The 72089-nt window shown below is 43.0% G+C and overlaps 3 protein-coding genes across 3 annotated transcripts; 1 reads left to right on the forward strand and 2 right to left on the reverse strand.

The window, feature by feature from the left end:
• Positions 1-47205: 47205 nt before the first annotated feature.
• Positions 47206-48294, reverse strand: LOC109159961. Its single transcript, XM_019308075.1, has one exon. The coding sequence runs from the start codon at positions 48292-48294 to the stop codon at positions 47206-47208; it is 1089 nt and encodes a 362-aa protein (XP_019163620.1).
• A 3711-nt stretch (positions 48295-52005) lies between these two features.
• Positions 52006-53475, reverse strand: LOC109159962. The gene is made up of 2 exons (XM_019308076.1): positions 52526-53475; positions 52006-52315 (listed from the first exon to the last, which is right to left on the reverse strand). The coding sequence occupies exons 1-2, from the start codon at positions 53473-53475 to the stop codon at positions 52006-52008; spliced, it is 1260 nt and encodes a 419-aa protein (XP_019163621.1).
• Positions 53476-70210: 16735 nt separating this feature from the next.
• Positions 70211-71747, forward strand: LOC109159963. The gene is made up of 2 exons (XM_019308077.1): positions 70211-71299; positions 71355-71747. Exons 1-2 carry the CDS (start codon positions 70211-70213, stop codon positions 71745-71747), a joined length of 1482 nt encoding a protein of 493 aa, XP_019163622.1.
• The last annotated feature ends 342 nt before the right edge of the window (positions 71748-72089 follow it).

Genomic DNA, 72089 nt, shown 5'->3' on the forward strand with positions numbered 1-72089 from the left:
CTGAAGACATGCCCGGGATCGATCGATCGGTCATCTGTCACAAATTGGCCGTCGATCCCTCAGCCAAGCCGGTCGTGCAGAAGACACGACACCTTTCCTCCGATCGCCGCGAATTTGTCAGAGAAGAAGTCAAAAAGATGGCGGCGATCGAGCACATCCGTCCGGTGGTTTATCCCGAGTGGGTGGCAAATATCGTTCTTGTTCCTAAGCCCCCGGCATGGAGGATGTGCATCGATTTTACGGACCTCAACAAGGCCTGTCCGCTCGACCCGTATCCTCTACCGAGCATTCACCAGATGGTCGATGAGACGGCCGGGGCCGAGCTAATGAGCTTCATGGATGCCTTCAAGGGGTACCATCAGATCATGATGCACCATGAGGATGAGAGCAAGACAGCCTTCGTGACCCCGGACGGGCTGTATTGTTACCGAGTGATGCCGTTCGGTCTCCGGAACGCAGGAGCGACCTACCAGAGGATGGTCAATATGCTCTTTGCCGATCTGCTGGGCCGAACGATGGAAGCTTACATCGATGACATGCTGGTCAAGAGTCGGGACCGGTCCGACCACACTCGGGACCTCCGGGAGTGCTTCCAGATCATGAGGAAGTACCAGTTGCGGCTGAACCCGACTAAGTGCACATTCGCGGTTCAGACCGGCAAGTTCCTCGGTTATATGATGACCAAGAGGGGAATCGAGCCTAACCCGACCAAAGTAAAAGCGATTCTGGACATGCAACCACCTTCCACCGTTCGGGAAGTCCAGCAATTGACCGGTCGGTTGGCAGCCCTCAGCCGGTTCCTCTCCAAGCTAGCCGAGCGCGCTTTACCTTTCTTCAAGGTATTGCGGAAGGTCAATGGATTCGTCTGGGACGAAGAGTGCCGAGTGGCTTTTGATGAGCTGAAGGAATATCTCATGTCACCGATCGTGCTCTCGAAGCCTGAGCTCGGAGAAGAGCTAGACGTGTACCTCGCCGTGTCCGATCGCGCAGTAAGCGCAGTGTTGTGCCGAACCGATCCGGAAGGGGTCCAGCGACCGGTGTACTATGTAAGCCACGCGCTACATGGTCCCGAGCTCCGGTACTCCCGGCTAGAGAAGGTCGTCTACGCCTTATACATTGCCGCGAAGAAGTTAGCTCCCTACTTCCAAGGTCGAGCAATTCGCGTGTTGACCGATCAGCCGATCGGGCCAGTCCTCCGAACTGCTTCATCATCGGGTCGCATAGTCAAGTGGGCGTTAATGTTGACCCAGTACGCGATCGAATACCGACCGAGACCGGCTATTAAAGGTCAAGCTCTCGCTGATTTCTTGGTCGAGTGCACCGCCCGGGATACCCGACCTCCCGAGGTTGCGGATCCCGAGGCCGAGTGGTGGTCGTTGGCTACTGATGGATCAAGTAGCAAGAAGGGAGCAGGCAGGAGGAGGAGTGGTGGTCACAAGCCCGGAAGGATTCAAGGTCTATTTTGCTCTAATGTACCAGTTCCACCCGACCAATAACGAAGCCGAGTACGAAGCATTTGTTAATGGCTTACAGTGCGCTCGGGACTTGGGGGCTGAGTACATCCGAGCTCAGACAGATTCCGCGCTCGTGGTCGGGCAAGTTCTCGGAGATTATGAAGTCAATGGCGAGCGTTTGCAGTTATACCGAGACCTTGCCATGGAGAAGCTCGCTCAGTTCCGGGGATATACCGTCCGGCACATACCCCGATTGGATAACGCCGATGCAGATATCTTATCCAAATTAGCTCAAGACGCCCCGGAACACATGACGAAAATAGCTCTGATTTTGGTGATCCCGAGACACAGCATTCATCGTCTACCGGTCAATCCAATCCAACCGGTGGAAGACAATTGGATCACCGATCTGAAGGAGTACCTCGAGCATGGTCGCCTCCCAGACAACCCACAGCGTGCTCGGAAGGCCAAGCTTAGGGCCCCAAGGTTCCAAGTTTTGGACTGTAACACCCCGTGTTACGGCCTTCAATCCCGGATTAATTATTTAATTAATCCCGTTAATAATAATTAAATATGATTTAATTATGTTAGATTTACCTTTAGTTAATTAGTGAGGTCCACCATGAATCGTGGACCCTTGCCCGAATAAGAGTCTTAAGCCTATTAGGAATAAAGGAAGTAGGCCTTTTACTATTCAGATTAGGATTAGGATTCTCTTTAATTAATATGATCCACTATGGACCATGGACCCTTATCCCTAAAACAAGTCCTAGCCCTATAAGGAATAGAATTAGTAAACCCATACCATTCAGGCCCTAACTAGGAGTCTTAAATATATAAATAGGGAACTTAGGAGGCACCTAGAATCCCCACCACATTAATCTCTCACCACCCAAAGAGTTCCAAGAATTCCCCTAGGAGAAATCAAGAAAGCTTAAAGAAAGATCCTTCATAGCCAAGGAATTAATTAAGGCTAAGAGGTAACCCATGTCTCAACAAAACCTATTTTCATAGCTATGATTCCCCCTTAGGGTTTCCCCCATATTATTGTGTATTGGCGAGATATGATGATTATTATTGATGTTTGATGTGATGATCCCATTAGAGATCTTGATAATCTTGATATTGGGAGATTCTTGATAATTATGGTGTTCTTGATGACTATATGGGGATCTTGATAATTATATGGAATTCTTGATGATTATGTGATGTTCTTGATGGTTGGATGTTATCCTTGATGCTTATGTGTTATTCTTACCGAATCTTGTAATTATAAGGCAAATCGTATTCCTGTTGATGTAAAAGTGATTAGAACCCTAGGTTGTATCGTATGATTTATCGGGAGGGGAAATCGCATGTTTGGGTGTTGGTTATGTTTAGAAAAGCATGATAGGTTATGTGCCGTTCATTTCTCGTATTTTATCCGTTAATTGTCTACGAGTTGTCGTTAATTGCGTTGAAAAGTGTCTAAGCATGGTTTCGGGTTCCACAACGGTTCCCGGGGCGAAAAGTGATGAAAAGAGTCAGTGGGGGGTAGGTGGGGGGTAGGGGACCCGCCACCTACCCATGGCCGTAAAACACCGCCCGGCAGCGGGTGGCCGGCGGGCGGGCAGCTGCCCGCCGGCGACCCGCTGCCCGGAACAGTAGAATTCGGCGGGTGGCCCCCACCCACCGGCTACCCGCTGTAAAATTGTTCCACCCGGGACCCCGGCTTCCCCGTTTGATGTTTCCCCTTTCCCCGTGGTGTCCCAACGGACTCCGTTTATCGTGCCTATGTCTAGTTTGATGTTTCGGGTACCGTTCGTAGGTTTATGAGTCTATTGTATTGCATGCTAGTTGAATTGGTATCCCGTTGACCTAGGTGGAAGGAGTATGAACCCCTTAGGACTATTCTTAGTATGTGATGGATCACCATAGGTTTTGTTATACGTTTTCTCCCCCTTCTTAATGTCTAATGTGGGTTGCATGTACTTGCTATGTGTTATGTGTGTGTGTTACCCCAATTCGGTTGCGATCGGATTGGTTATCCTGAGCTGCGGTTCAGAAGCTGGCTGCGGTCAGATTGATATTCTTGGGCTGCGGTCCACCGTTTGGTTGCGATCAAACGTTTCTATATGAGCTGCGGTTCGTCCTTTTTCCTGGCTGCGGTCAGATGACATTCTCTTGGGCTGCGGTCCACTGTTTGGTTGCGATCAAACACTATGATGAGCTGCGGTTCATCGGTCGGTTGCGATCGACCCCTCCGTGTTGCGATACGGGGCAGGGTGCTGCGGGGCCGTGTCAGAGCTATATGCGCTGACCCTCATGTATGGGCATGCGATTGGTCCTGTGGCGCCAACAAAGTGTGTTATGTGTTGTGACAGGGACGAGTTGTGATTACGAGTATCTTGGGGGATGTGACTATGGGATTTATGTTGGGGATTGTTTATGTTGGGTTGTGACTATTGTTTATGCTTTGCCTTATCTGCCTTATCTGTTGTGAACTGCATATGTTTGTTATAACTGTTGCTCGTGTCTGGCCTTATCTGTCGAGTCATTCCCGATTTTAAAAGCTAGAGTTCGTAGGATATATCTTCATGCTCAAAATGGTTTTCGTATAGCTATATATATCTCTATATGTATTGTATTTCAACGCGTTGGAGTGGGTTACCAGCATCTCTCGCTGAACAGATATATTTGGTTTTCAGGCACCGAAGATTAAGTCACTGGAGTGCGCTAGAACTTAGAAGTAGATAGTTTCCCTTTTGGCCTGCGTGCCACGTTTACGTATTTACGCTTTGAGGATATAGTTAGCCTGTGCACTTGGGTTCTCTAGCCCAGGTGTGGCATAGCACCCCGAACGCTTGTATTTATATCTTGGGATTTAATAAGATTCTACCTTTATTATAAGTTTTAAATGTCTTAAAAATCTGGGGTGTTACAGTTGGTATCAGAGCTTAAGTTTGACCCTAGGATAAGACTCTTAAGACCGGACTTTAGGACACTAGGCTTGAACTCTAGGTACTTGGGAACATAGGATCCAGGGATCTTAGGACGCGCAGTGAGATTGTGAAACCTACACATAACCTCCCCTCACTTCATCCCTCTCTAACTTAAAGGAACCTCCCCCTACGCTTACCACACCAGGTAAGGGTGCGAATAGATAAGTTTACTTCCACAACTGGGTAACGTACACTTACCCGATAAATCGCCTCGTCCTAACTCCCGTCAAAAGACTTGACAAGGACCCTGACCAAAGAAAAGGAAGATTTGGATGACTACTAAGAAGAGGCGTTACAGTCAGGACTGCTAAAAGGGACGGACTGCATTACGCACCAACCCAGGGTAACCACGATAACCCCTGATTCAGACAAATGGCATGCACCTTCCGACAAGTTGCTTTATCTCGGCAAACCCAGGTTGCGGCGACAACAAACAGGAAAGAGAACTAGAACACTGATTAAAGTAGCGGATGAACGACACCATTAGTCAAATCCTTGGGTTCAAGGTAAGTATATCGCGACACCTTGCGACCCCACCACCCCAGTTTAAAATATCATCCGCCCTGAAACCCCAGCATCTTGATACCCCTATTTGTTGAAAACTCCCACCCCGAATCCTTAATTACCGTAAGAGCAAATTCACAACCGTCATGACCTTGCTCACCCTTTGTTGCACCTAACCCAAACCCTCGGAAACCCTAAATTGATATGAGCATTGGAATCATCGCCCTTACTCTAAGTTCATATCCCCACTCCTTTTGGAAACCCTGTTAAAAACCGTAGAGCAGCATAAAGCCCTTACCCTGCCCAGGGGCGTGAAGAACCGACATTCATTGATCCAATATTAAAATAAGTTGTTAGATAGGAATCGGCGAAGTAGGTTGAAGTTACGAATACGTATCATCCCACCCTTGCACGAAAACCGTGAAGGCGTTACGAGAAACCATAGCCGGTACGTACGCCACCGAAGAACGCCATGCGTTGACAAGAGCAGGCAAACAAATACGTTCAAAGTGTCAGGGGCCCTCGCTACAGAAAACATCGTCAAATAGGTGCAACAGGCCGAACCTCAAAGAGGACATAAAGCCTTGCTAAGAATTTCATCCACCAAGGAAGGGATGAAACCCAATAGAAAAAGAAAGACCAACCCGAAACCCCCTTGACCCTTAAGAACCCTCGGCAAGGATTAGGAGTCAAGACCTAGGGATTTGACCCACTAATCGACTGGGTCCAAACTCCTGAACATCCGAGGGGAACATGCACGGAAACCATCACGAGAATTCCCTTGGAAGCCATAGAGATGAAGGGGACTTCGACACGGGAAGAGAAGATCAAACGAAAATCTTAGAATCAAACAAAGCCAAGGAAAAGGGATCACCAGTTCGACTGCATGCCACAACCAAGCCCTAAACAGGCATAATCACTCGAAGCCAAGAGTCCTTAGCCCCTTTCCCTCCCCATGCCAATCAAGTACCATTTCGTTAAAGAATCCGTCCAATCACTCCAAACCTCGCTCTTGATCCCTCATTACAGACGAACCCGTACAAGGTGGCAACCTTCCTTCCTGTATTACGACCTTGAGACATCGACCCTATCCGCCCCTCGACTTTGAAACCTAGCCCTTGCACTCCTTAAACCCCTTTAAACCCAGACCAAGAAAACATAGATATATATATGTATGTATATCTACCTCTAGAACTCGTGCTTAAGGATCAATGAACATTGTACGATGGGTCATCCTATGTATCCAAGTCCCTTTAATTGTGCACAAGGGCATGGGACTTGTCAGGACATGAATCTGTGCATTTTTGGGGTCTTTTCCGAAGGAATTGACTATTCCTAGTCACTTTCCCGTGGGTCCCCAACGGGTCCTTGATGGGACCTTGGCGGGTCCTTGGCAGGAGCTTGGCAGGCGGACGACCGCCCACCTCGCGCCCACTGGTACAATGTGCTGATTTCTTAACCCCTCATTTTATTGATTTGTGGCGCACTTGTGTGCCTCGATTGAGGAATGTGAGTCTTGGGTAAGGAACCATGGACCACCCAAACATAGTGTCCTACGTAAAAGACCTTGACGCACGAGACACCATCGGGAAATCACAATCAATTACATTGCACGAGTAATTGAAATCGGATCCTACGATACAACCGACTAGGGATGTTTGGCGTAAAGGATTGCGCAAACCAAGGAGGCGAGTTGGGAACTCGTACTAAGAACCCACTAAAACCTTAAAAGTCAAAATGCTAAGGAGGGACCGGGACTCCTCCAAACCATGGACATCTTTCGAGCAAATCAGAGGACTCCTTACAAGTTGTATGGAATCAAGAACTACGTAGCCCATGGTGCTAAGCAAAAGGGTGAAGAACACATTCGCGCCAAGACTTCAAGGGTCATTAAGGACCTACAAGGAGATGAGGTGACTCGTAAAGTCGCCGAGTCATCCCACAACGAGATTTGGTAACCGACTGCGCTTTAAAAGAAAAAGGGCACGCAAGGACACCTTCATCATTAAAAATAACACAAACAGGGCACAACAATGCCGAACCTCGGGTAAGACATGAAGTCTTACTAAGAATTTCATCCACTAAAGAGGAGATGAAATTCAATAAGAAGAGAAATTCAACCCAAAGTCCATCGACTCCCAAGAGACTTTGGGAAGAATTTGGGAAGTGCGCCCTAAGAGATTGGCTTAGTTGACCCAACTTGGTCAAGACCTTGGGCGCATTAAAGAAGTAAGTGTTGAATCACCACGGGAATTTCCCTCAAGATAGAAGAGAAGGATGAAACCTTAGCCCGGGAAGCAAGGTCTAACAAGGATCTTAAAGTCAAGCAAGTACCAACACCAAGGAAGGAGGATCATCAGCTCGTCGACGCATCGTGATCAAAGCATCTAGCCAGATTATTCACTTGGGATCGAGAAACCTTAACCCATCCTAGCCGAATTCCTTTCCCTTCCTCGGAAAATCGGCCCCCTCCTTATTTCAAAACCCTTTCTACCCTTCAGACCCCATTCGTAATCCCATGTTTTAACGATTCCATACAAGGTGGCAACCTCACAACCTAAGTTGCAACCTTGAAAACTTGATCCTAATTCCTGAATTCACCGTATCCTCAAGTTTGAAACCCACTCTCTTAGCCCTGTAAACCTAATCGTTCCCAAAAAAAACCCAACACGCATAGGCGTACAAGTATATAATTTCCCTGTGGAATACCCTCTCTATAGGACCACGGTTCTACTCTTGACTCGTTAACCCTGCAACGATTTCCAAGCTTCGGGGACGAAGCTTCTCGTAAGGGGGGGGGGAGAGTATAACACCCCGTGTTACGGCCTTCAATCCCGGATTAATTATTTAATTAATCCCGTTAATAATAATTAAATATGATTTAATTATGTTAGATTTACCTTTAATTAATTAGTGAGGTCCACCATGAATCGTGGACCCTTGCCCGAATAAGAGTCTTAAGCCTATTAGGAATAAAGGAAGTAGGCCTTTTACTATTCAGATTAGGATTAGGATTCTCTTTAATTAATATGATCCACTATGGACCATGGACCCTTATCCCTAAAACAAGTCCTAGCCCTATAAGGAATAGAATTAGTAAACCCATACCATTCAGGCCCTAACTAGGAGTCTTAAATATATAAATAGGGAACTTAGGAGGCACCTAGAATCCCCACCACATTAATCTCTCACCACCCAAAGAGTTCCAAGAATTCCCCTAGGAGAAATCAAGAAATCAAGAAAGCTTAAAGAAAGATCCTTCATAGCCAAGGAATTAATTAAGGCTAAGAGGTAACCCATGTCTCAACAAAACCTATTTTCATAGCTATGATTCCCCCTTAGGGTTTCCCCCATATTATTGTGTATTGGCGAGATATGATGATTATTATTGATGTTTGATGTGATGATCCCATGAGAGATCTTGATAATCTTGATATTGGGAGATTCTTGATAATTATGGTGTTCTTGATGACTATATGGGGATCTTAATAATTATATGGAATTCTTGATGATTATGTGATGTTCTTGATGGTTGGATGTTATCCTTGATGCTTATGTGTTATTCTTACCGAATCTTGTAATTATAAGGCAAATCGTATTCCTGTTGATGTAAAAGTGATTAGAACCCTAGGTTGTATCGTATGATTTATCGGGAGGGGAAATCACATGTTTGGGTGTTGGTTATGTTTAGAAAAGCATGATAGGTTATGTGTCGTTCATTTCTCGTATTTTATCCGTTAATTGTCTACGAGTTGTCGTTAATTGCGTTGAAAAGTGTCTAAGCATGGTTTCGGGTTCCACAACGGTTCCCGGGGCGAAAAGTGATGAAAAGAGTCAGTGAGGGGTAGGGGACCCGCCACCTACCCATGGCCGTAAAACACCGCCCGGCAGCGGGTGGCCGGCGGGCGGGCAGCTGCCCGCCGGCGACCCGCTGCCCGGAACAGTAGAATCCGGCGGGTAGCCCCCACCCACCGGCTACCCGCTGGAAAATTGTTCCACCCGGGACCCCGGCTTCCCCGTTTGATGTTTCCCCTTTCCCCGTGGTGTCCCAACGGACTCCGTTTATCGTGCCTATGTCTAGTTTGATGTTTCGGGTACCGTTCGTAGGTTTATGAGTCTATTGTATTGCATGCTAGTTGAATTGGTATCCCGTTGACCTAGGTGGAAGGAGTATGAACCCCTTAGGACTATTCTTAGTATGTGATGGATCACCATAGGTTTTGTTATACGTTTTCTCCCCCTTCTTAATGTCTAATGTGGGTTGCATGTACTTGCTATGTGTTATGTGTGTGTGTTACCCCAATTCGGTTGCGATCGGATTGGTTATCCTGAGCTGCGGTTCAGAAGCTGGCTGCGGTCAGATTGATATTCTTGGGCTGCGGTCCACCGTTTGGTTGCGATCAAACGTTTCTATATGAGCTGCGGTTCGTCCTTTTTCCTGGCTGCGGTCAGATGACATTCTCTTGGGCTGCGGTCCACTGTTTGGTTGCGATCAAACACTATGATGAGCTGCGGTTCATCGGTCGGTTGCGATCGACCCCTCCGTGTTGCGATACGGGGCAGGGTGCTGCGGGGCCGTGTCAGAGCTATATGCGCTGACCCTCATGTATGGGCATGCGATTGGTCCTGTGGCGCCAACAAAGTGTGTTATGTGTTGTGACAGGGACGAGTTGTGATTACGAGTATCTTGGGGGATGTGACTATGGGATTTATATTGGGGATTGTTTATGTTGGGTTGTGACTATTGTTTATGCTTTGCCTTATCTGCCTTATCTGTTGTGAACTGCATATGTTTGTTATAACTGTTGCTCGTGTCTGGCCTTATCTGTCGAGTCATTCCCGATTTTAAAAGCTAGAGTTCGTAGGATATATCTTCATGCTCAAAATGGTTTTCGTATAGCTATATATATCTCTATATGTATTGTATTTCAACGCGTTGGAGTGGGTTACCAGCATCTCTCGCTGAACAGATATATTTGGCTTTCAGGCACCGAAGATTAAGTCACTGGAGTGCGCTAGAACTTAGAAGTAGATAGTTTCCCTTTTGGCCTGCGTGCCACGTTTACGTATTTACGCTTTGAGGATATAGTTAGCCTGTGCACTTGGGTTCTCTAGCCCAGGTGTGGCATAGCACCCCGAACGCTTGTATTTATATCTTGGGATTTAATAAGATTCTACCTTTATTATAAGTTTTAAATGTCTTAAAAATCTGGGGTGTTACATGGACGGTCGTCTCTACAGGCGATCGTATGGAGGCCCTCTGATGCGTTGCTTGACCGCATTTGAGGCCGATTTAGTCATGAAGGAATTGCATTCAGGAATTTGCTCTTCACATCAAGGAGGCCGATCCCTGGCCCGTCGTATCATGCTGATCGGGTACTATTGGCCGTCCCTCCAGCTAGACTGTGAAAAGTTAGCTCGGGAATGTGAGACGTGCCAACTGTACGCCCGGATGCCTGGGGCCCATATCGCTCGGTATATCCTGACCGTGGGGCTATTGATAGGCCCATATCGCTCGGTATATCCTGACCGTGGGGCTTACTTCTTTTCGAAAAATTCGTCAAGACTTGGAGACCGGGTAAACTTGGTCGGGTAGGTCAATATTATGACGAATCTACTTTCAAAAAATCGTCAAGGCCGGGAGATCGGGTAAACTCGGTCGGATTGGCCAATTTTACGACGAAACATCAGATGTGCAACCAAGCCATAAGGCCCTAAGGTCGGGCGTTAGTAGGGTCGAGTATTGCAAGACCGGGCCTGAAGGCCGGGCGGTCGAGCGATGGTGATCAATGTGTGCTCGAAGACGAACGGGATAAGTTGGACAAAAAAATTAATTTTATTAATAAGCGAAAGCGCCCGGTACAAATTCGGGACCGGGCTCTCGATCAGTGTCCCTTTACAAAAAAAAAAAAACAGAAGAAGCTTATCCCTACTTCTTCGCTTCCCGAGCTCCAGCAGCTTCCTTCTCGCTCGCGGCGGCCGCAGAAGACCCGCCTTGCTCAGCTGTTTTCTCTTTGGGGCTGAAGGGAGAAGGACCGGGATCAGCCAAGTCCGGGGGCAGCGTCGAGAGAACCAGCTGAAGGTCCTCCCCCTCGAGAGCTTGCTCCATCCGGGTACGAGCCCGCTCGAGCATCTTCCGTTGCCCGGCCTTGAAGGCCCACCGCCCGAACGAGAGGATCAGATCCTCCCCGACCTTTGTCCCCCGGGCTGCTGTGAGGAAGGCTGAGCCCGAGTCGCTGTCTTTGAAGACCGCTTGCGCCAACTCGCTCGGGTTACCGAGCTGAGCCTTCAGCTGTTTGGCCTCCTCGATTGCCCAATGGGCAACCTTCTCCGCCAGGACCCGGTCCTCGTCGCTCTTTTTTAAGGCCTTTTGAGCCTTCTCGAGCTCGGCTTGGAGCTCTTTAACCTCCAGAAGGCGACGGGCGGCCGTCTTCTTATGGTGGTCGGCTTCCTCGGCCAGCATGGCCCGACCCTGTAATAATTGGGCCGCTCGGGAGATCTGCAAAGACAATGACAGTCGGGGTTAGCCCGGTCGAAGACACTTGCACAAAAAGGTGAATAACTAAAGAAGGCTTACCTCGGCCAGATCGTAGCCGATCCTCTCGGCTACCTGGGTCGGGGTCATCTTCCTCAGGTCTTCTTTGGCTGGCCCAGCGTTGCCGATGCGGGCCAGCACGGACAGGTCGTCCTTGTTGCGCCCGGTCGAAGGACTCGGGCTGCGCTGCTCTCGGCGGCGCTTCATCCCGCCGACCTCAGTTACGGTCCGGGCGGGCACCTTCTCCTTACCTCGGGCGACTTCCACCCGGGTAACTAGGACATCAGATGGCTCCACGACGAAGCCCTCGGCCGTCGTCACGGTCGAGGCGCTTAGCGGTCGGGCCAAGGGGATCTCCTTTTCCCCCGCTGGCTTCGCCTTCGTTTTCTTCTTGCCGCCAAGGGAGATCTTGGCGGGCGGGGGAAGGGGGGCCTCTTCATCACCGAACTCTGCCATGGCTGCAAAAAAAAAGGGGTTAGATCGATCGGTATAAAGTTAAATCGGGAAGAGTAGCTCGGGTTAAAACCTTTCTTCTTCCGCCTCGACGGCTTGGCGACCGTCACGCCCATAGGTACAGGCAGATATTTCTCCCGTAGCTCGTATGTAGGGGGCGGGAGTTTAGCCGCCTCGAGACTCTCGGCCGTTCGGAAGATTGTGTATTCGTGCAGCTCGCTCGAGATCCGAGCGACCGTCTCCTTGAGCGCTTGCGTCTCGTCCGGCACCACTTGTTTCCGGAAGTGGGTGCTCCAAGCGCGGTCGACCGGGAGAATCCACGGATCATATTTGATGGAAAAGATCCTATTCTTCCATCCTCTGTTGTTCCCGGGCAGGCCTTTGATGGCGCACATGTCCGCTCGAGACTGCAGCATTAGGAACCCGCCTCCATAGCTGCCCGGGAGAACTTTGACTTGGTAGATGAAGTTGAACAGCTCTATCGTGCAAGCAGCCTCGTGCCGAGCGCATATCTGGGGAAAGCAGGCGATAATCCGGTGCGAGTTGGGGCAGATCTGAGCCGGGACGACCCGGTAGTATGCCAAGAAGGCCGTCAGGAGGGGCGGGAAAGGAATGGCGATCGGGACCATCAGGGAGTCGTAATGCATTCCGATCCACTTGCCCCGGTGCCGATCGATCACATTCCCTAGCTTTCGGCTCGTGTCAAATTCCACCCGACCCCTGAGCATTTCAGCAATCCTAGCCGCTTCGCCTTTGGTCAGCCGGCTCATTTGCTGTTCGACATTCTCGCTGTTCAAGAATTCGAACTCTACTGGTGCGGCCGGCCTGGCCGTGTTTTCCTCGGCTTGCTCAGGGGTGTTTTCCCGGTCGCTTCCCCGAGCAACGGCTTCCGGGTGGTCCCCAACCACCCGGGTTGGCGTTTCCCTAACACCTTCGGTCGGTGAACCCCGTCTGCCTGACGAGGTTCCTTCTTTTTCCTCCTCTCCGGAGCTCCCCGATCCGCTTGAGCTGGAACTCGATGACCCGGAGGAGCTTGACGCGTCGTTTTGTTCGGAAACCCGCTCGGGGGCTGGCGCCGGTCGGTGAATGACCTCGGGAGAGTAGGACATGATGTCCACCTCCTCGTCGCTGAGGTGCTCGACCTCCTCGTCATAGTCCGCGATTGAGGCGTTCTGGCTGTCAGAATCCGTCATTTCGATCTACCTAAAGGTCGGTCGGGGTTAGTAAGGGACTTGAGGCGTCCGGGACAGTTAGTTGGCCTATCATTTCTGCTTATAAATGAAAGCGCAAAGTAAAGGGAGGGGTTGAGAATTTACCGAGTGAATGAACTTTGCGGTTGAAAGCTTGAAGGTTTCCTTGCTCGACTGCCTTGTTAAGGTGATCTGCTCGGGACTCTCTGAGGGTACCGACTGAAGCAAAAGAGTGAGGAAAGTTCAAATGGAGGCCTCAAGGGCCTATTTATAGGAGAGCATTTAGGCGGGAAACCAATCCACTTGCGTGACACGACCCGCACTGATTCCGAGGCCGGCAGTGGCCGACACGTGGCGAGGAGGGGAATGACAGCTGGCCGGTCGGTTTAGTGGCCGACGGTTGGGCTTCTTCATCCCGTCCCGTTTTTTCCCGGACGATCAAAAAGGCCCGGGCTGGGGGGCTCTTGGTAGGGAATATCCCGACCGACATAGCTTCACCACGACCGAGATGCCTTTGTCCTTTTCTCTTTGTCTTTGCAGGTAGCAGGTCGGGCTCCTTGTGAAGAACTCGGTCGGGGTCCGACCGGGAGTTGCCCGAACGATGATGTCGACCACCGAGCGGTAGCCCTTTGGCGAGAGAGCTGATGGAGGACACGTGGCGGCTCTCTACATCGACAGGCAGGGCACCCGGGAGGATGACACGTGGTGGCTACGTGGAGGACATGCCGAACGGCTGGAATCCTGTCCCCGGCATAGCGGCTATAAATACCCACAGTAGCTACAGTGTGAGGGACTTTTGGACGATCGATAGGTTGTTGTTAGAGAATCCCGACCGCAGTCAGTCGGTACTCAGAGCAACCAAGTAGATTGTACTTAGGGCCTTTACCGTGGTCAATAAAGACATTTATTTGCTTTAATTGGTCTCGAGTTATTTCATATTGCTTACGTATAATTAGCAGTATCAATTTTATTTTAATATTTTGAATTTAAAAAAAAAATGAAAAATAAATAATAATCTTTGACCATATTTAATGCTGGTGGTGTAAATAGCAAATTTACATTTACACCACCTATAAAGCTATTTAACCTACTAAATAGATGGTGCAAATAGCAAAATAGGTGGTGTAAATAGAATTTCCCAAAAGAAAAAGGCGGCATCAATTTCCTAAGTCAAAAGGCATTCATCCTATCTTCAAAGTCTGACTTTCATCTCCAAAGTACCAAAAAAAGTGGCGCTGATTTCAAGGAAATAAAAAGCAAATATCAAAGATTATAGAAGTTGTTAATTAAACGGTAGTTTCCGTAATTAAATAGGAAATTTCTATTTTTTCCCAGTTTTGTACCCACTATAAAATTCTACCTTCCTCAACCCTAACATTCATTCAGAGATCTTTGGAGATAAGTCAGGGAGAAATCAAGAGCCACAAGTTATCTTGGGAAGCAAGAAGAAGATTAGGGAGATTCGAGAGAATCGTCTGGTTCATTCTTGTACTCTTTTGATGATTTGTAATTCTTTAAATATATTTGTTATGTATAATTTAGCCATGCTTGGCTAAATTTTTTAGAGATTCTGTTAGATAATATGCTAGTAATCTGTAATACATTTGAAATACAACAAAATACAGAAAACAATAGGGGAAAAAAAACTGGATCATTTGATATCTTCAGGCGTGTAATCAGTTTCCTATAAGCTTTAAATCTCCCTCTATAAAAGCAACAATGTTAAAGATTTAATCTTATGGGATACAAGAAGATGAATGAAATTCTCAAGTTGCTTTGTTTGAGAATTTCCTGTTGAGATGTAGAACTGTGAAATATCAAAATATGCAACAAGATAATTTTTGCATCCTTCATTTTTCAGATGTTTCTCCAAAATATTTATAAATGCAAATATGACTGTTGGAGAAGTTACATGGAAGTTTTCTGCAGTTTTAAAAACTTATCTTCCATAAAATATATCTTAAATGATATATTTATCCTAGGAGAATATTAATTACATAAATCATGTTCAACATGAATATATATGTAATTATGAACCTTTGTAAGGTTGTGAACCGCATGCAAATAACTGTGCAAATATATTTATATATATTCTAATTTTCTAGCACACTTTTGCATGTAAGTTTGGAAAATTGGAAGCTTACGTGTTGTATAATCATTTTCCAAATGAAACACACAATTCCCCTATATTGGGGAATAATTCCCCAATGTTGGGGAATAATTCCCAATGTTGGAGAATACACAAAGCCTTCCAACAAACTCATTCTCCAATTAACTTTCTACCAAACTAAAATAATATTTATAACTCCACAACTCCAAATATTATTTAAGCTTTCATGGTAGTCCATCTGAACCATTAATCTCCATTACTATATAAATTTCCAACATTCCTCCTCCATTTATATAGTAAAAATTAATACTTTACCAAGATAAATCCAAAACTCATGCATAAATGAAAGTGTCTTAGAGATTGAACTTTCACATAGTATTATATGTGTTACATTAATTCGGATTGCAGTGATGGACGAACCTTGAATTACGCAGTTTCTTTGAAGAAACGTAGATATAACACACACAAGTTTTACAGTCATTACAACTTACTGTAACTTGACACTATTAAGGCCATGTGTCCGTATCCATTAATGAGCACGTATCAAGTAAAGCCCAAACTTGTTTGAAGTGGCCACATTTCATGCTCACAGTGGCTAATCTTTTATATCATGCACTACATCTTGCATTTTTTCAAAAGATCAGTTAAGAGTAAAAACTCATCCCTACAACAATGCAAAATCAAGCATCACTTTTTCTTGGGATACAATTTTTAATTTAAACTTTTGATGCTTGCAAATCACAAAATGAAGTACTCATCTACATTGAACTCAAGGTCTAACGTAATAACATAGACGTGAGTTGAGCTTTCCTTCACATGCAATTTAATTAATTAGGCTTTCCATATCCCTTCCGATGAACTATGTCCCTTGCAAGGAATCTTGCAAACGGATCCGTTAAAATAAACCGGGACAGTACAAAGTCCAGTGCTACAACACCATAACTTAGGAGCTCCCGCACATAGCTATATCTCATGCCTATGTGTCTTAACTTGCCATTATAACTTATTGTTATATGCTTTGGCCAGTGTAATAGCGTTGTCACAATGTACTAAAACTGGTGACATCGGTTTTGGCCAAACCGGAATCTAAATAATCAAATTCCTTAGCTAATCAACTTCTTGCATGTCAAAGCTAACGTAAGAAATTCAGATGCCGTAGTTGAAAAGACAACTTTACTTTTAGAAACCCATAACACAACACCTCCTCCAAGCAGAAATATCCATCTACTAATTGAGGAACAAGTTTCATGATTAGACATTCAACTGGCATTAGAATATCTTTCCAGGATGGAAATTTCTATTAAATATACTAAACCATAATTAATGGTTTTATTCAAGTATATCAAAATTTCTTTTAATCTCATCCACTTAGCCAACTGAACATGATGATTGATAGAATTTTAATATTCTATTAATGAACTGGTGAAATAAAATATTCAATTGATTATACCGGAACCCCCATTATAGGTTCCTAGTCAATAAATATTTATTTCTTGCAAATTCTATAACCAAGAATTTCAATCATCAAGTTGAACTTATTAGCAGTGAGGACTCCTTAAAATAAAAATTCAACCTCCTCCATTTGAGACATCATCAACTTTGGAGAATAAACCATTTTGATATTAAGCTTTTAACTTTTCATGTTTCTTCTAAACTGAAGAATCATACCAACTTAAATCATAATCCATGATTTAAATTTAAGCTTTCTTTTCACTACTAATTGCTAGCCATACTAGATAAACTAGTAAAATTGTTGGCTTTCAAAATTTTAACACATTCTCAATATGAGAAACTGTGTGTTAAATACATTCATAAATTTTTATGAATTTCATTATGCATACTTCATGCATAAAAGTTTCTGTATGCCTTTATAAGAAATATAACCGAATATTTATTTCCTGGGCTTTCTGCCTTTATCAGAAATATAACAAACATTTCAAAGGCTTCCTGCCTTAACCAGAAATATATATAACATAATATTTTACACTTTCACAAGGATAAAATTATCTGTGTGCTAAAATAATCAATAATTTCATGCATGACATTGAAATTAATCATTAAACATTGTAACCATGCATAAGAAAACAACAAATTGATAACACCAAATTAATCCAAAAATTTGGTAGATTTATAACACCTCAAGATCCAACATATTATACATGTATCTTGTATACTATGCATGCAACCGAGACAAAGTCACAATATAAAAATATTTATACACATGCATAAACATATCCTTGTATTTAACAGGCTATGCAAAATTCAAAAGAATCTCATGCACATCTTCTAGACATAATCCAGAACTTAACCAGTAATTAAAATAAGACTTACGTATCTGCCGAGGCCGAGACAAATATATAAACGGTACTGTACTGATCTCATCCTCTAACTTGTATTTGCCTTGATAATCCATCTCTTCCGGCCTTTGATGCGCTCAAACCACTCACCCCACCGTGGAGAGAACATCTTTTCTCATGCCAATTAAATCATGGCTAACAAAATGATTTATTTAAATAAAATCATTTTACACATCTCACTAATCATCATGGCATAATTTGATATGCCCATGATTTTGAGTGAAAACGGAAATGGAACTTCATAGCATGTATTCAAACCACATGTACATAAGCATGCCATGAACACCATGCAAAACCGCACGGAAATCTTCTTGTACAATAAACAATGACAAACCCAAAAGTGATTTCTGTCATCCTCTCATCACCAAATTCGGAATCTCATTTCGAAAATATTACCGTGATGAGAACTTATTCTTCCATGCCTGACATCTTGCCTTCAAAACTTTCAAGGCAAGACCAATGATCACATGTTTATAATTTAAAGCTTATAGATTGTTAGAAAGAAAATGCTTGTAATCTGTAATACATTTGAAATACAACAAAATACAGAAATAAACAGGGAACAAAAACTGGATCATTTGATATCTTCAGGCGTGTAATCACTTTCCTATAAGCTTTAAATCTCCCGCTATAAAAGCAACAAGGTTCAAGATTTAATCTTATGGGATACAAGAAGATGAATGAAATTCTCAAGTTGCTTTGTTTGAGAATTTCCTGTTGAGATGTAGAACTGTGAAATATCAAGATATGCAACAAGATAATTTTTGCATTCTTCATTTTTCAGATGTTTCTCCAAAATATTTATAAATGCAAATATGACTGTTGGAGAAGTTACATGGAAGTTTTTTGCAGTTTTAAAAACTTATCTTCCATAAAATATATCTTAAATGATATATTTATCCTATGAGAATATTAATTACATAAATCATGTTCAACATGAATATATATGTAATTATGAACCTTTGTAAGGTTGTGAACCGCATGCAAATAACTGTGCAAATATATTTATATATATTATAATTTTCTAGCACACTTTTGCATGTAAGTTTGGGAAATTGGAAGCTTACATGTTGTATAATCATTTTCCAAATGAAACACACAATTCCCCTATATTGGGAAATACACAAAGCCTTCCAACAAACTCATTCTCCAATTAACTTTCTACCAAACTAAAATAATATTTATAACTCTACAACTCCAAATATTATTTAAGCTTTCATGGTAGTCCATCTGAACCATTAATCTCCATTACTATATAAATTTCCAACAGATTCTTGGGTAAAAGTGTTTATGAACCTATGTGTCTGAGCTCTCAAATTTTTTAATATATTATTATTTGGATTTAATACTTGTGTTGCAATTGTGATTTTATTGTTTGATGCTTGTAATTAGTGGCCATAGTTACTTGCTTCGTTTGCTTTCTTTGTGTCACAACGAGAGTTGGTCAAAATTTTGGGCACATATAATTGCACCTAATTGTTGCACATTGAAAAATGACAATTTATTTAGGGAGTTTAATTCTTGATTATTGTCAATTCGAGAGATGGTAGTAGTTAGGAATTTATGATGCTTGTTCTTATTTTATTGGGTGACTATCGCACGAGAGTGGATATTCAGCAGTGTTAGTGACTGCGAGAGTAGCTCTATACCACTTTGCATCCTCACACTCATATGAACCCAGAGTTAATATTACATTAGGTTAGACACTAGGGGATTAAACACTTGAATCCCAGGAATCTCAATCTCTCTACTTTGCTTTCAAAACTCTAAATCGTTGCTTTGTTTTATTTTATTTATTTTATGCAATCATCCAAGTCTATCGTTTGGATTAGCTTTAATGAATAAATTAGTAACTAGTGCTTAATACAACCACTTCTCTGTGGATCGATTTCCCGATACTCCGGGTATTATTTGTTTACAAATATACTACAATCATACACAATGTCAACAAGGTAATCAATTCTTCTCTAATTAGCTAGACACCTTAATTGATTCATTCATTTCAGACATCTTAGCTTTATCTATACCAGCTTGGTTGAAGTTAGAGGTTGTGCACTCTCGTCCATTAAGAGAGGTCGGGAGTTTGAATCCCCTCTCGTATGGAAAAAGTAATTTGGCCAACACTTTGCCCCTTAATTGGGCAGGCCCGATGCAAACGGGGATTAACCTGAGTATGGTACAGACTTAAAGTGCCTCCTACAGTTAGGACTTGCTCAAGACATTTCGTGGTCTGACTAGAAAAATTAATTTTTCTCTAATAGCTAGGCATCTTAATTGATTCGTTCCTTTCAAACTTTCCACTAATTAAACTATCAATTATTTCTTTCATCTTATATGCATCCAAGTATTCTGCATGTGTGCAAATGCTCACACAAGTATACAACCTAAAAAGGTATATAGTATCTCATTAGATGGGGTATTGTGTCTCATGACAAAACTTGAAATTGGTACCAATTTTTTGCATTATAGACTAGAATATTATTTTGTACTTTATAGTGTATTCATTTGACCGTTGAAATTGATGCGTGGGTAGAAAAACAACTAATTTAATTCACCCAAATAAAACATGAGTGAATTAAAATTTCAAAGTAAGAACTATTCTTCATCATATCGTTACCTATACGCTCTCATATCCATTACTTTCTCCTAGATCCTACGTTCATACCCAAAAATGTAATTCTTTATCTATCTATTTAAACTCCACAATCCCATGCAAGTAAAATCCAGACGTTATGCCATGGAACCGTGTTCACTATTCATGGTGAACACGGTTCTAACGGTGTTAATACACCGTTTTCTTTTTTTTTTTTTTTTTTTTTTTTTTTAATTACGTGACTTTTCTTCTTTATTTTCACATTTTGCGGTTTCACTTTAATTTGAGGTGAACAAAGATTTCGGACATTCATAAATTATGAATTCATACCTGCACATTCACTTTGGAACCATGCCTACACATTCCCGTCCGAAATCACGGACATTCATAAATTATGAATCCATGGCTGCACATTCACTTTGGAACCATGCCTACACATTCACTTTGGAACCATGAGATTATGAATTTTCTGTTATAAGATTATGAATTTCTGTTATGAGATTATGAATTTTCAGTTATGAGATTATGAATTTTCTGTTATGCGATTATGAATTTTCTGTTATGAGATTATGAATTTTCATTACATTCATAATTTCGGACATTCATAAATTATGAATTCATGCCTGCACATTCACTTTGGAACCATGCCTACATATTTCCGTCCGAAATCACGGACATTCATAAATTATGAATCCATGGCTGCACATTCACTTTGGAACCATGCCTACACATTCACTTTGGAACCATGAGATTATGAATTTTCTGTTATAAGATTATGAATTTTCTGTTATGAGATTATGAATTTTCAGTTGTGAGATTATGAATTTTCTGTTATGCGATTATGAATTTTCTGTTATGAGATTATGAATTTTCAAAAAATTCATAATCTCATAACAGAAAATTCATAATTTGATCAAACGCGCGCCGTTAACTCCATATCCGCGCAAATTTTTTTTTTGGCCTAAAAATAACGTCGTTTTGTCTTGTGTTCACCATTCTCGGTGAACACGATTCCATGGCATAATTTGCGAGTAAAATCACCCCAGGCCAGGCCAGGCCATTATATTTCTCCACATATATATTTCCTATCTGGTCTCTGCGGGCCAATCAATATAATCTGCCTAATTAACAACATGGCCAAAACTGCCGCCCTTCCCTCTATCCTCCTCATCCTCTCCGTGGCATTCACCGTCGCCGCTCATCATCATTCACCTGACAAAACCCAACTTGTCAAGGCATGCTCTGAAGCCCTCGGCCCACGCCCAAGTGCCCGCTCCTTTGTCACATTCTGCGCTCGCGACTTCCTTGCTCACAAAGCCAGCCTACTCGCCCGCTGCGACAAGCGGGAAGCCGCGGCCATCGTTGTAAATGAAGCCCGCAAGAATGCCAAAGTCGTTGAGGATTTCAAGAGCAAAATAGATTCTGATAAATCTCTGGACAAGAAAGAGCTCAAAGATTTGAAGAGCTGTTGGGAATCAACCAACGACATGGTTAAAACACTTGGTAAAGTTTATTTCGACATTGCTTCCAAAAAGCTCTCGGTTGATGTGGTGGAGGAAAATATGCTCAACAAAATTGCGGGGGCAGAGGAACAATGCAAGTTCGCGGCCGCGGAGAGAAAAAGCGGTCTTTGGGCAGACTTCTCTGCAAAGGCGGATGCATCTTTTAAGTCCCAAGTAGTGGCAATGGCATTTATGGAGAGGTATCGTTCAAATATAAAAGTAATTATTAATAATTAATAATTAATGGGGGATTATTTGAATTGAATTTGCATTGTGGCAGATCGAAGAGTAATTACTAATTATAACGGGAAGTGATGAGGGGGAAATCATTTTCTAAATGTATGTTGATTATATTATCACCATGCATGTTTAGTACTGTAATTACTCTTTAATTATGTATTGTACGTGGAGATATATAAATGGATTACATTTTTACTCATCATCAGGTCATCGTTGTTTCTCTACTTTCTTAATTTATTTTCATCGATTAGCATATATTATAATAATAATAATAATAATAATAATAATAATATTAATATTGAAGGAGGTGTAATACCAATGAGAGCTTGAAATATCTCATTCAGTGTCATATCACCTAAAAGAGAATTGAATGAAATGTCTTCAAAAAGAAGAAAATAAGCTATAAGCTCCTAGCTTAGCGTTGCCAAACAGAGCCTATAAAATTTTTTATAAGATAACAAACTCAATTTTCGTGAATTACAATTTCAAAATGCTATTATTCATTATTCATTAAAAGGCAACAAATTATAATAAATAATTTATAATAACAATTAATAAATTAAATGAATTATGAATTAATGTTGACGGTAAATATGTTACCGGAAATATATTATAAAGTAACGAATAAGAAAATAACAATAGTTGTATTGCTTTTTGTCTCAGTATAGAAAGTACAGTGTGTCTTTTTCCAGAGTATTGAACGTGTCCCCTCTGGCTGAGGAGATGTTCTACTTATATCATGCTCCTAACGGTAACATCATAATGAGGCATAATGAAGAGCTGAGCATTCATTCCTCTCTCTCTTCAATGGTGGTGTAGTAAATGACCCAGTGGTAACGTTCCATCCATTAGTAATCTGCCCGTTGGAGTTCTGCCCGTTGGGTTTTCATGTGGTGTCGGGTCAGGTACCCGTTTGAGAACCCGGGTCGGGTGCTTGCACCATTACTCTGTCACCAGTCCCCCCTACTCCTGAGTCTACATATGTGTTTGAGTTGACTTGGGAGTAAGGCTGAATCTATCTTGATAATGTGCAGAATCCTGATTGATCCCGAGTATGCGATTTTATTTTCCAAATCACATATGAATTTTTTTTTAATGCTGGCCGAGACGGGCTGCGGCTTAGGCAGGCCGAGGTGCGTGCCTCTGGCCGATCACGGTCGAGGCGTCGCCTCGACCGATCGTGGCCGAGGCGTGCACCCTGGTCGATCGTTCGTGGCCGAGGCGTCGCCTCGACTGCTCGTGGCCGAGGCGTGCGCCTCGGTCGACCGTGGCCAAGGTGTCGCCTTGGCCGATCGTGGTTAACGCGTCGCCTCGACCGACCGTGGCCGAGGTGCTGCCTCAGTCGGTGGCCGAGGCGTGCACCTCGAGGTTTTTATTTTTATTTTTATTTTTATTTATTTTTTTGTTTTTATCGTGGCGCCGCGCCTCGGCTTGTGGCCGAGGCGTCGCCTCGACCAGAAGGCCGAGACGTGCGCCTCGGCCTGTGGCTGAGGCGCGGCCTCAGCCATCTAGCCGAGGCGTCGCCTCGACCAGAAGGCCGAGACGTGCGCCTCGGCCTGTGGCTGAGGCGCGGCCTTAGCCCTCTGACCGAGGTGTCGCCTCGACCAGGAGGCCGAGGCGTGCGCCTCGGCCTGTGGCTGAGGCGTTGCTTTGACCAGGAAGCCGAGGCGTTGCCCGGCCCTTTTTTTTTTTTTTGGATCGAGGCGCCGCGCCTCGGCTTGTGGCCGAGGCGTCGCCTCGACCAGGAGGCTGAGGCGCGACCTCAACCATCTTGCCGAGGCGTCACCTCGACCAGGAGGCTGAGGCCGCTTGCCGAGGCGTCGCCTCGACCAGAAGGCCGAGACGTGCGCCTCGGCCTCAGCCATCTGGCCGAGGCGTCGCGTCGACCAGAAGGCCGAGACGTGCGCCTTGGCCTGTGGCTGAGGCGCGGTCCAGCCCTCTGGCTGAGGCGTCGCCTCGACCAGGAGGCCGAGGCGTGCGCTTTGGCCTGTGGCTGAGGCGCTGCCCGTCCCCCTTTTTTTTTTTCTTTTTTTTTTTTTCGGCCGAGGCACGCCTCGGCCGAAGCTGTGGCCGACATGCCTCGGCCACCTGAGTTGTGTCTCGGCCAACCCGTGGCCGAGGACTCGGTTCTCTATTTTTTATTTTATTTTATTTATTTATTACAATGCGGCGTCGGCCAGCTTTTGGTTGATCGAAGGTGGTGTTGAGAACCTTTTATTTGAGAAAAGTAACCTGGGCAGACCATGATTACAAAATATTGTTTACAGGTCTGGACGGACCACGACTACAAAGTATTACTAATAATATCTAACTAAATGTTCTGAGCTCCATACCCGATCGATCATCCTTGCAGATGGTGTGGACTTGTAGATCCTTTCTGCCAATCTTTTTGCATGCTTTTACGTAACATCTGCGGGCTGCTCGCTGGTCTCCTCTGACGACTCCTATCCCATTCGGAGTATGGAACTTCACACACAAGTGTTCCACCGACACTATGGCCTTGAGGTCCTCCAGTGCCGCCCTCCCCAATATGATGTTGTGCGCACAAGCGAGTCTTACCACGATGAACTCTACGTCAAGTTTGCGAATGTTAGGGCACATGCCTATCTCCACTGGTAAGACCACTGACCCCTCTGTCTCCACTGAATCACCCGTAAATCCAGAGAGTGGGGTACGTACTTCTTTGAGCTGGTTCCTAGGTATCCCTAACTTGGTGAAGGCATCGTAATACATCACATTGACTGAGCTTCATGTGTCGATTAAGATGCGGTGGACCATGACTTCGTTGACGTCCATCTTAATCACCAGGGCGTCACGATGGGGTAACGGGCCCTCTGGGAGGTCATCATCAGAGAAGGTGATGGCCTCCTGTCTCTGTTTCTTTTCTCTAGGAAGACTCACCACTTCTCCCACGTATAGCTGCCGGCTCCACTTCTTTCTTTCCGCGGGCGTGTCGCTACCTGCGGGTCCACCATAGATAAAGTGTATGGTGTGCTTCTTTTGTCGTCTGGGCGCCACCTCGGTTTCTTTCTCGCTATCATTCTGCTAAGATATTTGGTCGTGGTCTCTTTTTTTGGCTTTCGAGGTGGACGGCTCGGTGCCATCCTCATTCCTCCAGACATTTTTTGGTGGATTGTGTTGCGGCTGTTGCTGCTGCTTGGATCGCTTGACGAAATGTCAGAAGTAGCCATGTTGGATGAGTTCTTCTATTTGTCTCTTCAAAACGTGACACTCATCCGTATCGTGGCGGCCGGCTTGCCTATGAAACCTGCAGTACTTTGTTTGGTCTGCCTTTGGGGAGACCTTCATGCACTCCTCGGGGAATTCTACCATTCCCATCTCCTCAGCTTGCTTTAGAATGACACTGACGGGATGGGTAAGAGGAGTTAGATTACGCAAGGGGACCAGGCGAGGTCGTTCGTGGTCTCGGCCTTTCCCTGCGGTCGGGTGGTTCGAGAGTGGTGCCTGGCTGGGCGGACCCGCTTTCCCAAGCTTCCCACCTTTCCTTCCATTCTCTTCGTCCTTCTTCTTCCTGTCGACGTCCTCTGCTTCGGCATAGCGGCTAGCCGTCCTTATCAGATCTTCGTAAGAACGGGGGTGGTGGGCATTCAGTTGCTTGTGAAAGTACCCCGATCTCAAGGCATGGATGAATATAGGGATCGTCGTCTTTGAGTCGAAGTCATAGACATTATTGACTTCCTTTTTCCACTTGATCAGGAAGTCTTTGAGGCTTTCGCCTCTATCTTGCTTTACTACGCACAGGTGAGAGAACGGTTTCTTACGCTGTATGCTACCAGAGAAGTATGTCAGGAAGCTTTTGGATAACTCTCCAAAGTTTTGGATCGACCCATCCGGGATGGTGTTGAACCAATCTTGGGCCGTTCCATCCAGGGTGGACAAGAACGCTCGGCACATGATGGCGTCCCCTGCCCCAATCATCACCATAGCAGCCTTGTACCTAGTCATGTGGACACGCGGGTCAGTGGCTCCCGTGTACGCCTTAATGGCGGGTAACCTGAAGTCCCTCGGCAGAGGTACGTCCATGATGCTTGGGGAGAACGGTGCTGCCATTCGTACCTCGGGTTCCGGTGACTGCTCCCGTGCCTCCACCCTTCTTGCTAACTCCTCGATCCTTTTCTGCAGCCTTTCGACTAGGGCCGACTCGTCAGGGTGCCGGCGCGGGGCCGACTGCCGCTCCTCCACATGTGGGGCTAATTCGTCGACGTGCCGTCCATCTGAGTGTCGACGCGGAGCTGGTTCCTCGACGTTTCGTCCATCCAAGTGTCGGTGTGGAACCCGCTCACCAATGCGTCGTTCGCCCGCTGAGTGCCGACGCGGAGCCGGCTCATCGACGCGTCGCTCCACCGAGTGCCGACGCGGGACCGGTTCATCGAAGCGTCGCTCATCCGAGTGTCGACGCGGGACCGACTCATCACCGTGGCGATGCGGGGCTGGCCCATGAGACTCGCCCATCCTTTCTATGGGCGATCTCTCCGCTTCTCTTTCCTCGTGTCGGCGAGGGCCTCTAGCGGAGGACCCCTCGGCACGCGACTCCGGCCCTTGCCGAGCGGGCGCCCCGTGTCCCAACCATTCTAAGGCAGAGCTGGAGGGCCTAGGTTGCCGTCCGGCCGGTCCGCTTCTCTGGGTGCCCTCTCCCGGACCCCCGGTCCTAGTGCGTCGCCCTGCGACCCTCGCGGCACGAGTTGCGTCCTGGGCATCCACCCTTTGTGGAGATTCTACTTCTATTTCCTGAGGCCGCGGCGGGGGAACTTGGCCTTGTAGTCCCATCGCCACTTGGTTTAGTGCCGCTGCCACCGCTTGCTGGATGGTCGCCTGGAGGTTCACGACTTGGTTCGCCCCTCCATTGTGGAGTTGGTCTCGAAGGTTCCCAGGCCTCCCATTGTTGAGCTGTTCTCGGAGGTCCCCTCCGCGATTATTGGTGAGTTGGTCCAGGAGGTCACCTGAGGCATTGCCATTGTTCACGTTGCGGGAACCGTGGGAGCTGCGGGATTCTTTCAAGCTTGTTGTTGAATAAAGGAATGAGTTGTGTGTGTCGTAGCCTGCTTGAGTATTGGACTCAGGCTCTCAATGAAAGCACCAATGACGGTAAATATGTTACCGGAAATATATTATAAAGTAACGAATAAGAAAATAACAATAGTTGTATTGCCTTTTGTCTCAGTATGGAAAGTACAGTGTGTCTTTTTCCAGAGTATTGAACGTGTCCCCTCTGGCTGAGGAGATGTCCTACTTATATCAAGCTCCTAACGGTAACATCATAATGAGGCATAATGAAGAGCTGAGCATTCATTCCTCTCTCTCTTCAATGGTGGTGTAGTAAATGACCCTGTGGTAACGTTCCATCCATTAGTAATCTGCCCGTTGGAGTTCTGCCCGTTGGGTTTTCATGTGGTGACGGGTCAGGTACCCGTTTGACAACCCGGGTCGGGTGCTGGCACCATTACTCTGTCAAATGTAATTGGAGGAGATAAATAATAGCAAGACAACAAAAGAGGGATGAACACTCCTTTGACAAGGAACAAAGAAAAAAATGTATTATGAATAAATGTTTATAGATGTGTAACGAATAAATGTTTATAGATTTTGGTGATGTTGAGTAGAGATGTTTCACTGGAAGTTTCAAGACTCGTCGGAAGGAAAGGAGTCGAAAGGAATGGATTCAAAAGAAATTGAAGCTATCGGGAGTGTCATTTCAAGGCTTCCATAAAGAACCTTTTACGACATTTTGTGTTTTCACCATTCTCTCTAAGATGAAAATGAAGATGATTAGTTTTGGAAGGAGTTCATAGACACTACTGGAAATCTTTGATTTTTTGACTACCTACAAAATGGTAGAAAAAAGTGACATTTTTCCAATTTTTCGTTGAAGGGGTGGGGAAATAGGTTGGAATTTTCTGACCACCTTTACTTAGTGGTCGGAATACCAACCACAAAGTAAAAGTGGTCAAAAAAAATTCGGCAAATTTAAACTGAGTTAGGAATTTCTGTCAATCTTTCTAGTAGCCGATTTTCTGACCACTTTACAAAACTAGATGCTATATTTTACCACCTTGTCCGTAGTAAAAAATAATTGCGAAAGTTTTTCTGGATATCAAAAGTGGTCGAAACAAGGGTTTCCGACTTGACTTTCCTTTTTGTTCGGTTTATTACAAAATAATAAATTCAGTTCTTGCGGCTGGACTTTATTATGGGTTTTTGAAAAAGAATTATTAGGAACATTACACAACTTGTTTGATACCTACAGATCTACACTAAAAATTGATGATGAGTAGAAGGTTTCTTTAAAACCAAAAGTGTGCTTATAATACATTGAAAGGAGGGAAATGATCGTTACCTTATGGTTCTCAACCTACTTAAGGATTTGGCAGTGGACACTACAAGAAAAATGCAGAAAGACAACAACAGTTTTTGACAAAAGTGTTTTCTATTGTGTAAAAGACAACAGTTTTTTCCAAAATCGTTGTCTTTGACCCAACATTTTTGTCAAAGACAGTAGTTTTTACTGAACCGAAAATGCAGCAAAAGACAACAGTTTGATCTCTGTGTGTTTTTTAAAAGATAATGGTTTTTTTTTTAAATTGTTGTCTTTAAGCATTTTTTTAAGACAATGGTTTTATTTATCCGTTGTCATTGATTTGTTGTCTTTAAGCGCACTTTGAATACAAACATTTCTACGACGACGATTTTAAAAGTCCATTGTCTTTGGGCTTTTTAAAAAAAAAAATAAAGACAACGATTTTATTTGTCCGTTGTCGTTAGTATGTTGTCTTTTAAGGAAAATGATTATTTTTAAAGACACTTTGATAATTATTTTTTACTATATATTAGATGGTTATATTTTTTATAATTGCTTAATTTGGAAGAAAATTGAAAACTTACTTGGAAATTTTTTTTTAATTTGCTAAATTAGATATGTTATTATTTCTTAAAGAAAGATAAAATAATTAGTTTTGATTTCCCTTTCTTTAAACACACGTTGAGTACACAACACTTCAAAAATAATGGTCTTTTAAAAACATTTTCTTTTTTTTAAAAAAAAACAAAAGACAATGATTTTATTTATCCGTTGTTAATTAGTATGTTATCTTTAATCACACTTTGAATGCACAACACTTCTACGACAACTGTTTTAAAAGTTCGTTGTCTTTCTGTGCATTTTTTAAAAGGATAAAGGTTAAATTTAAACGACACTTTGATCATTATGTTTTACTATATATTTAGACGATTATATTCTAGATACGTACTTAATTTAGAAAAACATGAAGACTTAGAAAAAAAAACTTACTTTAATTTGCTTAATTAGATATATTATTCTTTCTTTAAAAAATAAAAATAAAAGAAAAAAATAATTAACTTCCTTTTCTTAAACACTTAGAAAAAAACACTCTTCCCTCTCAAACAAAAAATTCTCCCCTCGCTCCCTTAGCCTTCTCAGCCTTCCAGCCTCCCTTTGTGTCAGCCTTCCCTCCAGTTAGTAAGCCGACGCCTAAGCTGCAAACTTCTTTCTGTCGTCGTCGCTCCGATCCTCCACCAAAGTCGCCTCTTCTCACCTCTGCCGCCGTCGAGTCAGCGAACTCTACTTCCAGTCACCGTCACTCCTCTACCAAAGTCGCCTCTTCCCGCCTCTGTCGCCATCAAGACTGCGGACTCCTCTTCCCGTTGTTGTCACCATCACCGTCTTACAAGTTAGTTCTTTGTCAATTTTTTTTTTATATTACTCAAATCTTAAACCCTAATCCCTAAATTCCTAATTCCATTTATCCCTATTGATCTCGTAATTTCAGTCTAAATCCCTATGTTTTTCCTACTCTGTAATTTAAAGTCTAGAAGGGGCGAGGGGGGGGGGGGGGGGGGCGTTGTATAGAGTTTTTTAAAAACTTAAACTAAGTGAGTTTGAATTTCAAACTGAAATCAATTCAAATATAAGGAAATGCAAGCTTGTTGCGGAAGTCTTTGAACTTGCCAAGATAAAAATTTGTAACTAAGTTTGGTGAGTTTTTCGTGCTAGGGTTAGTTAGTTAAGTTACTTAGTTTGCATAGTCAAATAATATGGAATGTAAAGTTCAAAAGAAAGAGAGAAAGAGATATTTTTAAAATGGTTCTAAAAAGTTTCCTACCCCACTCTTCTCGTTAAACTCCAATTAAAAGAGAAGATCACTTCAGCTTTTTCGATAGCAATCCTTGAGGTAGTTACGATCTCCTAGTCAAACATATCCCTTAGTACCTTATCAAGAGCTAGCCAAGAGTAGAGGTGGGCGTTGATTTAGTTCGGGTGATTCCCAAATTTTATTTTGAATATCCAAAAATTTTGGGTAATATTTTTGACACTCTATAGCCGAACCAAATTTAATTCAGATATGTTCAGTTAGAGTGAAATTATTTATATTTTATTTTGGGTTAGTTTGAATATACCCAAAATTTTATTTTTTATCAATTTTGAGTTTTTTTAATGATTTTATTATTTTTGTATTTATATTTTTTTTTTGTATACTATCAACTAAAAGTAAGACAAAATACGCCGCCCACTCTTTGCCAAAAGTCAATTACAAAGTCACCTTGCTAGAATGATCTTCCTACTGCCTTCTTGGAAGATGGTTTGTTGTTGAGTGATAGACTTGAAATGTAAGTGTATAATTCTAGTACACATTAACCTTTGTTTGACTAATTTATTTAGTGTTGTTCTTATTAGATTTAAATTATAATTAAGTTAGTTTAAATCTCTTTTGGACCACTTGTTATCATCCAAGGTTAAATTGAGTGGATATCATGCTTTGACAAATGAAAGGGAAGTCATCAATGTTACAGTGAAGGCTTCAAACATAAAGCATGTGGCTGTCGTTTATCGAGAAAAGAGGAAAGCTAATATTAAGGATCAAGGGTGTTGATTAATCTTTGCTATAAAAGGGAAGTCACTCAAATGAGAAAGTTTCCGATTTTGAACTGCTATTCTGAGTGCATACTTTATCTACAAAGCTATCAAATTAAACTGCGTATATTATATTTTACGCTTTATTAAGAGTTTTTAATCTGAGCTACATGATCTGTACCTGGTACTGCTGAAGCTTATTTTGAAGATTGTTATGACATACACGGTTCAGTCCTGAATAGGTGTTAGGAAGGGTTATAGTGGTAAAGGCTGTGAGCCATTTGTAGTTGCCTCTTGTAATACTCCTTGGTGAACATCTATAGTGGATTGGGAAGACGTGGGTTGCCCCACAGACGTAGGGGATGCGCTCCGATCTGCGTAACAATTCTCTTGTGTTATTGTTTTATTTTATGCGCTCTATTTTCGTTACTTATATTTGCTTAACGAAAGTAATTAATGAACGCAATTGTTGCATAACATAAAATCAAGTAGAAATATAAGTTACATCTTGCATTCAAGATTCACGGTGCATTTTCAATTGGTATCAGAGCCTTCAGAATTAATTTATTAGTCTGTCGATCTGGCGATTTCGTGCCTCTTGAACTCAAGCTTTCAGCGGCTTTTATTGTTTTTCTTTATTTTGCTCATTTGTTCGATGTCACGGGTTGTTGAGTGTTACAGAATGGATCGTGTTAAGGTTCTTCCCCAGCTGACCGGCGACGATTACGCCTATTGGAAGGCTCGCACACGTACACACCTAAAAGCTCAAGGTGAAGCAGTGTGGCGGTCTGTGGTGACAGGTTGGACTCATCCGACCAAAGCCAGTACTAGCACTGATGGAACGCGAGTAGCCAAACCTGAAACCGAGTGGTCCCAAACCGAGATAACTAATGCTGGAAACAATGATAAGGCCTTAGATACGATTTACTCTCTTATGCATGAAAATCGGTTTTCAATAGTTGCAGGTATTGATTCAGCTAAAGGTGTTTGGGAGGCTCTTGAGTCAACTTACGAAGGAACTACGTCGGTGAAACAATCAAAACTGCAGCTGGTCCAGTCTGACTTTGAAGAGCTTCGGATGAATGAAGATGAGACCATCATAAACTTTCACACACGTGTACAGGAACTGGTAAATCGTGCGATGGTCCTTGGTGAACCGTTCCCGCAAGCGAAACTTGTTAAAAAAAAATCCTGAGATCCTTACCCCCGAGGTTCAGAATGAAAGTCAAGGCTATCCAGGAACATGATGGCTAGGAGAAAAAAAACAGTTACTCAGTTGATGGGAAATCTTAGAACCTATGAAATGGAAATCTTAATTGATCACACGAAAAAACAAAAAAAAATGTTGCTTTTGCCGCTGAAGAAAATAATGTTGTATCTGATTCAGATGAAACAGGTGATGACACAGTTGTCTTTTTGACTAAACAGTTTTCTAAAATTTTGAAACAGGTGTCAAAAAATTCACGCAACAAAAATTCACAAAGAGGAGCAACATCGTTCAAACCTGGCCCTAGGACAAGATCGTCAAACTCCAAGCAGGCGGTGTCACGTTCAGGGCAGTCCAAAGAAAAAACTAGCAATAAAGGAATCAAGTGCTATGAGTGTGAAGACTTTGGACGTGTACAAGCTGAGTATCCCACCTATCTCAGACGCAAAAATTCTATGTCAGCTATCACCTAGAGTGGTGACGAACCTAACGCTGAAACAAATGGATCTAATGTAGAAGAAATCTCCATTAATTTTGTTGCATTTACTGCACGTGTTGCTGGTTGTTCAGAATCTGGTGAAGGAGCTGACTCAGAGGGTGATGAATATGTCTCCGCGGAAGACTTAGAATTAAATGCGTTATCTTTTGAATTTGAGTTTAATAAGTTGTACCCCAAATGGGAAGCCCTATGAAAAGCAAATCGTAAACTAGCGAGTGAGATAGGAATTGTAACAAATGCTAGCAAAGTGTATCAAACTCAAATAGCTGATAGGGATGTACTGCTTAAAGAAGCGACTGACCGAGAAGAGAAACTGAAACAAGAAGTATAGACCCTGAAGCAGGAGCTAAGCACCTACAAACGGCAAGTCCAAATGATGGACACCACTTCAACACTTGACAAAATCCTTGATTCTGGAAGAAAAACTTCTGCAAAATATGGTTTGGGTTTCACCGGAAGCAACTCAAAGGATAAAACGGTATTCGTCAAAGCGTCTGGACCTGGTCCAGAGGACATTCCTGAATCCAGCTCAACGAAACATACCCATGGTATAGTAAGATCAAATAAGCTACATTACAAACTCTATAACCCCGTATGTCATTATTGCAGGTTGCGCGACCATACCAGACCGGAATGCTACTACTTCTATAAGGATCAAAGAATCGAGAAGTTCAGGCACAAGAACATCCAACCTTTTACCAAACAGATTTGGGTCAGAAAGACTAACTATATTTCTTTTGTCTCATTTCACACTAAAAGTGCAAGAAGAGAAGAAAAATGGTACTTTGACAGCGGGTGTTAGGAAATGCCAAATTCCTAAGTAACGTAAATGCCAGCAAAGGTGAAGTTACCTTTGGCGACGGTATTAAACGTCAGGTTACTGGCATAGGCACGCTAAATGTAGTTGGCTTGCCAAAGTTAGACAAAGTATTACTTGTTAGTGGACTTCACGCAAATCTTATAAGCATAAGTCAACTATATGACCAAAACTAGAATGTGTGCTTCGCCAAAAACAGTTGCAGTGTTTTGGACTAAACAAATCAATGCGTTATGGAAGATAAAAGGTCAACCGATAATTGCTATATTCTAACTAACAATATTTTCTGTTGCAGGTCTAGCATAGATGAAGCTGAGCTATGGCACCAAAAACTGGGTCATCTGAGTTATAGACTACTTGATAAACTAGTAAAAACAAACGATGTTCGTGGCTTACCCAAGATGAAAGTCGAGTCAACCATCTGTGGTGCCTGTCAAGCTGGGAAACATACCAAATCATCCCATCCAGCTCAACGTACCATAAACACAAGTTATTGCCTAGAATTGATCCACATGGATCTCATTGGTCCAACTCAAACAGAGAGTTTTGGAGGTAAGAAATACATACTGGTATGTGTTGATGACTTTTCACGTTTTTCGTGGGTAATTTTTCTCAGGGAAAAGTCTGAAGCACTTGAAGCGTTCAAAACAGTAACACCCCCCAAACAAGACCTATATAAAAGCCTTAACACATGCAGATTAAGCGACAAAACTAGCACAGCGGAAGATAAAAATGAAACTGGATAAAAGAAATCCAACGGGGTATCACGCCACGTCTACCAAACACGGTAAACGCTACGGCAAACAATATGCAAGTGTGTACATCTATCCCAAAACATCAATCTAACTACATCGGCGCACAGGCCACAAAAACGAGGATAAAGGTGCTAAGCTACCAGGCTCTAGACATCGCGCTCGTCTAAACATCACCTGAAAGATACAAAGATAAACATGGGACGACGCCCGGACTGTAACAACCCCCCAAAACAACAAGACTTAAAACGAGTCTTAACACCTGTTGGTCAAGCACAAAACTAGCACAACTGAAGATAAAAAGATAACTGGATAAAAGGAATCCAAAACGGGGTGTTATGCCACGTATACCACACTAGGTATACGCTACGGCGACAATCTGCAAGTGTAACACTATCCCAAAAACAACAAACTAGAACAATCTAAAGACATTGGCACACAGGCCTCAACAACACTGTCTAAAGATACAGGTGCTAAGCTACCGGCTCTAGACATCGCGCTCGACTACGCATCACCTGAAAGATACAAAGATAAACATCGGGGCGACGCCCGGTCAGCGAAAGATGCTGGTAACCCACCAATACCGTTAAGTATCATAAATAGGTATATATATAATATAAAAACCATTTTCGAAACGGAATACATATATATAAGTCAAAAGCCAAGATCAAAAGACAACACAAGACTCACCACTCACAAGGATAAAAACCGGGAACACATCCCAAACCACAAAGGTTAACCACACACAAGGATAAAGACTCACCCAACGGCAACACATGCCAAAACACCACACCACAAGCCTTCGTGACTACACACGTCACGAGAGAAGAGAACTCACCACAACAACGGCTTCACAAGCACTCGTGACATCACACATCACGAGTTGATATGCCTTCCTTATGCCCTGTTCCAACCTTATGGCTACCCCCAACCTTGTACCTTCGGTGCCAACCATTACCTCCAGAAAGCCCCTGTACAGCCAAGTCCAACCTTATTCTTCCGGGACCGTCGTCCCCCACCTATAACCACCAACGAAAACCCACCAATTTACGGCAACACATGCCCGGATAACACAATGTTATCCCCCAAACACGTGGACTCAGCCACAACTCCATGAAATCACGTCACGGCCACCACGAGGACCGCTGCAATACATTGGTGACTAGCGTCCCATACCACTAATCGTGCAATCCAGGTAGAACCACACACGCACCACCACTCACACGAAACGAACAACGGATTACAAAAGAGGTATGAAACATACTCAAACAAGAGACAGGTCACCACCCATCGACAACAACGACGCTAGCATTAAGATAATAACTAGCAAGCTCAACAACGAGGAAACTCAAGATAGTTCCGAGGAACACACAAGACACCACTCGGTTCAACGAAACACAATGATGAACACTTAGCACAATACACAACACCAAAGATCCAACATGGATACCTTCCATAAAGCTCTAGACCTACGAAACATCAAGAAGACGCTCAAATAGTTCCACAAAAGAACAACGGGAAGCCAAAATATCAAAGACCAAGATAAACAAATCACGGGGAACAAATCCCGATCTAACACCACCGTGTACCCCGCGGGTGGACCCACGGGTAGTGCCCCACAAGGCACATGTTCCCCGCGGGTAGGCCGGCGGGTGGTGCCCCGCCCGCCGTTCCGCCCGCAGGTACATCCCTGCACAACAACAAATCCCTTCGGGGATTTTCTTTTCCAAACACAAATTCAAGTCCAAAACATGCCAAAACTCACCAAGCACAACAAAATGACTTGAACCAAGGAAGATGCCAAGCAATGGCACAAAGGAAACCTAAACACAAGCTCTAGATATGCAATATCACAAGATAAATGCATAAACTCTCACATTTCATATCAAAACACAAGTAGAAGCCAAGAAATCATATATAGGTAAGCAAAATAGGTTTTGTAGAGCATGGGTTACCTCTTGAAGACCAAAAGACTCTTCTTACACCACAACAAGCTCTCCACTAAGCTCACTAGCCAAACCCATTTCAAGATCAAACCAAAAGATCATAAAGATCCAACCTTTAAGAAAAAGACAACCAAGATGGAACCAAAAAGACTAGACAAGCTTAGATCTTACCCTTCTAGATGCCAAAATAGAGGAAAGATTGAATCTTGGAAGCAAAACTTGGAATTTTGACAAAGGCTTCTTTTGGCTTGAAGAACAAGCTACTCTTGTTTTCTAGAGAGAAGGTAGAGATATTTTCTAGGAAATGTAAGGGAATGAAATGAAGAAGTCTTCTAGGTTTAGGTTACAAAACTAGCTCTTGGTGAAAAGACAAGGATACCCTTACTAACTCTTAGAAAGTGTAAGGAACAAGGGAACTCCTCTCAAAGCACTAGGTACAACACCACTTAAAGATTGACTAGTCAAATACTAGTCCTTGAGTATCAAAAATCAGGATTTTAGGAATCAATTCCTCAAAAGAAATAGAATTAATTACTCAATTAATTCATGGTTTGGAGTGTGGATTTTTGGGGTGTCACATCCTCTCCCCCTTCAAAGAAGTTTCGTCCCCGAAACTTGGGTACAACGAATTAAGAACGAAAGGTAACAAGGAAACAAAATTGTGACAAGAAGTTTCAAGAATATCGCTTTTGGTCAAAAACTCCAAAAGTTCTCACAAGGTTCCAAGGCAAAGAGAAAGACATTACGAATTCAAGGATAGGCAAGAGATCAACAAACGGATAGATTGGCATCAAGAACTCTAACCACAACACAACAACCAACTTCTAGACAACAACCAAGAACTAAACAACTAACCCAAACACCATCTAACACACTAGCTAAACAACAAGGCAACAAACAAAGCAAGCAAGCACACAAAGCACACGACAACCTAAAAAGACGAGATACCTTCCACAAACAACTCAGGGTACCGCTCCCGCATCGATGCCTCCAGCTCCCAAGTAGCTTCTTCAACCCCATGATGAGACCACCAAACCTTTACCATCCTAACAGATTTCCTGCGAGTGTCCCGAGTCTTGAAGTCCAAAATTCTGAGCGGCCTTTCTTCATAAGACAAATCTTCATCTATCGGTAACACTTCCGGTGATAAAACATGAGTCGGATCATGAACATATCTCTTGAGCTGCGATACATGAAACACATTATGCACTCTATCCAACTTCAAAGGTAACGCCAAACGGTACGCCAAACTCCCAATCCTCTCCAGGATTTCATACGGGCCTATAAACCTAGGGCTCAACTTCCCTTTCTTCCCAAACTGCATTACTCCCCGGGTGGGAGATACCTTCAACCAAACCTTATCCCCAACTGAAAATTCCACCTGTCTTCTAGCCAAGTCGGCATAAGACTTTTGACGATTCTGAGCCGCTTTCATCCTTTCTTGAATCTGTTTAACTTTCTCGGATGTGTCCAACAAGTATTGTGGCCCCAACACTATCGGATTAACAAGATCCTCCCAACAAAGCGGACTGCGACACTTCTGTCCATAGAGAGCCTCATAAGGTGCCATGCGAATACTCGAATGATAACTGTTGTTGTAAGAAAACTCTATCAAATCCAAATGGTCCTCCCAAGATCCTTGAAAATCTAACATACACGCTCTCAACAAATCCTCGATAGTCTGTATAGTCCTTTCTGTTTGTCCATCGATGTCTGGGTGGAAAGCTGTACTGAGACTCAACTTAGTTCCAAGAGCTGCTTGCAAAGATTTCCAAAATTGAGATAAGAACCTTGAATCCCTATCGGAGACAATATCCCTCGAAACTCCATGATACTTTACCACTTGGTTGACATAAGCTTGAGCCAACTGTGTCATTGTCCAGGTCTCCTTCATTGCGATGAGGCGAGCAGTCTTGGTCAAACGATCAACTATCACCCAGATTTTGTCCTTACCCGAACGGGTCGTCGGTAATCCTCCCACGAAATCCATAGATATAGAATCCCATTTCCCTTGTGGAATTTCTAACGGTTGTACCAACCCCTTAACCTTACAACGTTCCGCTTTTACTTTCTGACAGTTAAGGCATTTCCCAACAAACTCTGCAACTTCCTTCTTCATGTTAGGCCACCAGAAGAAGCCCTTCACATCCTTGTATAACTTGTCTCCTCCGGGATGAACCAAATAGGGTGTATTATGACCTTCTTCCAAAATCCGTTACTTCCACTGATCACATGACGTGGGTATGCACACACGGCTTTTGTACCTCAACACCCCATCCGCGGATAACTCAAACGGTCCACCTTTTCCTCTAGCTAGGTCGTCCCTTACCTTGGTCAAGAACATATCCTTTTGCTGCTCTTCCTTGATCTCTCCCAGAAACGTAGGTACAATCCTTAAGTTATAACAACGAACTTCTGCCTCCACATCTCCTTGTTCCACCACTTCCAAACTCATCCGTTGGAGCTCCTTGCAAAGCTCATCCGCCACCACCCAAATAGAGCTAGCGTTATGCTTCGATTTCCGACTTAGGGCGTCAGCCACTACATTAGCTTTTCCTTCATGATACTGAATATCTAACTCATAGTCCTTGATGAGTTCTAACCACCTTCGCTGCCGCATATTGAGATCCTTTTGGGTGAAGATATATTTGAGACTCTTGTGGTCCGTGAATATCTTGCAATGCACCCCATAGAGATAATGCCTCCAAATTTTCAAAGCAAACACCACAGCGGCCAATTCCAAATCATGTGTAGGGTAGTTCTCTTCGTGAACCTTAAGCTGACGTGAGGCGTAAGCAATCACTCTCCCGTTCTGCATCAACACACAACCTAGACCCTTCTTGGACGCGTCACTGTATACCTCAAAACCTTCCGTCCCTGACGGTAAAATTAAGACTGGTGCAGACGTGAGCCTCTCCTTCAACTCTCGGAATGCTAACTCACAAGCTTGATCCCAAACGAAAGGCACTTCTTTTCTTAACAACTTAGTCAACGGTTGAGCCACCTTGGCAAAATCCAAAACAAACCTCCGATAATAACCTGCTAACCCAAGAAAACTTCTTACTTCCGACACTGTTGAAGGTGCAGTCCATTCCTTTACTGCCCGTATTTTGTCTAGATCTACAGAAATCCCTCTGCTATCAATCACATGGCCTAGAAACGTCACACTGTCTTTCCAAAACTCGCACTTAGAAAACTTGGCATACAACTGCTTTTCCCGCAAGATTTGAAGTACCGTCCGGAGGTGTCCAACATGTTCCTCCTTATCTTTTGAATAAACCAAGATATCGTCGATGAACACGATTACAAAATCGTCGAGGTGGGGTTTGAACACTCTATTCATCAGATCCATAAAAACTGCAAGAGCATTAGTCATCCCAAACGGCATAACTGTAAACTCGTAGTGACCGTACCGAGTCCGAAACGCAGTCTTAGGGATATCCTTGTTTGCTACTCTTATCTGATGGTACCCTGACCTCAAGTCAACTTTGGAGAACACTCCTGCGCCACGTAGTTGATCAAACAAGTCATCTATTCTTGGAAGAGGGTATTTATTCTTAATGGTAACTTGATTCAGCTCCCGGTAATCGATACACAACCTCATACTCCCGTCCTTCTTCTTCACAAACAACACCGGAGCTCCCCAAGGCGATGCACTTGGCCGGATATAACCCTTGTCAAGGAGTTCTTGCAACTGAGCCTTCAATTCTTGCATTTCTGGCGTAGCCAAACGATATGGGGCTTTAGAGATGGGTGCAGTGCCTGGCACGAGATCCACTGAAAACTCCACTTCCCTAGCAGGCGGCATACCCGGTATTTCTTCGGGAAAAACGTCAAGAAACTCACGGACTATAGGTATCGTATGAGCCACTTCCTCCTTTGCCTCCAAGTTCTCGACGGAACACAAGTACACATCATTGCCCTTGTCCATGTACCTCTTCATCTTTACTATAGACACTAGTTTAATTCCGGGTTCTTCCATCCTTCCACGGTATGACACTCTTTTCCCGCTAGGTCCTCGTAGCACTATCTTCTGATCTTTGCACAAGATTTTGGCTCTAAACCGCCCCAACCAGTCCATACCTAGGACCACATCCATCCCGTCCAAGTCGTACTGGATTAGATCACTAGGAAACTCTTCACCTTTGATACAGATCTTGATGCCCTCAAAAAGACGGTCACACACCCTAACTTCTCCTGACGCTACCTTCACATTAAACCTCACTCCAGCGCCCCCAGATAAGCCCAACTTCTTCACGAGGCTGGGTGATATAAACGAGTTAGATGCCCCTGAATCAAACAAGACTGTTGCTGGCACAGATTGCACGAGGAAGGTTCCCACTACTACGTCACTGTCACTTGTTCGGACTTCATTTAAGGTGAGCACCCTCTCTTGAGATGACCCTACCGTCGGATGATGAACCTCTATCCCTCCATACTCTCATATATCACGGAGTACCGGCACAGAAGCTGCACTAGAACTTACTCTTGGGACGTACCACTCCGGATCCACCGTTCAACTACCCCCGAAGCACTGCTAGATTCGGCCAACCGAGATCTCTTAACCACTTCACTCACATCTTCAAACACTGCGGTTCGCTGGCGAGGAGGCATCACAGACTTCTGCTACAACAACAAGGTTACCAAAAGAGCAAGCAAGCAAGCAAGACAGAAAGCAACGCACATCTCACCGCGCAACTTAGAGTCCTAAGCCTAACACTTAGCTTCTTAAGGTCGCTTAGAAGTCTCAAAACACACTTAAACACTTAGAAAGTCTAGACTCAACTCTTCCTAGGCTCTAAACCAAGGTTCACACATAGGCTCTGATACCAACTGTAACACCCCCCCAAAACAACAAGACTTAAAACGAGTCTTAACACCTGCAGATCAAGCACAAAACTAGCACAACGGAAGATAAAAAGATAATTGGATAAAAGGAATCCAAAACGGGGTGTTATGCCACGTATACCACACTAGGTATACGTTACGGCGACAATCTGCAAGTGTAAAACTATCCCAAAAACAACAAACTAGAACAATCTAAAGACATTGGCACACAGGCCTCAACAACACTGTCTAGACCTACGAAACATCAAGAAGACGCTCAAATAGTTCCACAAAAGAACAACGGGAAGCCAAAAGATCAAAGACCAAGACAAACAAATCACGGGGAACAAATCCCGATCTAACACCACCGTGTACCCCGCGGGTGGACCCACGGGTAGTGCCCCACCCGTGGACCTGCCCGCGGGTACACTACCCACAAGGCACATGTTCCCCGCGGGTAGGCCGGCAGGTGGTGCCCCGCCCGTCGTTCCGCCCGCGGGTACATCCCTGCACAACAACAAATCCCTTCGCGGATTTTCTTCTCCAAACACAAATTCAAGTCCAAAACATGCCAAAACTCACCAAGCACAACAAAATGACTTGAACCAAGGAAGATGCCAAGCAATGGCACAAAGGAAACCTAAACACAAGCTCTAGATATGCAATATCACAAGATAAATGCATAAACTCTCACATTTCATATCAAAACACAAGTAGAAGCCAAGAAATCATATATAGGTAAGCAAAATAGGTTTTGTAGAGCATGGGTTTCCTCTTGAAGACCAAAAGACTCTTCTTACACCACAACAAGCTCTCCACTAAGCTCACTAGCCAAACCCACTTCAAGATCAAACCAAAAGATCATAAAGATCCAACCTTTAAGAAAAAGACAACCAAGATGGAACCAAAAAGACTAGACAAGCTTAGATCTTACCCTTCTAGATGCCAAAATAGAGGAAAGATTGAATCTTGGAAGCAAAACTTGGAATCTTGACAAAGGCTTCTTTTGGCTTGAAGAACAAGCTACTCTTGTTTTCTAGAGAGAAGGTAGAGATATTTTCTAGGAAATGTAAGGGAATGAAATGAAGAAGTCTTCTAGGTTTAGGTTACAAAACTAGCTCTTGGTGAAAAGACAAGGATACCCTTACTAACTCTTAGAAAGCGTAAGGAACAAGGGAACTCCTCTCAAAGCACAAGGTACAACACCACTTAAAGATTGACTAGTCAAATACTAGTCCTTGAGTATCAAAAATCAGGATTTTAGGAATCAATTCCTCAAAAGAAATAGAATTAATTACTCAATTAATTCATGGTTTGGAGTGTGGATTTTTGGGGTGTCACAGCCTGGTCAGCGAATAATGCTGGTAACCCACCAATACCGTTAAGTATCATAAATAGATAGATATAAGTCATAAAACCATTTTCGAAACGGAATACATATATATAAGTCAAAACCAAGATCAACTGTCAACACAAGACTCATCACTCTCAAGGATAACACGGGAACACATCCCAAACCACAAAGGTTAACCACACACAAGGATAAAGACTCACCTAACGGCAACACATGCCACAATAACACAAGCCTCCGTAACTACACACGTCACGAGAGAAGATCACACAACGCTGGGTTACAAGCCCTCGCAACATCACCCATCACGAGTTGGTATGCCTTCCTTATGCCCTGTTCCAACCTTATGGCTACCCCCAACCTTGTACCTTCTTTTCCAACCATTACCTCCAGGACCCCTGTACTTCTTAGTCTAACCTTATTCCCCCGGGACCGTCGTCCCCCACCAACAACCACCAACGAACACCACCAATCACGGCAACACATGCCCGGATAACACATGTTATCCCCCAAAAACGTGGACCCATCACTCAGGCCACAACTCCATAATCACGTCACGGCCACCATGAGGACCGCTGTAATACCTTGGTGACTAGTGTCCCATACCACTAATCGTGCAATCCAGGTAGAGCCACACACGCACCACCACTCACACGAGAGTCAAACAACGGATCACAACGAAGGTATGAAACATACTCAATCAAGGAATGGGTCACAACCCAATGACAACAACAATGGATAACACAAGTTATCATCAACCAAACGGAAGGTACAAACAACACACACGCTAGCATTAAGACAACAAACTAGCATGCTTATCAACGGGGAAACTCAAGATAGTTCCGAGGAACACACAAGACACCTCTTAGTCCAACGAAACACAATGTTGAACACTTAGCATGATTCAAGACACCAAAGTCCTACATGGATACCTACCATATAGTTCTAGACGTACGAAACATCAAGAAGACACTCAAATAGTTCCACAAAAGAACATCGGGAAGTCAAAAGACCAAATACCGAGTCAAAAGAATCACGGGGAACAAATCCCGAACAAACACCACTCGTGTACCCGCGGGTGGACCCACGGGTAGTGCCCCACCCATGGTTCCGCCTGCGGGAACACCATCCCACAGGCTATATACCCGAGGGTAGGCCGGCGGGTGGTGCCCCTCCCGCCGTTCCGCCCGCGGGAACAGCCCTGTTCCACAACAAATCCCTTCGAGGATTTTCTTCTCCAAACACAAATTCAAGTCTAAAACATGCTAAATTTCACCCAATACAACAAAATGACTTGAATCATGGAAAATACCAAGCAATGGCATAAAAGAACCCTAAACACAAGCTCTAGATATGCAATATCACAAGACAAATGCATAAACCCTCACATTTCATAGCAAAACACATGTAGAATCCAAGAAATCACATATAGGTAAGCAAAATAGGTTTTCTAGAGCATGGGTTACCTCTTGAAGACCAAAAGACTTCACTTTACACCACAACAAGCTCCCCACAAGGCTTACTTTCCAAACCCACTTCAAGATTAAACCAAAAGATCATAAAGATTCTACCTTTAAGAAAAAAACAACTAAGATGGAACCAAAAACACAAGATGAACTTAGATCTTACCCTCCTAGATGCCCAAATAGGTGAAAGGTTGAATCTTTGAAGCAAATCTTGGAATCTTGACAAGGGTCTCAACTTGGCTTGGAGAATAAGCTACAATTCTTTTCTAGAGAGAAGGTAGAACTATTTTCTAGGAATTGTAGGGAATGAAATGAAGAAGTCTTTAGGTACGACGAATTAAAAGCGAATAGTGAAAAGGACACGAAATTGTGACAAGAAGTTCAAGGACAACTCTTTTGGTCAAAGACTCCAAAAGAACTCACAAGGATTCCCAAGGCAAAGAAGAAGGCATTTCAAATTCAAGGATTGGCAAGAGGTCAACAAACGGATAGATTGAGCATCAAGAACTCTAACCTCAACACAACCACCAACTTCTAGACAACAACCAAGAACTAAACTACTAACTCCAAACACCACTATCAAACTAGCTAAATAACAAAGCAACAAACAGAACAAGCAAGCACACAAAGCACACCACAACCTATCACCAAGCTAACAACGGCTAAGAAAGAAACAACATGGAAAAAGAGAACGGGGTTACCGCAACACAAACTAAAACTCCTCGCTCTCCGACTCCTCAGCCTCTTCGGACTCCTCTTCGTCTTCGTCCCTGTGGCTAGAACTGGCTTCAATCTGGTCTAGCCTCTGATGCACTGCGACGAACTGCGCCTTCACAAACGCAAAGCCTTCGGCGATCATGCTGTTCTGCTGACGAAGCAAGGTGACAACGTCGTGCTCCCTCTTCGTGCGAGCTTCCTTCCTTCTCCGGCTTTCCTCACTGTCCGAATCACTTTCTTCAGCTTCGGCGGCTTCCGGTGCTCCTACATCTTCTTCTTGGTCTGCTTCCTCCTCAGCTTCTTCATCACCGCCCAAACTCTGGACTGCGAGGCTCAACTTCCTGGCATGGATCCCAAGCTCAGCCGCTAACTCCGCCCTCTCATCAGGTGCTTTCCTTGCAACCTCTTCTAGCGTGATGTACTCACCATCATCCAACCGAAATAGATTACAACTCCGGAGATTGGTGGTATCCAACACCATCTTTCCTACGGCCTTTGGGAGGCAACCGTCCACACTGACACCTTTCTTGACCAAGATCCAACTCAACACCATCCCATACGGCAAGCTCTTCCGATTGTGATCCCGGCAAAACACCATGTGTTGCATCATCAAAGCAGGCAGGTTGAACTTAACCATATTCTTCAGACAGAAAGCAAAGGTGTACTCCAACTTACCCAACAAACTGCTCTTGTTGTTATTCGGCAACAAACAATCTGACACCAACATCACCAGGATCCTTTGCTCCGCAGACAACCACTTCTTCTCCGGCCTAGAGCCTTGAGTGAAACCACTCGTACGGCCCAACAGATAGCTCAAATAGTCACGGTACCCCATGGTATCCGTACTAACCCAAGAATGACCACTATACTGAGCCACTCCGGTAGCAGACAAACTCAACAACTGAGCCAACCTCTTCTTAGACAACACAACCTTCACACCTCTCACCTTAGAGGTGATCTCCAACTTATCGCCTCCTTTGTCACAACCATGTGACGATAAAACTCTTTCACCAAACTCGGGTAAGTCTCGGCCCTTATGGCGAGAAACCCATCCAACAAACCTTGATACCTAAACATATCCAACAAAGAGCTAGGGAAAGATTCCGGATCAAAAGCTTTACCTTCAAGAATGAGGTAATAGGTATCCACCCATTCCTCTTTCCTTGCCAAACTTGACCTTCTAGACATGATTGAAGATGACCCAAAGCTCAACAAAAAGGACCCAAGGCTTCTCCTTTTTCTCTTCTCACTCTCGCTGCTCTCTCTCTCTCTCTCTCGGCGACGCGACGGCTCCGGCTGCTGTGACGACGAACAGCGGCGAGGCAGTGGCTCGGCGACGGGCAGGTGGTGGTGGCAGTGAAGCTACGGGGAGGGGTGGGTGCTGGGTGGTCTTACGGGTAGAAAGAAAGGAAGGAGAAAAGAAAGGAAATTTTAGGGATTTTGGGTGAAATTGGGGAAAAAGATGATTTAATTTGGGGATTTTGGGTAAAGTGGGAATTTATGGTTTAGATGGAATTAGAATTGGTTAAGTTTCAAGAAAAACAATTGGCTCAAGTGGTTTAGAGGTTGGGTTGACAAAAATTAGGCTTGGGTTCGGAACTCAAAGGTTACAATTAAACATTAGGCTTAGCTTTTAAGCTACACAAGGAAAGGTTCTTGGTAAGAATTTTTGCTATTTTCCAATTCAAAGAATACTTGGAAAATTTAGGAAGTGCACAAGGAATTGTTGTAAGAACAACCAAGTACAAGGGTTGATTGCTAACTTCACAACGAAGCTCATATACCAACTAAAGAAATTACTTAGCAAGAAGAGTCTATACTAAGCTTCAAAAGAAATTGAAATTAATATAGACGTTTGAATTTGGTAACGTTGAAACAGACGTTGTGACACAAATATTTATAACGCAGTTTCGGGCAAGCAGCCCTAATCTGCGAGGCACTTCTCAAATTGAGAATTTGCCTAAATCCACTAAAAGCTCAATATTTAAAGTACACTTTGTTTAGGGAACGGGGGTTACACAATATGATTTCCTATCAAGCTATTGAGACCTAAACACTTGTACTACTTTTCAAGGGGATTTGGGTATCTCTCTCAATTACTCTTGTGCTCACGATTAGGTGTTGAAAGCGTGTCTTGATGAGTTGTTTGGAGCAGCTCCTTTTATAGGTCAAGAGATGAGATATTGATGGGATTGGGATTGCCGATCCTCTTTGGATTAGGAATATAAATCCTAAGATACGTTTGATTAAGAATTCCTTGTTTGACTAGAATTTGACAATATGTCTTATGTCAACACTCTCCCCCTTTGTCAAATTTTAGCAAAAACCTTGTTCCCCTTTTTTTTTTTTTTTTTTTTTTCAATCTAGAGTTAACACGTGGAGGCGTCTCCCCCTAGATCAGTGGATCTCCCCCTTAAATTGTGGTGGTAAATGTTGGAGATCATTTTAGTACTTATGTCTGATTCTCTTAAAAGAGAGTTTGCCTGTTGTTTGATTCTTCTAGTTGTGTCTGCCAATTAGTACAAAAAAAAAAACAGAGAATAAAAAGGTGGTCTTGTTCTGCTTGTCTTTCATTCTTCTAGTTGTGTCTGCTAGTTTAGCTAATTCAGTTAGCACCAAAAAAAAACCAAAAGACAAAAAGTGGTCTTTGTCTTGTTCTGCTTGTCTGTCAATCTTCTGATGCACAAAAGTGGGGACAGCCAAAAGAAGGTCTACCTGCCTACTGGTCTTTTTTTCGGTAGGCAGCACAAAATACATAACCACCCTATTAGTAGACAACATAAAATAAGTCTGTTTTCTCCCCCTTTTTTGCTAAAACTAGTTGTCTGGTTCTGGTGTTGAAACAGGTGTTTCAGCATCTCTTTCTTGGTTGTCTTCTTCTGATCCTTGGTTTTGATCTTGATTATCTTCATTTTCTGTTTCTTGAGAGTGTTCTTGGATATCTTCTCCTGTTCCTTGCTTTTGGTTTTCTTCAATTTCTTCCTTTAGTACTGCCAGCCATTCTATTATTTCAGCTCTTTCTTCCTTGATGATCATGTGTTTTCTTAGAAGATGTTTTTCTGAGGCTTCTAATTCTGTCAGTCTGCCTTCAAAGTAAGTGATCAGTGTCTTTGAATCAAGTGGGTTATTCTTTGGGGCTGTGGATTTAAGATCATTTTGGTGGTTTCCCTTTCTTAGGTTAACAGTTGTGTTGAAGTTCTTGACAGTGGTCATGGGTCCTTGAGTCTTGAGGCCCTGTTTTGCCAGGATTGAAGAAATGAGATTTGGAAAGACTAGGGAATTGTTGGATTTGGTATTTTCTGCTAAATTTGTGACTTGTGTATGAATGATGGAACCCATGTTGATTTTCACTCCTTTTCCTATCTTGTATAACAGTTCTGCTAAGGTCCATTTCACTGTGGATTCATGGAGTGAGGGCATCCAGTTTGCAAGGGCTATCTTCTGTAGGATTGCATACTTGCTGGTCAGAGAGGCTGCTTTGATTTTGTTCTTTTCAAAGCTAACATTTCCTGCTGTGAGTTCCTTGGCTACTTGTTCACTGTTTAGTTCAGTCTCTTGTTCAATCTCAGATGTTCCAAGGTATCTGTTGATGATGTCTGGTGTGAAGTCATAGAAATTGCCCCTTACATATACCTTTCCATACAGAGGACTGCTAGGTGTGGAGATGGTTTTTGTCATATTGCAGTAGAACTCCTGTATAACTTGTTCATCATAAGGTTCAATATTGGTCACTGTTTCCAGGAGTTGGTTTGTGATCAGTATTTCTTGGATCTGTTCTGGATTGTCTAGCTTATCTATGGGAAGCAGTTTTTGACTGATGATTTTCCTTTCTACTATTCTTTTCCATAGGCTTACTGCTTCTTTTCTCATAAATGTTGTACTGTGGGGTTTTGGTAGGGATGCCATGTCAGCACTAATACCTACTTTCTGTTTTCCCTTTTCCTTGCTGGACAGTTTATGCCTTTTGGTGGTTGGTTGCTTCTTTTGTTTTTCTTTCTCCTTGGTAGTTAGCTGGGACTTCTTTTGGGCTCAGGTTCTTACTCTTTCATCACTATGAGTATCATTATCTGCATTAGGTGTCCAGTCTTGTTCATCCTCTGTTTGTGTCCTTTTTGATTTCTTGGTTTTTGAGGGTTTAGGTGGGATATTTGGTTTTCGTTGAGGGGGTCCTGCCCGTATTGGAAAATCATTTGGCCTTTTGGCCCTGGGATCAGCCCGTTCATACGGGTCAGTCATCTTCCTCTTTCTAGGGTTTCTGTTGACCCAAGGAATTGAAATTGGGGTTTCTTCGATTGGGGTTTGTTCATCATTTGTAGGACTGGGGAGACGATTCACCTCATGATTTTGAGAGTCTTCTTGTCCCTCATTATCAGTCTCTCTTGGATTTTCTTCATCTACAGAGCTAACATAGGAGCCCAGATCAGGTTCCCAGCCTTGATTTATGGCAAACCGGAGTTGTACCACTAAATCATTTGGATCAACAATCCTATTATCCCCGAAATCAGCCGCAATGGGCATGGGCATGGGGATTTCCTCACGATCTGCTAGAGAGAGATTTGGGTTACCTGGTGGGTTGCTCTGTTCTTGGGGTTCACCGAACGGTACTCTGGCTATCGGAACAGGATTCGTTGCAATGTTGGGATTTTCGTCTTCGACACATACCGGGTTCGAGGACTCTCCGGTGCCGGTGTAGTTTGAGGTACCCTTAGTTGTTGCTTTTCGTGGTATCTTTCCCATCCTTTGATTTCGTGTTCTTACCATTGTTCCTGTTGTGTGAAGGTTTGAGATGAGTGAGAAGGTCACAGATGGGTGTTTGAGTGGAGTCGGGTAAGGATGATGATTCAGAAACAGGGCTTTTGTTTTGGATGGGAATTCGGGTTTGGGTCTTTTTGTGATGGGCTGGTTTTGATTAGTGGGTTTATTTGGTGAATATGGCCCATGTGTTTCTATTTGTTTGATGTGTATCATAAGATACATAGGCCTATTTCGGCCCTAAGCTTTGTATACCGGTTTCCATCTAGTGCTTTGGTTAAAATATCTGCTAGTTGTTTTTCTGTACTTATGTGAGTAAGAATGATGATTTCATCTTCTACTAATTCCCTTATGAAGTGATGCCTGATGTCAATGTGTTTTGTCCTTGAGTGTTGAACTGGATTTTTTGAGATGTCTATTGCGCTTTTATTGTCGCAGTGGATTGTCATGGTTGTTTGTTGTATTCCATAGTCCTCTAGCATTTGTTTCATCCAAAGTAATTGTGTGCAACAGCTGCCTGCAGCAATGTATTCAGCTTCTGCTGTGGATAAGGAAATAGAGCTTTGTTTTTTGCTTATCCATGATACTAGGTTTGTGCCTAGGAAAAAACATCCACCTGACGTGCTTTTTCTATCATCTATGTTACCTGCCCAGTCAGCATCACAATAGGCTGAGAGATGTTGATTGGTATCAAAGGAATACCATATCCCTAGGTCAGATGTCCCTTTAACGTATTTAATGATTCTTTTGACTGCTTTTAAGTGTTGCCCGGTTGGGTTGGCTTGGTATCTTGCACAGATCCCTACTGCAAAGCTTAGATCTGGTCTGCTAGCGGTTAAATATAGCAATCCTCCTATCATGCTTCGATATAAGGTTTGTTCAATTGGTTTTCCTTCTGAATCTCTTGATATTCTTTCTGTTGTTGGAACAGGTGTTCTGACAGCTTTGCTTTCTTCTAGGCCAAACCTTTTGACTAAATTCTTGGCATATTTGCTTTGTGATATGAAGATTCCATTGTCTTGTTGTCTGATTTGTAGGCCAAGAAAGTAATTTAATTCTCCTACCATGCTCATCTCAAATTCTCCTTCCATGTTTGTAATGAACTGGTCCTTGTAGGTTTTGAGTGTTGATCCAAAAACTATGTCATCTACGTATATTTGAGCGATGACAATGTTTTGCTCATAGTGTTTGACAAACAAGGTTTTATCCACACTTCCTCTCTTGTAGCCCTTTTTGATTAGAAAGCCAGTGAGTCGTTCATACCAGGCACGTGGTGCTTGTTTTAGGCCGTATAAGGCTTTATTTAGTTTAAACACATTTTGTGGATAGTGAGGGTCTTCAAATCCTTTTTTTTTTGTGCAACATAGACTTCTTCCTTTAAATATCCATTCAAGGCTGTTTTTACGTCCATTTGGTATAACTTTATCTTGAGGATGCATGCTATTGCTATGAGAAGTCTGATTGACTCTATTCTGGCTACTGGGGCGAAAGTTTCCTCAAAATATGTTCCTTCTACTTGGGTGTATCCTTGTGCTACTAGACGGGCTTTGTTTCGTATGATGTTTCCTAGCTCATCTGTTTTATTTTTGTAAATCCATTTTGTCCCTATAATATTGGCATGTTCCGGTTTAGGGACTAACTCCCAAACATTGTGTCTTTCAAATTGTTGTAATTCCTCTTGCATGGCTTCTACCCAGAATTCATCTTTTAGGGCTTCCGTGATGTTTTTGGGTTCAATTTTCGAGGTGTAGCAGTAGTCATAGTCTCCTTCTTCAATTTTTTGATAGTCTCGTTTCTTTCCTCTAGTCCTGATTCCTTCATTTAGTCCTCCTATGATGTTTTCTATTGGATGATTTTTCTGTACCCTGGTTTCATCAGTGGTGTGGATTTCTTCTTTTTCTTCAAGGTCTACAGCTTCTTCTTTTTCTAATGTTTCTGGTTCTGATTTATGGTTGTGTGATGTTGGAACTGCTGTTTCAACCCCAGTTATCTCTTCATCATTTTTGGGAAAATCTTCTGTTGTGTCATTGACCACAACATTGATAGACTCCATGACAGTGTTTGTCCTAAGGTTATATACTCGGTATGCCCGGCTGTTTGTGGAGTATCCTAGGAAGATTCCTTCATCTCCTTTGATATCAAACTTTCCCAATGGTTCTCTATCTTTTTTAATATAACATTTGCTTCCAAACACATGTGTGTGTTTTAAATTTGGTGTTCTTCCTTTCCAGATTTGATATGGTGTCATGTTGATTTCTTTTCGAATGAATACTCGGTTTATCAAGTAGCATGCTGTGTTAACTGCTTCTGCCCAGAATCTTGATGGAAGTCTTTTGTGATTTAAGAGGACTCTTGCCATTTCTTGGATGGTTCGATTCTTTCGTTCAACTACCCCATTTTGTTGGGGTGTTTTTGGTGCGGAGAACTCATGATGAATTCCATTTTCTGTGCAGTATTCTTTGAATTTTGTATTCTCGAACTCTCTTCCATGATCACTTCTTAGGCGAATAATTTTTCCTATTCTTCCCTCTTTTTCATTTTGAATTTTGATAATGAGGGTTTTGAATGTTGCAAATGCTTTAGATTTTTCTCTAAGAAAGTTTACCCATGTGAATCTTGAGTAGTCATCAACTGTTACATAGACATATCTTTTTCCCCCTATGCTTTCTGTCTGAGTTGGTCCAAACAAGTCCATGTGTAGTAGTTCTAGAATTCTAGAAGTGTATATTCCTGAGGTCTTCTTATGGGCTGTTCGGGTTATTTTGTTTTCAAGGCATGCATCACATTTTTTATTATCATCTATGTCAAGTGTTGGAACTCCTCGATAGGCTCCCTTCTTTAAACCCTTTTTCATGTCATGAAAGTTTATATGACCCATTCGTTGGTGCCATAGCTGTGTTTGATTGACGGTTGTCTGTAAGCAAGATAGATCACCATCCCATTGCAACTATCTTTTGTGAATTCCACTTTAAGTTCATCTTCACATAGTTGACTTATACTAATCAGGTTTGCTTTTAACCCTTGTACTAGGAAGACTTTTGTCAGTTTTGGCAGTCCATGTACATTCAGGATTCCATTTGCAACAATTTTTCCTTTTCCTCCATCTCCAAAGGTAACATATCCTTCATCTTTATAGTGTATGTTCTCTAAATTTTCTGGATTTCCAGTCATATGCCTGGAACATCCACTGTCAAAATACCATATATCTTGCTCTTTGTTTGTTTTGGAAGTGTATGCAACATTTTGGTCTTTTCTTACCCAGATTTTCTTGCTGTTATTTCTGTTGTGTGGTGGCCATGCCCTGTTGTTTTGTCTGTAGTAATAGTCGTTTTGTCTTTTGTAGCAATGTGTTTTGATGTGTCCTAGTTTGTGACAATAGTAGCACCTTATTCTTCTTCGATGTCGGAAGTGCTGTTGCGACACTTCCTGTATTTCAGGTTGGTTATTCTCACTGGTGTCCGTGCTTGGAGTCCCGGGTCTTTCGGTAAGCTCCTTAATTTCTTGTAGCAGTTTTGTTTCTCTGTTCTTGAGGTCAAGTAGTTCGTTCTGGGCTTCTTTGTATTGTTTCTCTATTCGCTCTTTTTCATTATTTAAATAGTGATTATCTTCCATGAGTTCCAAATTTTTCTTGATGATTTGCTCCCATTTGGCATTTAGTTGAGTGTATGCCTCTAGTAACTCTTGCATGTCATCACTATTGTTGTCTTCATGACTAGCAGTGAATGCTACGAAGTTCGTGTTGTTATCATCTTCTTCACTATCTGAGTCATCGCTCAGAATCGTTATATATGTTTTATTTTTCCTTTTCAAGTATGTAGCACATTCTGACTGAATGTGTCCAAAGCCTTTGCATTCATAGCATTGTATTCCTTCAGTAATTGCATTATCTCTTTTCTTTGGATTGGACGGTTTCTGATTTGTAGAATTTACTTGGTTGTTTGAGAAATTTTTATTCCTGGATTTATTAAACTTCTTGAGAACTCGGTTAAAGTTCTTCGTTAGTAGTGCAATTGACTGTTCCATGGTTTCTGAATCAGTTTCTGAGTTCTCTTCTTGTCTGGACTGTAATGCTATTCCTTTTCCATTGTTTTTCTGACCTTGTAGCATCTCCAGTTCATAGGTTTGAAGATTTCCTATTAGGTCACTTAGTCTGTATGTATTCAGATCTTTATGTTCTTGAATAGCGGTGACTTTCATTTGGAATCTTCCGGGTAGTGAGCGTAGAACCTTTTTTACGATCCTATGTTCGGGTATAGGTTCGCCTAGGTTGAACGCATCTCCGGATATACTTAAGACTCTGGCACTGAATTGGGTGATGCTTTCTTCCTCTCCCATTTTCAGGTTTTCAAATTCGGTTTGTATCATCTGAAGCTTAGATTGTCTTACAGTTGTGTTTCCCTCATGATGATCGCACAATATACTCCACGCAATTTTGGCTATGCGTGTTGACGCAATTAGTTTAAAAGTGTCACTGCTCCATATATTGCATTCATAGCCTTTGAGTTGAAGTCATATTCAGTATTCTCTTCTTCGCTCCAATCAATTCTAGGTTTTGCATTCCCTTTATCATCAACTGGAGTTTTCCATTCGTTTTCTATTGCATTTCAGACGCCTTCTCCTTGTGCTAGAATGTATATCTGCATTCGAGCTTTCCAGTAGGAGAAGTTTGTGCCAAGTAGAGCCGGGGGTCTATTGTTTGAAAGACCTTCTCTTGGGAACTCCATTTGGATCCTGCTGGTAACTTGAGCAGACCTGCTCTGATACCAATTGAAATTAATATAGACGTTTGAATTTGGTAACGTTGAAACAGACGTTGTGACACAAATATTTATAACGCAGTTTCGGGCAAGCAGCCCTAATCTGCGAGGCACTTCTCACATTGAGAATTTGCCTAAATCCACTAAAAGCTCAATATTTAAAGTACACTTTGTTTAGGGAACGGGGGTTACACAATATGATTTCCTATCAAGCTATTGAGACCTAAACACTTGTACTACTTTTCAAGGGGATTTGAGTATCTCTCTCAATTACTCTTGTGCTCACGATTAGGTGCTGAAAGCGTGTCTTGATGAGTTGTGGAGCAGCTCCTTTTATAGGTCAAGAGATGAGATATTGATGGGATTGGGATTGCCGATCCTCTTTGGATTAGGAATATAAATCCTAAGATACGTTTGATTAAGAATTCCTTGTTTGACTAGAATTTGACAATATGTCTTATGTCAACAGAAATGCTATCAAAGAAAGCATACCAAGGATTGCTAAACAAGAGACAACTATGAAACACAAGGTAACACTCAAGATACAACGAACACGATGATTCTGGACGAACAAACAAGGGTAGGCTAGAAGAAAGGGGTTACCTGCCACTTCATCCTCTATCAAGCCCTCCGACTCAGCCTGAGAACGCGCCATCACAAAAACTCTTCCGGGTGGCCTAGCTCCGACAGCTCCGCGACCTGAACTCCCTACTGGTGCTCCTCCGGCTCTCGGGGGTGGTGGCAACGCTCTCTGACCGGCAAGCTGGGGACACTCCGCGACTCTGTGACCACGATCCCCGCATCGGAAGCACCTAAACGCCTGGCCATAACAATCATGGCCTGCGTGCACCTTCCCACACCTTCGACAACCAACCGACTTAGCTTGATCCTGATGCTCCACTCTGATAGGTCCTTGAGAAGAAGATGACACGGCCTTAACTTGAAAGCTCGGTCGGGGCTTCTTGAAGGTGGAAGAACCTCCGTTCTCAACTCTCTTCCTAGCTAACTCATACGAACCCCTCTGAAGCTGCTGAACACGAAATAGATCCGCGGCACACAGATACGTATCCTTAAGGGAACTGGGCCTACTCACCGTCAACGCTTTTCGTGCCTCATAATTCAGACCGGCAACGAAACGCTCAACCTTGGCAAGCTCTGTAGGCACAAGCCTCCTCGCGAAGCGCACCATCTCCAAGAAGTTCTTGTGGTATTCAACCACAGATAAGGATCCTTCCTGCAGATGAAGGAACTCATCAAACATGGCGGCTCGCACATGCGCTGGGTAGAACCTTTCGCGCATTCTGTCCTTGAGCGCGGTCCAATAAAACCCAGGCTCTTCAAGGAAGGTCGGACCTTCGTGGACCCACCACAGATCAGCTTCCTGGCAGAAGTAGAACGTTGCCAGTTCTACTCTCCTTTCTTCAGGGCAACCCACCACGGTAAAGATCTTATCAAACACCCGTAGCCACTCTTCTAGGACTACAGGGTCTTCCTCGCCAACAAAGGTTGGCGGCCGATGCCCTGACACCAAACGACCTACATCGCGATGCGCAGCAGGGGGAGGAGGCGGCACAGCTTGATTGTTGTTCAGCAAGGCTTCACTGAGCGTCTGCATCGTCTGCGTCAGCTGATGGAGATGCTGAGCGAGCTGCTCGTTGGTCGGGGTCTCCGGGGTGCGAGCGCAGGGACGAGGAGGCATCGCAGACTTCTACAAAAACAACGAGATTACCAAAAAGAGCAAGCAAGCAAGACAGAAAGCAACACACATCTCACCGCGCAACCTAGAGTCCTAAGCCTAACACTTAGCTTCTTAAGGTCACTTAGAGGTCTCAAAACACACTTAACCACTTAGAAAGTCTAGACTTAACTCTTCCTAGGCTCAAACCTAGGTTCTGATACCAACTGTAACACCCCCAAACAAGACGTATATAAATGCCTTAACACATGCAGATTAAGCGACAAAACTAGCACATCGGAAGATAAAAACGAAACTGGATAAAAGAAATCCAACGGGGTGTCACGCCACGTCTACGAAACACGGTAAATGCTACGGCAAACAATCTGCAAGTGTGTACATCTATCCCAAAACATCAATCTAACTACATCGGCGCACAGGCCACAAAAACGAGGATAAAGGTGCTAAGCTACCAGGCTCTAGACATCGCGCTCGTCTAAACATCACCTGAAAGATACAAAGATAAACATGGGACGATGCCCGGTCAGCGAATAATGCTGGTAACCCACCAATACCGTTAAGTATCATAAATAGATAGATATAAGTCATAAAACCATTTTCGAAACGGAATACATATATATAAGTCAAAACCAAGATCAACTGTCAACACAAGACTCATCACTCTCAAGGATAACACGTGAACACATCCCAAACCACAATGGTTAACCACACACAAGGATAAAGACTCACCTAACGGCAACACATGCCACAACAACACAAGCCTCCGTGACTACACACGTCACGAGAGAAGATCACACAACGCCGGGTTACAAGCCCTTGCAACATCACCCATCACGAGTTGGTATGCCTTCCTTATGCCCTGTTCCAACCTTATGGCTACCCCCAACCTTGTACCTTCTTTTCCAACCATTACCTCCAGGACCCCTGTACTTCTTAGTCCAACCTTATTCCCCCGGGACCGTCGTCCCCCACCAACAACCACCAACTAACACCACCAATCACGGCAACACATGCCCGGATAACGCATGTTATCCCCCCAAAACATGGACCCATCACCCAAGCCACAATCCATAATCACGTCACGGCCACCACGAGGACCGCTGCAATACCTTGGTGACTAGTGTCCCATACCACTAATCGTGCAATCCAGGTAGAGCGACACACGCACCACCACTCACACGAGAGTCAAACAACGGATCACAACGAAGGTATGAAACATACTCAATCAAGGAATGGGTCACAACCCAACGACAACAACGATGGATAACACAAGTTATCTTCAACCAAACGGAAGGTACAAACAACACACACGCTAGCATTAAGACAACAAACTAGCATGCTTATCCACGGGGAAACTCAAGATAGTTCCGAGGAACACACAAGACACCTCTTGGTCCAACGAAACACAATGTTGAACACTTAGCACGATTCAAGACACCAAAGTCCTACATGGATACCTACCATATAGTTCTAGACGTACGAAACATCAAGAAGACACTCAAATAGTTCCACAAAAGAACATCGGGAAGTCAAAAGACCAAATACCAAGTCAAAAGAATCACGGGGAACAAATCCCGAACAAACACCACTCGTGTACCCCGCGGGTGGACCCACGGGTAGTGCCCCACCCGTGGTTCCGCCCGCGGGAACACCATCCCACAAGCTATGTACCCGCGGGTAGGCCGGCGGGTGGTGCGCCGCCCGCCGTTCCGCCCGCGGGAACAACCATGTTCCACAATAAATCCCTTCGGGGATTTTCTTCTCCAAACACAAATTCAAGTCCAAAACATGCCAAATCTCACCCAATACAACAAAATGACTTGAATCATGGAAAATGCCATGCAATGGCACAAAGGAACCCTAAACACAAGCTCTAGATATGCAATATCACAAGACAAATGCATAAACCCTCACATTTCATAGCAAAACACATGTAGAATCCAAGAAATCACATATAGGTAAGCAAAATAGGTTTTGTAGAGCATGGGCTACCTCTTGAAGACCAAAAGACTTCATTTTACACCACAACAAGCTCCCCACAAGGCTTACTTTCCAAACCCACTTCAAGATTAAACCAAAAGATCATAAAGATTCTACCTTTAAGAAAAAGACAACTAAGATGGAACCAAAAACACAAGATGAACTTAGATCTTACCCTTCTAGATGCCCAAATAGGTGAAAGGTTGAATCTTGGAAGCAAATCTTGGAATCTTGACAAGGGTCTCAACTTGGCTTGGAGAATAAGCTACACTTCTTTTCTAGAGAAGGTAGAACTATTTTCTAGGAATTGTAGGGAATGAAATGAAGAAGTCTTCTAGGTTAGGTTACAATACTAACTCTTGGTGAAAAGACAAGAATACCCTTACTAACCCTTAGAAAGTGTAAGGAAAAAGGGAACTCCCCTCAAAGCACAAGGTACAACACAACTTAAAGGTTGACTAGTCAAATTCTAGTCCTTGAGTATTAAAAATCAGGATTTTAGGAATTAATTCCTCAAATAAAAATAGGATTAATTACTCAATTAATCCATGGATTGAATGTGGATTTTTGGGGTGTCACAAAAACACTGGGACTAAAACTCTAAAAGGAAATAAATGAACTCATTATTCGAATTCGAAGTGATCACGACAGAGAATTCGAAAACAAGTTGTTCGATGAGTTTTGCAATCAATCAGGAATTACCCATGAGTATTCAGCTCCAAAGACACCACAACAAAACGGAGTCGTAGAACGGAAAAATCGCACCATTCAAGAAATGGGAAGGGTATTGCTAAATGCCAAAGGATTACCACAGAAATTCTGGACAGAGGCTGTAAACACCACATGTCACATCATCAACCGAGTCTATCTCCGTCCAGGCACAACACAAACACCATATGAATTGTGGAAAGGTAAGAAGCCAAACATTAAATGCTTTCACATTTTTGGCTCACGATGTTTTATTTTGAAGGATAGGAGTCCTGTTGCAAAATTTGAACAAAAAGCGACGAAGGAATTTTTCTCGGTTATTCAACAAACAGCAGGGCTTACCGAGTATACAACATGGTGACCTAAACCATCATGGAGTCCACCAATGTCGTAATCAAGTGAGATTGTTGAAGTTTCACAACCTGACTCAGTGACAGAACCTGATGCAAACCGTCCTAAAACGCCTGATTCCGAAATTCCGAAACCAGACCCAGAGTCACATGCCTCATCACCCATATCAACTCAACCTGAACCTGAATCAGAATCGGAATCAGAAAATGAACAAGATGACATTGACATTCCAACTCGCATCCAGAAAAATCATCCAATACAAAATGTCATTGGAGATCCCAGTTCAGGTGTGAAAACTAGAGGGAATCCAAAACGCGACTATCTTCAACTGGCCGTGCTTTAACTGGCCCAACGTTTGTAGTTCAGACCCCCAGTGAGAGGTTCACCAGGCGTGATGTCGGAGTGAGAGTTCGACATGTTGATACGCAAATGCTTTTAATTGTTGGTTTGATGAAGTCATACGTGCGACGCAGCAGACAACAACAATGTCGAAAACTGGAGCTGGCAATTCCTTAGAAGGCTGGCAGTTTCGAAATCTGTAGAAGGATAGAAGCAGTCTGGAAAAATGCAGGGAAATTTATATATATCTGTGGCGTGTGGATTAACACTTCCTTAAAAGCATTTGCGACCAGGGCATCGCATGCTTTCGACAGGAAAACACAGAATTCTCAGAAACATATATATTCGGATTTACTTAGGTAATGCAGAAGGTTTCAGCGTGTAAATTATGGAATAATGGAGTGTGTTTATATACTAGGAGTATGAACACACTCCTTCATTACCATCCAGTGAAGAGCTACAAAGAGGGAGAGTAAAGAAAGGACCACCACTCCATCCACGCATGTTCATTAGTTGAAGATTAGAGTGCGGACAAGGTGGTCAAAACTCCTTAAAAATAGGGGTTAAAAAGATATGTGGAACAAAATGTTGACCACACCGCGTCGCGCGTGCGAGCCGAGCGGGCGGCGGCGGCGGCTCGCGCGGGATCTCCCCTTGTTTCCTCTTCATAACACTTCAAGCCTTCTAAATTGAGTGGTAGTTTAAATAGTGAGAGATAGTGAGATAGATAAGCAACGTGGGACAAAGCTTAACACTTAAATGTTCCCAACAATCCCCCACACATTTAAAGTGGCATTGCTATACCGTACCAACCCGAGTTTACACCAGAGTTAATTTCCATATCAGTGTATAAAACTTGAACTGACATGTAGTGGAACCAAGTAACCCTTTCCCGAGAGTGAATTTGATCTTGAACTCATCAGTCAGTCGAGTTTTGAACTTAGTTGCACTCATTAACTTTGTGATAATCCCTGTTTCGTCTACCTCTACATATAGACTTTTCAATCTGTCAAGTCTATCTCTGCATAGACTACCTGTAACAGACTACAGATTTGTCACTGTTCTTTACAGTTTTGTAAGTCTTTCCGTGATCTCATATGCCCAACATATGTGGTGCATCACGAATTTCTTACCACATTGGGTTTCAAACCCATCTCCATTGACGTATCAAGGACGGTCTTACGATTTAGACCTTTCGTGAAGGGGTCTGCTATATTCTTTTCAGACATCACAAATTCCATTGTGATTACCCCATTCAACATTAACTGCCTCACAGACTCATGTCTGACTCTTATGTGTCTTCTTTTGCCATTATAGACACTGTTTTGCGCAACACAGATGGCAGTTTGTGAGTCACAGTGTATTGGAACTGCAGGTGCCGGACACCCCCACAATGGCACGTCTACCAGTATGTTTCTCAGCCACTCTGCTTCCTGGCTTGCCAGATCTAAAGCTATAAATTCAGCTTCCATCCTTGATCTGGCAATACACGATTGTTTTGATGACTTCCATGAGACAGCGGCTCCACACATAGTGAATACATATCCACTTGTTGAGCTTGCATCATCGCCACCGTTTACCCAGTTCGCATCACAATACCCTTCTAGCACAGCTGGAGACCCTTTGTAGTCTAGGCCCCAGTCTACTGTGCCTCTCAGGTATCTCAGTACCCATTTTAGTGCATCCCAATGTGAGACACTCGGGCTGTGGGTATAGCGACTGAGTTTGTTTACTGCGTATGCAATGTCGGGTCTAGTGTAGTTCATTAGAAACATCAGACTACCGATTATTTTTGCATGCTCTTCTTGTGACACACTATTCTCCATGTTCTTTGACAATTTTACACTGGGATCATAAGGGGTTTTGGCTGGAGTTACATCATAACTCCCAAACTTCTTTAGACGTTTCTCTGTATAATGACCTTGAGATAAGAGGTAATCCTCTTTGGTTTTTGTGACTTTTATCCCAAGTATTACATCGGCCTCCCCTAGATCTTTCATGTCAAATTTTTCACATAGATTTCTTTTAGTATCTTTTATGGCCTCAAAATTAGGGCTAAAAATCAACATGTCATCTACATAGAGACAAATGATTACAATGCTAGACTTTATCTCTTTAGTATATAACCAGGCATCTGACCGGTTAGTAGTATAACCCAGGTCTAATAAAGTTTTATGAAAATTTTCATACCACTGCTTGGGGGCTTGTTTCAAGCCATACAGAGATCTCTTAAGTCTGCATACTTTCCCTTCTTGGTCAGGATCTGCACATCCGGGAGGTTGTTCCATATAGATTTCTTCTTCTAGTTCACCATTGAGAAACGCAGTCTTCACATCCATCTGGTGAACTAACAACCTGTGTAAAGATGCCAAAGCAAATAGAACTCGAATGGTTGCTATTTTTGTTACCGGTGAGTAAGTAAAGAAATAGTCCTCACCGAATTTCTGAGTATAGCCTTTTGCCACTAGTCTGGCTTTGAACCTTTCAATTGATCCATCTGGTCTCAATTTCCTTTTAAAGATCCATTTGCAACCGATAGGTTTGCAACCTCTTGGTAGATTAACCACCTCCCAAGTGTGATTTGACTGTATAGAGTCTAACTCATTTTTAACAGCCTCTTTCCACAAAGTGGAATCTACCGAGCGCATAGCTTTTTGAAAGGTTTTTGGTTCTTCTTCTAGGACCAATTGACATATGAATTGATCACAAATCTCATTTATATCTTTCAATTCTGTCAAGTATGTTATGAAGTCAGAACCAAAATTTTTCTCTATTCTAGCTCTTTTACTCCTTCTCGGTGTAACACCCCGAAATTTTGAAACTTTTAAGACATAAAATAAAGGTAAATTCTCATTAAATCCCAAAATATAATATAATAGAGTACGGGGTGCTATGCCACACCTGAGCTAGAGAACTCAGGTGCACAGGCTAACTAACTAATATCCTCAATAATGTTAATACATGAGCATGACATGCAGGCCGAAAGGGAAACTATCTACTCTACGCTCCAAATCTCTAGCGCGCTCTAGTGTCTACTTCTCTGTTCCTGAAAGCCAAATATATCTGTTCAGCGAGAGATGCTGGTAACCCACTCCAACGCGTTGAAATACAATATAGGTATATATATAGATATAGATATAGGAAAACCATTTTGAAGCAGGAAGATATATGCTTAGGAGACTCTAGCTTTAAAACCGGGAATAGACTCAGCAAATAGGGACAAGCACATTAATCAATGATAAACGGTTAAGTAGAGATAACATCATAAGGAATATGCATCTGAGGTCAAAGATCACTTTTCAATTCAAACACATCATCATTCAATCATCATTTATATCACATAATCATCGATGGCGCCACGGGACCAATCGCATGCCCCGAACATGAGGGTTAATGCCTATAGCATTAATACGGCCCCGCAGCACCCTACCTCAGTACCTCAGTACGAGGGGAGTTGATCACAACCAACCCTTGGAGAACCGCTGACGAACTCAACGTCGGACCACAATCCGACACACCGCTGACGCGCCCAGTCGGTGGACTGTGATCCCCTTTACAAGGGGGGACTTACGACCCTACACACCGTTGGTGCGCACAATCGGCGGGCCGTAGCGGATCAAGCCCGACACACCGCTGAGCTAAACTCAGTCGGTGGGCAAAGATCCTCGGAGACTACGGTCCTGCATACCGATGTCCCACCACTCGGTGGATCGCAGCCAGTCGTAGCCCTACACACAACCTGATTACTCAGGTCGGTGGACTACAACCTTCCTCGGCTTGTTGGCCCCATACCGCCTGGCGCATCCCGGTCGGTGGGTCATATCACCGAGGCCCATGTGGACCTTCAGTCCTATATAATATTTGTATACCTAACCGGTCTCTACCAGCCTGGTTAACAGCCGGTATGGTTTTCAGCCCATCCGACTGCCCGTATAGTGGAACTTAGTCCTATATAATATTTATATACCTGACCGGTCTCTACCAGCCTGGTTAACAGCCGGTATGGTTCTCAGCCCACCCGACTGCCTGTATAGCCCGATTGATCTTAACCAACTCGGGGTTACATGCACACGTAACACATAGCAAGTACATGCAACCCACATTAACACATTGGGAAGGGGGAGAAAACGTATAACAAAACCTATGCGTGATCCATCACATACTAAGAATAGTCCTAAGGGGTTCATACTTCTTCCACCTAGGTCAACGGGATACCAATTCAACTAGCATGCAATATAATAGACTCATAAACCTACAAACGGTACCCGAAATATCAAACTAGTCATAGGCACGATAAACGGAGTCCGTTGGGACACCACGGGGGACGGGGAAACATCAAACGGGGAAGCCGGGAACCCAAGATGGGGAAAATTCCAGCGGGTAGCCGGTGGGTGGGGGGCCACCCGCCGGCTGCCCGCCGGATTCACTATTCCGGGCAGCGGGTCGCCGGCGGGCAGCTGCCCGCTGCCGGGATCACCATTCCGGCCGTGGGTAGGTGGCGGGTCCCCTACCCCCCACTAACTCTTATCACACAATTTCGCCTCGGGAACCATTGTGGAGCCCGAAACCATGCTTAGACACTTTACAACGCAATCAACGACGACACGTAGACAATTAACGGATCAAATACGAGAAACGAACGGCACATAACCTATCATGCTTTTCTAAACATAATCAACACCCAAACATGCGATTACCCCACCCGATAATCCAAGAATAATATCATACGATACAACCTAGGGTTCTAATCACTTTTATATCAACAAGAATACGATTCGCCTTCTAATTGCAAGATTCGGTAAGAATAACACATAAGCATCAAGGGCATCACACAATTATCAAGAACAACACATAATCATCAAGAAATCTATATAATCATCAAGAACATCATAATTATCAAGAATCTCCCAATATCAAGATTATCAAGATCCCCCATGGGATCATCACATCAATCATCAATCATAATCATCACAAGTCATTAATACACAATAATATGGGGAAACCCTAAGGGGGAATCATAACTATGAAAATAGGTTTTGTTGAGACATGGGTTACCTCTTAGCCTTAATTAATTTCCTTGGCTATGAAGGGTCTTTCTTTAAGATTTCTCCTTTCTTGATTTCTACTACGGGAGTTCTTGGAACTTTCTTGTGTGGTGAGGGATTATTTGTGGTGTGTGTTCTAGGTGCCTTCTATGTCCCTATTTATATAATTAAGAGTCCTAATTATGGTCTAAGTGGCATGGGTTTACTAATTCTATTCCTTATAGAACTAAGGGGTTGGCTTTAGGGATAAGGGCCCATGGACCATGGTGGACCATATTAATTAATTAAAGAGAATCCTAACCATAATCTGAATAGTAAAGGTATACTTTCTTTATTCCTAATAGGCTTATGACTCTAGTTTAGGCAAGGGTCCATGATCCGTGGTGGACCACGTTTAATTAATTAAAGGGATTTCTAATCAAATTAAATCCTTTTTAATTATTATTAATGGAATTAATTGAATAATTAATTCGGGATTAAGGGCCGTAACACGGGGTCTTACACTCGGTTCCTCCAAAAAGTTTGAGAAACTTGGAAGAGAGTCAGTAGAATCTTGTTGAAGGCTAACATCAGATGAGGGATAAGGTGTTTTCATAAGAAAGACTGTTTCAAAGAAAACGCATCTCTTGCTTCACACATTGTACGATTTTCTAAGTACATGAATCTATATGCAGCACTGTTCTCAGCATACCCAACGAAGATGGCATCTATAGTTTTAGGTCCCAGGTTGGGCCTTTTGAAGGACGGCAGTCCTACTTTTGCTAAGCAGCCCCATACCCTCAGGTAACCAAGGTTTGGGGCATACCCTTTCCACAGTTCATAGGGAGTTTTATCGAACCCTTTGTGCGGCACTCTATTTAGAATGTGGTTTGCTGTTATAGCAGCTTCCCCCCACAAAGAGTCCGGTGCACCTGAGCTGATTAACATTGCATTAATCATCTCTTTGAGAGTTCGATTTTTCCTTTCAGCAATGCCATTTTGTTGAGGAGTGTAAGGTGCTGTTACTTCGTGTATAATTCTCGAATTTTCACACAGAGTTTTAAGAGAATTAGACTCATATTCTCCGCCTCTATCAGATCGAAGTCTTTTTATCTTTTTGTCTAACTGGTTTTCAACTTCATTTTTAAAAACCACAAACTTTTGTTCAGCTTCGTCTTTTGATCTCAATAGATAAAGTTTAGTGAAACACGAAAAATCATCAATAAACGTAATGTAATAGCGTTTTCCACCTCTACTTTCAGTGGTTTTGAAATCAGCTAGGTCCGTGTGAATTAGTTCTAAAACAGATGTTTTTATGTTGCATACTGTAGAAAACGAACTTCTAGCAAATTTAGATTCAACGCAAATTTCACATTGTGTGCATGCTTCATTTGACAATTTTGGCAGTAAATTCATGCTCTTTATTCTGTTTAGGAATTTAGTGCCAACGTGTCCTAATCTATCATGCCAAAGATTTAAAGAAACAACCATATAAGCAGAAGAGGAAGCTTTATTATTGGCAACATTGTCTGAAAAGAGATCACATTTAGATGAGCCTACTAGAGCAACCTGATTTCTAGCTACAGAAGCATCTAACACAAAAAGGCCAACACTAAAATATCCCTTTCCCAGGTATTTTCCACAGTGAGTCAGAACCATGCGGTCAGACTCAAAAACCATTTTTATTCCAGCCTTATTCAATAGGCTTCCGGAAATTAGGTTTCTACGCAGGGAAGGAACATAAAGCACATTTTGCAATAACAGAATCTTTCCAGAAAAAAATGTTAACTCAATTTTTCCTCTACCACTTACCTTAGAAATGCTAGAGTTCCCCATAAAGACTTGTTCATCTCCAGTGTTGAGCTCAAGCACCTTGAACAGGTCTTTGTTGTTGCAGAAATGACGAGTTGCTCCCGTGTCCACAACCCACTCTTCTGGATCTCCTACCATGTTTGCTTCAGTTATCACTGCAGCTACCATTTCGGTAGCTTCTGGATTTTCCACTACGTTTGCTTGATTCCTTTGCCCTTCACCAGTAGGTTTTGGACCTGTCTGGTTCGTTGAACCCTTTCGGTGATAACATTGTGCAGCCTTGTGGCCACGTTTCCCACAAACATAACATTCTTTACTGTTTTTCCCTTTTTTCTGAACTTAACCATTATTCACACGGTTATTATTGTTTGGTTTTGAACTCTTCTTTTGGTTTCTGGCACCTTCCCCAGATTTAGACCTGTCAAAACCCCCACCTGATTCAACTACATTAGCATTAATACTATCAGAAAAATTACCAGATTTTTGAACCAAACGGTTCTCTTCTTCTATATTGATAGTGTTGATTAGCTGCTCCAGAGTCTGATTCTTCAGTTTGTGCTTCGTTTTGTTCTTGAAATCTAGCCACGAATCGGGCAACTTATCAACCAATGCGTCCAACAGAAATGCATCATTCACCAGAGCTCCTTCAGATTCATGTCAGCTACCAGGTTTTCAAAGTCGTGTACCTGCTCAGTAACGGTTTTGTCGTCCATCATCACGAAGTGCAGCCATCTATGCACAGCATATTTTCGCCTTCCAACATCATCAACGCCAAACTTGCCTTTCATTAGCTCCCATATCACTTTAGCAGACCGGTACGGCGAGTAAATGTCAAAAAGCGGATTACTTACTCGTTGAAGAATTTCTGCCCGTGCAGTTTTATTATCTTTCTCGAATTTTGTTCGAGTTGTCTGTAAAGTTGTAGTGGCCTGAACCTGAGTCGTTTTTTCAGTTGTTAAATCCGCAGAGGATGCTTGTTTTTCTGGCGCAGCATTCTTGTCAGTTTGAGCAGGAACTTGCACCACGGTCTCCGTATTCTTCTCAGAATCCTCAAAGATGACATAATCTACATCTTTGGATTCGAGAATCATCATCACCTTTCCAGCCCAGCGCATGTAATTCAGACCCCCAGTGAGAGGTTCAACAGGCGTGATGTCGGAGTGAGAGTTCGACATATTGATACACAAATGCTTTTAATTGTTGGTTTGATGAAGTCGTACGTGCGACGCAGCAGACAACAACAATATCGAAAACTGGAGCTGGCAATTCTGTAGAAGGCTGGCAGTTTCGAAATCTGTAGAAGGATGGAAGCAGTCTGGAAAAATGCAGGGAAATTTATATATATCTGTGGCGTGTGGATTAACACTTCCTTAAAAGCATTTGCGACCAGGGCATCGCATGCTTTCAACAGGAAAACACAGAATTCTCAGAAACATATATATTCGGATTTACTCAGGTAATGCAGAAGGTTTCAGCGTGTAAATTATGGAATAATGGAGTGTGTTTATATACTAGGAGTATGAACACACTCCTTCATTACCATCCAGTGAAGAGCTACAAAGAGGGAGAGTAAAGAAAAGACCACAACTCACATCCACGCACGTTCATTAGTTGAAGATTAGAGTGCGGACAAGGTGGTCAAAACTCCTTAAAAATAGGGGTTAAAAAGTTATGTGGAACAAAATGTTGACCACACCGCGTCGCGCGTGCGAGCCGAGCGGGCGACGGCGGCGGCTCGCGCGGGATCTCCCCTTGTTTCCTCTTCATAACACTTCAAGCCTTCTAAATTGAGTGGTAGTTTAAATAGTGAGAGATAGTGAGATAGATAAGCAATGTGGGACAAAGCTTAACACTTAAATGTTCCCAACAAACGCGACTATCTTCAACTAGCCGGTTACGCCTGTTATACTTCACAGATCGGACTAAACAATATCACAGAAGCCCTGACAGATGAACACTTGATTAAGGCCATGCAAGAAGAACTGGGGCAATTCAAAAGAATCAAGGTATGGACTCTAATTTCTAAACCTAATAATGTCAATGTTGTAGGTACCAAGTGGATTTTTCACAACAAAACTGACGCAGCCGGCAACATCGTTCGAAATAAAGCACGTCTTGTAGCCCAAGGTTATTCCCAAATCGAGGGAATTGACTACGGCGAAACGTTTGCTCCTGTCGCTCGTCTAGAATCAATCTGGCTACTTCTCTCTATTGTCTGCGCTCTAAAAATCAAGCTCTTTCAGATGGACGTAAAAATAGCATTTTTAAACGGCTATCTGACAGAAGATATATATGTAGCTCAACCAAAAGGGTTTGTAGACCCACACCATCTGGACTATATATACAAGCTACAAAAATCTCTATACGGTCTGAAACAGGCCCCGAGAGCCTGGTATGAAAGACTTGCCCAATATCTACTTCAGAACAATTACAAACGAGGAGGATCAGACAAAACCTTGTTCATAAAACGATCAGGTAAACACATAACTATTGCACAAGTTTATGTTGACGATATTGTTTTTGGATCCACACAGACAAGTGAAACGGACCAACTGGTCAAAGTCCTGCAACAAGAGTTTGAAATGAGCATGATCGGTAAGCTGACGTACTTTCTCGGATTACAAGTCAATCAGATAAAGGAAGGGATCTTTATATCCCAAGCAAAATATGCAAAAAATCTCCTATCAAAATTTGGGCTTGAATCGGCCAAAGATGCCTGAACCCCTATCTCAATGACAATGAAATTATTCAAAGACGAAAAAGGAACTTCTGTTGACTCCACCCTGTACAGAAGTATGATCAGCAGTCTATTATACTTAACTGCTAGTAGACCGAACATCATGGTAAGTGTCGGGATGTGTGCACGCTACCAAGCGGATCCAAAAGAGTCACACTTGAAGGCGGTAAAACGTATTATAAAATACATTAAAGGTACGATTAATTACGGTATTTGGTATTCAAATGACACTAATCTTAGTCTTACAGGGCTTAGCCATGCTGATTGGGCCGGAAACGCCGATGACAGAAAAAGCACATCTTGCGGGTGCTTTTTTTTTTTTTTTTTGGAAAAAATCTAGTTGCATGGCTCAGTAAAAAGCAGAATTCAATCTCACTCAGCACTGCAGAAGCTGAGTATATAGCTGTGGGTAGTTGCTGTACACAACTGCTCTGAATGCGTCAAATGTTGTTCGACTATGGTTTAGATCAAAAAAATATGATACTCTTTTGTGACAACACCAGTGCAATCAACATCTGCAAAAACCCGGTTCAACATTCCAGAACGAAGCACATAGACATTCGCCATCACTTCATTCGTGAATTAGCCGAAGAAAAAGAAATAATTTTAGAGTACATTTCTGTAGACAAAAACCTAGCAAATTTATTCACAAAACCATTGGACAAATCAAGATTTGGATTACTTCGAGTTGCTCTCGCAGTCTGCAATCACACGGCCTAAAGTTCTTCGACCACACCAAGTATCACAAATAAATTTAATTTCTTATGTTCCTAACCGTGTTATTTTTCTTGTTTTGCAGAATCAGATCAAAAAAAAAAAAAAGTAGTTATATAAGTTTTTGACCGTGTTCTTCTTCAAAAAATCCAATCTTACCTTTAATTAGTCTTACCTTATAATTCTAATTTCCCTAACAACTTTACCTTAGAGATACAATTCAAAACAAATTCCTAAATCTTTTCCTACTCACACTCTATAACCTAGACTTAAAAGCCTACATCTAAGTCTTCTAGCCATCCCATCTCCACACGCCTTTTAACAGAGACATCATCTCAATATTTAATTTTTTTTGTCTACCATCTCTTGCCTCCACTACACCGAGATCACATACCATCATCTTAAACCTCTCATCTTCTCACCATTGTTTACCATCATAAGCTTCAACCATGGAAAATCCGTTTATCACCTTCGTATCATCATTTGAAAGGGCAGATCTCTTCCGGAAAATTATAGATGCTGATTCTCCCATCTCTCCTGAAGCTACGGATCGAGTCCTTGCCACCATCAAGCAAAATCTTTTCCTCCTTGAAGGACTCACGGACAAAGAAAATTGCGAGCTTCGCGCTCTTGCTCACCATATCACCGCTGCACTATGGCCAATTTCTACCGAGACAGCTGTTGCGTCTATTCCGCCTCTACCCGAGACAGTGTCTAGATCACCTTCTCAAATTGTGGTATCTCCTTTGTCTACTTCTCCTCTAGAGAATGTTCATTCTCTATCTGCCTCTCGAAAGATTGATTTTACTGTTTCTATGCCTGAGCAATTTGTGTCTACTTTGCCTCGTAATGAGTTCAATGCTCTTTCTTTGCCTTTACCCGAAGATCCCTATGACCCAGCTACTCATAATTTACCTAGGAGTACTGAAATTTAGTAGCCTTACCTGATTTTATGCATTATTTACCTTCAAATTTTTCTATCCGAAATATTGCTCAGCATATATCTGCCTCTGTGTTACCCGTGTCTTGTTCTGCTTTCACTATCCCCATATCTATTCCTGCTCCTCTATCAAAACCGGAGCATGCTCCTTTATCTGTCTCACCTACCCATGACTCTATCCCCATCATAACTGTACCTTTGTTGAAGCCTTCCCGGAAAGGGAAAGAGAAATTGTCTATTTCAGGTACTGCTGAGAAGAGAAAACTGTCTAATTTGGATGATGTGGAAATCGTGTCTGAAAGCAAGCAACAAATGAGGGTGTCCACACTACCACATCGGATGACTAGGTCCCGAAGTGTTGCTGAAACTCCAGATGTATCTATTCCATCCGGTTCGAAATCAAAAGGGACCAAGAAGTCATATAGGCCCATCTTTCTGTCTTGTGCACTGTCATCTGAATGGCACGTCCATTCCAACCGAGATTTTATTCTAGAGAAATCCATCAATGTGGAGGAGTTAACTGAAAAATGCAACATTATCCCCATTCTAAGATATCAACATTTATTTACCTCACTTCAACACGTTGGGACCTATTCTGCATGGTTAACTACCGAATTTTACACCAATCTCACCATGGATACGTTTATAGAAGGTTCAACACATTTCCAACAGGTGTTTATTCGGGATAAGTGGTACCCGTTTGGACCGACAGAAATTAATGCCTACTTGGGAACTCCTAATCATCAAGTTGTTCCTGATCCCAGTCCTCACATATTGGCTGCGGCTTTGACGCACAACAAAGAAGTTTCTTGGCCAAGTACTGGTCTCAAGAGTTTGAAACTCACCACGGTTTACTCGGTTCTCCTTTGCCTTGCATCAGCTAACTATATACCGGCAGTTCGGCATCACCTTGTCTCAGATCAACTGGCAACATTACTCTACAAGATCATAAACAGGCTCCCATTCAATCTTGGAGTTATTATTTTTTCGCACCTCATGTCCTTTTTGAAAAAGAGGGAAACCAAGGTTCATCTACCATATCCTAGTCTGATTTTTGGTATTCTTCAGGATCATGGGTTTATGCCTTATAAGGATGAAGTTGTAACTGTTGTCCGCTCATGACAATGTTTATCAGTATGATGATTGTCTCACTCAGAAATACCACTATGATGATCGTGCCTCACTCACTGTGCTCCCTGTCGTAGCTACGGCAACTCCACCAGTATCTGCCCCAGCCTCTTCCGCAGACACCGTATTAGCTTTTATTCTCGATTCCCAAGCCGTACCAAAGGAGCCGCAGACACTTGTGGATCATAGACAGATTGTGGTTACCCTTGAAGCCTCTATTGTGCAGATTCAGCACTCTGTAGCTTTTCAACAAGTGACTATATCCGGCCTAGAAAAGTTGCGTGATGCACAACTTCAAGAAATCACTCGCATGGAGGAGATTCATGCCCAAATTCTAGCAGATACCGGCGCTGGTTCTTCCAGTTCAGAAACTGAAGACGATGATGAAGATTCGGTTTCGGGCACCCCGTTTGCACGTTAATCTAATCCACTATATTGATTGTTCACCTTGCTCGGTTTGTCATTTATTTGGCAAAGGGGGGGGGGGGGGGGGTTGGAGTAAGGGGGAGTTGGAGTTGTTTTTGGGTAAGTTGTTTTGGAAATAAAAGGCTCACTAAGTTAGGGGGAGTAGTAGTAATTATGGTATATTTGGATGACATCTAATGGCTGCAAATGGTATGTGTTTGGTATATTTTTTGAACTATTACTCGTACGAACAAGTATTATGGTAAACTCCTATCTTTGATTGTGGTATCGTCTACTGCTTATCAGCTTCTATTAGGTTTGTTTTATTCGTGTTTGTGGTATTCTGGTCTCTCTTCAA

This window comes from Ipomoea nil, unplaced genomic scaffold, assembly GCF_001879475.1.
Source record: "Ipomoea nil cultivar Tokyo-kokei standard unplaced genomic scaffold, Asagao_1.1 scaffold2845, whole genome shotgun sequence".
Classification (NCBI taxonomy): domain Eukaryota; kingdom Viridiplantae; phylum Streptophyta; class Magnoliopsida; order Solanales; family Convolvulaceae; genus Ipomoea; species Ipomoea nil.

Excerpts from the sequence above, each read along its gene's own strand:
- LOC109159961 (XM_019308075.1), bottom strand. The coding sequence starts at position 48,294 with ATGGCATCCCTACCAAAACCCCACAGTACAACATTTATGAGAAAAGAA.
- LOC109159962 (XM_019308076.1), bottom strand. The coding sequence starts at position 53,475 with ATGGGAGAGGAAGAAAGCATCACCCAATTCAGTGCCAGAGTCTTAAGT. Across the intron at positions 52,316-52,525 it reads CGACATCGAAGAAGAATAAG|GCATATGACTGGAAATCCAG; the intron begins GTGCTACTATTG and ends TGGATGTTCCAG.
- LOC109159963 (XM_019308077.1), top strand. The coding sequence starts at position 70,211 with ATGCATTATTTACCTTCAAATTTTTCTATCCGAAATATTGCTCAGCAT. Across the intron at positions 71,300-71,354 it reads TGCCTTATAAGGATGAAGTT|AAATACCACTATGATGATCG; the intron begins GTAACTGTTGTC and ends TGTCTCACTCAG.